This window comes from Lissotriton vulgaris, chromosome 3_1 (assembly GCF_964263255.1).
Source record: "Lissotriton vulgaris chromosome 3_1, aLisVul1.2, whole genome shotgun sequence".
Taxonomy (NCBI): Eukaryota; Metazoa; Chordata; class Amphibia; order Caudata; family Salamandridae; genus Lissotriton; species Lissotriton vulgaris.
This window is the reverse complement of record NC_141689.1, coordinates 1211837503-1211909591: the sequence shown is the minus strand read 5'-3', so window position 1 is coordinate 1211909591 and position 72089 is coordinate 1211837503. Positions and strand designations below refer to the sequence as shown.

At 46.5% G+C, this 72089-nt stretch overlaps 1 protein-coding gene across 1 annotated transcript; it reads left to right on the top strand.

Annotated features, from left to right (window-relative positions):
• The first annotated feature begins 24707 nt into the window (after nt 1–24707).
• LOC147727662 (uncharacterized) lies at nt 24708–50207 on the top strand. The gene is made up of 4 exons (XM_086963669.1): nt 24708–24753; nt 47042–47143; nt 47891–48016; nt 49806–50207. The coding sequence occupies exons 1-4, from the start codon at nt 24708–24710 to the stop codon at nt 50201–50203; spliced, it is 672 nt and encodes a 223-aa protein (XP_086819795.1). The 3' UTR covers nt 50204–50207.
• Nucleotides 50208–72089: the final 21882 nt, after the last annotated feature.

Below are 72089 nucleotides of genomic sequence, written 5' to 3'. Positions count from 1 at the left end.
CATGCACAATCTCCCCGCATTCCCCGCTGGGTAAGGGCCTATGCACGTTTAACCAGTGCATTACCTTGTTTTTTAGTTCTGCATAAGGCTCTTTCTGCTCAGGCTTGAGCTCTGGAACCCCAACCAGCACGACTACATAGGGACAGGCTTCGGGGGGTACGTTTATGTCTGGCAAGGGATGGGTGACCATCCTGTTTGTCTCACGGTGTGTTTTTTGTATCTCCTCCCCCCTGAGTGTTGAGGGATTCCTGTATTGTAAGTGCGATGTAGTTGTTTGGCCTTGCCCCTCATCTAGCCCAGTGTTCCCTGTTTTGAGCCTATTACCTAAGTCTGGCTGTGTTACAGGGTTTGGGGGAGCATGTACTTGTGCAATTGTGCCTGGCACATTACTGACACAGTTATTTTTAGCAGGGGCATGCTGCACTGGGGTAGGGTTTACTGGCGCGAGGTTGGCTAGTGAATTATTATTGTTAATGGGAACCTTTACCCTCCCCTGTTTGTTCAGTTCATTAGTGATTTTATCTAGCCTGCTAACTAATGGCTTGCTCTGGCTTACGATGAAGAGTTCCAAATGATTTTGGAGGTCTATTATTACTTAAGACATCCACCCTGGTGGAACCGGGTGATAAGTTGTGGGCTCTACAATTACCTTGCCCTTGGTGTTATTTGTTTTTGGCGTCAGGACGTTTGATTTCGGTTTGCCCTGGTGGCACTTTCTAGGCCCTACTTTTCTGGTTCTACTATTAGGGGTTTTGTTTCTGGCCACGACTGGTGCCATTACCGTGTCAGTTTCCGGCTGGGCAGAAGGAAGGTCGTCAGCCGATATGTCCAGGGTGACAGGTGAGGGAAGCGCCATTATTTCATTATCAGTTGCCTGCAGAGGGGTGGATAGGGCTGTTGCGGGCGTTAAGGATAGCCGTCTCTCCGTGCGTTCAATCTCTCCGGAGACCGCACCGATGACTTTCCTCAACATGAGGTCAATTGCTGTAGGTTGAACTTTCCGGGTCAGTGACTCATTATTGGTTTCTAACGCTATAGTTCTGGGTGTATTAGGGACAAGAGGTTTACCCCTAGTGGAACGCGTTTTAGCTTTACTCGCCATGATTCCAATACCCGAAAAAATTAATCTAACTGGAACACCTTGCAACCACCTTTATGTCCTTTAGTCTCTCCCAAAATATTTCTAAATTTGACCACACTCAAAGCTAAACCGACCTTCCCACTCGTAACAAACAGTTATTGTGACCAAGACCCACCGCCAAAGTCCGGAATGTTCAATACGCCGTGTACTTGTGCTACGTAGCTGTGACTGAGTGCTGATGAGTCAATTGATGGCAGAACCAAGAGAATTGGCCCAGCCCGGCCTCCTCGGCCCCGGACGGCCACAGACGGACCCGCCCTTGACCCAGGCTTCACCCGGCGCTCCCGCGACACGGGGAGTGATGTGGGTATTTGTGCGCCTCCTGGCGCGTTTTCCGATGTGTGGGTTCCGGCCGCAGGGCCTGCTGGGCAATGTAGTCCTGCCCCACAAGTTCACCCACACACAGCGGCCGCACAAACAGTGCGAAAATGCGGCGGCGGGGGGTGAGCGGTAGCACCAGCGCAAACTGCTGGTCTGGCGATAGCACAGGACCCAGACTTCGGACTCCCCAGCGAAACAGGTGACCAGGCTCACAGGCAGGTACAACTAAAGGATGTTCCCGCTCCACCGGGAGTGATGCGGGTATTTGTGCGCCTCCTGGCGCGTTTTCCCGATGTGCGGCTTCCGGTCGCAGGGCCTGCTGGGCAATGTAGTCCTGCCCCACAAGCTCACCCACACACAGCGGCCGCACAAACAGTGCGAAAATGCGGCGGCGGGGGGTGAGCGGGAGCACCAGCGCAAACTGCCGGTCTGGCGATGGCACATGTCCCAGACTTCGGACTCCCCAGCAAAACAGGTGAACAGGCTCACAGGCAGGTCCAACTAAAGGATGTTCTTAGGGTGCTCATGTAAAGCGCTCGGAAACCTGATATCATCCGGTCTAGTTCGCGCTATATAAAGCTATGTGAATCGGTCGGCAGCCACGTGTCGCCAGCTACAGCCCAGCATTGCTCAGGCAGCGGAATGTGTGATCCTCGGCAGTCGTGAACTCCGGATTCAGACCTGCTGCTGTCCGCAGCCCCTCCGGTCGGTCCCCGTCGGGCTGCCCATCCAGCCTCACAGAAGCTCCCCGGTAGCTCTCTCGCATGCTTCCAGGGGCCGTGGCGGTGCCGTGACTGCAGAGGGACCTCCCCCGGTCCTGCGAGCCTCGGACCCTCTCCCTCGGAGAGACACTTGGCCTCTTTGTGCCGGAGTACCCGTCGTCCCCCTCTCCTCGTGGTCACTGGTCACTCTAGCCTCTTCCAGGACCGGCTCAGTCCCTCCCCTGCACCATCCTCGTTCCAGCACTGCTTTCCAAGCAGACAGCAGGCTCACTCCCTCCCTCCCACACAGCGGTCATTAATCTTGAATTGTATGTTTGTGGGTGGGTATGTGTTTTGGGCTCAGAGATTAATTTTTGGGTGTGTTTTGGGCTCTGAGATTAATTTTAGGGTGTGTTTTGGGGTCATGGGGTCATCGCACCCCACCTGCGGGACATCATCAACACCTCCTTCAACACCGCCACCTTCCCGGAGAGCTGGAAGCATGCCGAACTCAGCGCCCTTCTTAAGAAACCTACGGCGGACCCCACCGAACTCAAGAATTACCGCCCCATCTCGCTCCTCCCGTTCCCAGCCAAAGTCATCGAGAAGACCGCCAACAAGCAGCTGGCCGCCTTCCTCGAGACGAATGAATCCCTGGACCGCTCACAGTCTGGCTTCCGAGCCAACCACAGCACCGGGACCGCCCTCATCGCTGCCACTGATGACATCCGAGCCCTGATGGACAACGGAGAAACAGCGGCCCTCATCCTCCTAGACCTCTCCGCGGCTTTCGATACTGTCTGCCACCGCACCCTAGCGCGGCGCCTCAGCGACGTCGGAATCCAGGAGAAAGCACTGGAATGGATCATCTCCTTCCTCGACGGAAGAACACAGAGAGTCCGCCTACCACCGTACAAGTCAGAGGCCACCGAAGTCATCTGCGGCGTCCCTCAAGGATCCTCGCTGAGCCCCACCCTCTTCAACGTCTACATGAGCCCCCTCGCAGCCATCGCACGCCAACACAACCTCAACATCTTCTCCTACGCTGACGACACCCAGCTGATCCTCTCCCTGACCAACGACCCCGCCGCCGCCAGAGCCAACCTTCACGAAGGGATGAAAGACGTAGCCGAGTGGATGACGACCAGCCGCCTGAAACTGAACTCAGACAAGACGGAAGTCCTCATCCTGGGTTCCTCGCCCTCCGCCTGGGACGACTCCTGGTGGCCCCCCGCCCTGGGCAGCGCACCCAAACCGACAGACCACGCTCGCAACCTGGGCTTCATCCTGGACTCCTCCCTCACCATGACCAGACAAGTCAACGCCGTCTCCTTGTCATGCTTCAACATCCTGCGCATGCTACGGAAGATCTTCCGGTGGATCCCCACCGAGACAAGGAAGACGGTCACCCAGGCCCTCGTCACCAGCCGACTGGACTACGGCAGCGCCCTCTACGCCGGAACCACCGCCAAGCTCCAGAAGAGACTCCAGCGAATCCAGAACGCCTCAGCCAGACTCATCCTCGACATCCCACGACACAGCCACATCTCCAGACATCTGAGAGACCTGCACTGGCTCCCCGTCAACAAAAGAATCACCTTCCGCCTCCTCACCCACGCACACAAAGCCCTACACGATCAAGGCCCCAGCTACCTCAACAACCGCATCAACTTCCACGTTCTCAAACGACGTCTCCGATCAGCCAGCCACGCCCTCGCCGCCGTCCCCCGCATCCGGAGAACGACAGCAGGAGGAAGGTCCTTCTCCTACCTGGCCGCCAAGACTTGGAACTCCCTTCCGACCGACCTGCGCCTGACCCACGACCACCTCTCCTTCAGGAAGAAGCTCAAGACCTGGCTGTTCGAGCAGTAGCAGCACTCCCCCCCCCCCCCCCCCCCCCCCCCCCCCCAGCGCCTTGAGACCCTCCGGGTAAGTAGTGCGCTATATAAATGTCTGTGATTGATTGATTGATTTTGGACTCAGAGAGGAATTTTAGGGCGTGTTTTGGGCTCAGAGATGACATTACAGCAAATACAGCCATCTGAGGTCAAACTTGCAGTCAGCATCCAGATTTTTACCCCATTAACACTAACGTGATAATTTTTTCATAATCGCGTAATGAAAATATTGCTAAAAACATGTGAAAACATGAAATATTAATGCAAAAGCCAATTTGCGGGCAGAAAATTATTGTAAAGTCAAAAAACGGGCCGCAACCAAACAGGAAGTGATGTCAGCATGCATCCTGTTGTCTGGAGGAGTACTGTGCACTTTCACTTTAACTTTTCAGCACAATCTTGTGATTGTGGAGAGTGTTGGAGGTTTTTGGTATTGTGAGCTGCTGAATTTAATTTTGAGAGTGTGGTTGCGTCCTGTGAACTTTCCCTAGTGTCCCTGTGAAGTCTTGTGTAGTTGTCCTTACTTGTTTTTTTGTGTCTAGTACTATTTTTTGTCAGGTGTTTGTCCAAGGGGTATTTTAAATTATTGATCGTTGTTGGGGTATATCTTGGGGTTTTATTTTTTTCAGGAGTGGGTTTAGGTGTGTGCTGGGAAATGGTGGGTTAGGGTAGGGAGGGCAGGATGTCACAGGGGGCATTGGGGGCTTCGTCTGGCTAGTGAAGCACTACCTGCCAGTGTTGATCGAAAGTGGGGGTCGGATCCTGCAGGGCTATGCGGTACGTGTGAGGAAGGTGAGGTAGGAGAATGTGAGGAGCCAGATGCTGCCGACAATTGAAGCATCGATGGCAGGATTGCGTACATGTTGGATCACCTTGGAGTCCTCATCAGCCAACAAGGTGGTAAGTACACCTCAAAATAGTTGAATTAACACTTTTGTTAATAATAAAAAATGCTGTCTGTGACACAATGAGGTATATGTACAAGTAGTTTGAGGTGTGAGGCATTCTACATCATGCCTTCAGGACTAATTTTTCTACTGCAGAAATGCAATGCTGCACCATGTTTACATGTTTAACAAAAAAGGGGTAACCCTGTATCCCTCAGAACCTGGGTAAGTATGATTAAAGACAAAAGTGGTTCTGTTGGGTGGCAGAATGAATTGCTTTAAGGGAAGGCTATGTCAGCTCAAAACACAATAGAAAGAATTAAATTCAATTAAACCTCTCTGAAAACAAATGTAGTTCAAAACTTTTATATAGTAAAAAGACACAATTATACTACACAGGAATTACTTCATTCCATTTTAGTTTCAATAAATGCTAAAACATGTGAGTAGTGACTGTTGGTGAACAAAGTGAATAGTGCATTATAATTCAGTGACACTTATATACAAATTTATACAGTATTGTACAAGGGGGAAAAGGGGGGGAAAGGTTTTTGGTTTGAAGGTCAGAGTTCTGAGTTAATGCTCCAAGGAAACAGATGGTTACTGTACCCGTTCCCAGAGGTTTCTTGACCAATATTGTGCGTCGACGTTTCGACCCTGATGCACCCCAATTGGTGGTCATGGCGGGTCTTTATCAAGACAAAGGAGGGAGGGGGGGGGGGGGACAAGGGGGTCTCTTCCAGGAGGATAATATCACGCCCTGGAGGGAAGCCGGAAGGTCAATCCCGAATTGAAGGAAATGCGTGCGTTCACTGCAAGAGCCGAGCGCCGTCTGACATGTCATGCAGGAGCTCCTGCATGACATGTCAGACGGCGCTCGGCTCTTGCAGTGAACGCACGCATTTCCTTCAATTCGGGATTGACCTTCCGGCTTCCCTCCAGGGCGTGATATTATCCTCCTGGAAGACCAGACACCCTTGTCCCCCCCCTCCTCCCTCCTTAGTCTTGATAAAGACCCGCCGCGACCACCAATTGGGGCGCATCAGGTCGAAACGTCGACGCACAATATTGGTCAAGAAACCTCCGGGAACGGGCACAGTAACCATCTGTTTCCTTGGAGCATTAACTCAGAACTCTGACCTTCAAACCAAAAACCTTCCCCCCCCTTTTCCCCCTTGTACAATACTGTATACATTTGTATATAAGTGTCACTGAATTATAATGCACTATTCACTTTGTTCACCAACAGTCACTACTCACATGTTTTAGCATTTATTGAAACTAAAACGGAATGAAGTAATTCCTGTGTAGTATAATTGTGTCTTTTTACTGTATAAAAGTTTTGAACTACATTTGTTTTCAGAGAGGTTTAATTGAATTTAATTCTTTCTATTGTGTTATGAGCTGACATAGCCTTCCCTTAAAGCAATTAATTCTGCCACCCAACAGAACCACTTTTGTCTTTAAGCACCATGTTTACAAGCATATGGTGCAGGGTTGTGTTTTCACCAGCGCTAGTGCTAAAAAGTTGCAGTGTAGTGGCAACTCAGGCACCCTTGCACCATAGTGCCGGGAAAAGATTATTCATGTACATGAAGATTTACCTTACATGACATAAACAATCCAATGCATTTTGATCATTCCATGGGTGCTGCACAAGGCAGCACACATGTAAAGATCAGAAAAATGAGGACTAATGCTTTTTTCAGAGTTTTGATGAGATCAGGTCAGCTATTCACTTACATTTTATAGTGGTGCAGACTACTATGTATGCTGCCCTTGTACGTCTGTCTAGAGTAACATTGTATGAGAAATGAAACTTAAAATATTTACCATATGAGTACTCAAGAGTGACATACACCATCAATAGTTTTGACGCACCCTTGTGCAATCTCCAGCAATACTGCTGTCAAATGAACATGGAGAACATGATTATGTTTGAGCAAACAGGGCCTTGGGAATGTGTCACACAAGTCGTCTGTGCAAAATGTGTGAATGTGCAAGCATGATTGCCTTGTTTGCCCTCAATCTGCATTATTATATCTTGTGGGAATAACAGGCAAACCCAACACAATCATGTATGCAACATGAACAGCAAAGGTACAGTTACAGAGCATTTACATTGAAGGTGATCAATTGGATGATGACTAGGACACGTGTGAATTCTTTTTTTGGTTACCAACACACATATTGTTTTATGTCTCACAGCTGGAAGACCACTCAACATAGGGGGACATAGATGCATTCAGAAACCCACATGCCACTGGTGAGCACACCCATTAAATGTTGTCATTCTGAGATGTGATGAATGTCAGGATCGAATCATGTCCATAGTACCAGGACGCATGTGTGTGTATCACATGTACCTTGACTCCAGTGTGATGGGGTTGGTGAAAGTGTGAAGGGTGTACAAATTGGTAAGTGAAGATGGAGGAATGCATATGTCTTCCTGATGTATGTTTGCACATCCCCATTCAGTGATACCCATGCAATGAATATCAATGTGTTCTGTCTATACAGCACATGCATGCTGATCCCAGAGCGTACCGACAGGAGAGGAGACATGTGAGTGGTGTTAGTTATGAGTATGACGAGACATGGAATGCGTGTACATTCTTGGCTGGGATGACTGTACAAGTGTGCCAGATTATGCACAAGTAGGTAGTGTTTTCCAGGCTGTGTGGTGGCAGATACAGGTCTGCGCAGTACCTTCGTATGTATACTGCATAATGTTTTCCATGAATTAGCTTAAAGCCAAGGCTTCCAATGCCACGTTCAACCACCAACTAGCAAAGATGGGCCTATCTATGTAATTGGCATGTTTTGACAATGCAATGGTGTTGTACAGCTGTCTCCTTGGACTCATTCCCCTCATTTGACTCAAGGTCAAATGTACAAGCCACTCTCGCAGAATATGTGATGTTACCCCACATGCATTTTCCAGGCATGCTTTTAATCCACATGTTTTAACACACAATACATTTTACAATGCTGGACTTTACAACACAATTCATTACAACACATTCCCCATTACATCTCAATTACTATTCTGATTACAGGGGGCATTACTTTTGGGAATGTCTTGTAATATTTAGAAGTGTACAGTCCTGTGTTTTGAAATTTTCAGCTGAGTCAAAGATGTGGATTAAACCACGTTGGACCCGATCACCACCAATATGTCCCAGATTATGAAGTAGTGGTGGTGAGAGGGCCTGCGCCTCATGTACAAGTCAGTGTTAATACCCCGAATGTTGTTTTGCCAGGTGTGATGCTAGATGCAGCACCAGCGAAAGGGACAGTAGGGCTTCTCCAGGATTGTTCCTGTGCATGAAGGGACACCTTCCTACCCATGAACGATCCTCACATGCTCACAGACACCCTTGCACTCTGGTGCAAGGGTGTCTTCTTTGGCGCAAATCAGATAAACCTAGCATCATTGCAGAATGAAACGCAAGGCTGCACCATATTCTTGTGAATATGGTGCAGCCTTGCGATTCAAAATTGGGGGAGAGTGTAGTTAAGCCAAGGAGGCTAACGACGCGCTCCTCCACTTCCTAGTACATATGCGCCTTTGTTCATATACAGGAAGGCACACCTTCATGTTCATATAGAAAACATGGCATTGTGATGTTTGCATGTGTGCTGCACATGCAGCACATATTGAAGAATCAACTACGATGAGAAATGCATTGGTTTTCCTCATTTTGACTATTTTGGACCAGGATTATTCAGGTCTTATTTCTGGTGCTGCCTCATATGGAGGCCACCCTTGTACATAGGGGGCAGCATCAAATCAATGGGTGTTGCACTGGAACGACCCACACAACACCCACTGGTCGCACCTTTCACACTAACCATAGTGATATGGTGTGCTCTATCTTGGAATGTGATATACAATGACCACTATCACAACAATCTTTGTCCACCCCGTAGAGTGTGAGTAGATCTACAAAGTGAGACTTGCTTTCAATGCTAAAGGGAGATACTACTTGTGGCATACAACAGACTTGAGCCTATTTCCACACATGCCTATTGCCATTATGTACGGAGGGCATTGTTGGGATATTGCTAGTAGGTCATATTTGATCAATGAGGGCACGGATAAATCTCACATGCCCAGTCATCTCACTACCTATCTGTGACACAGTTGAACATGAATATTTGTCATATGTCACTCGGTGTACATTTGGATGGATTCACTGCTCATACATTATTGGAGACTTCTATAACTGAATGGTCATCATAAACACTCATCTGTGTAAATTTTAGGTTTTAATAAGCATGTGCATTGGCTTTGTTGAAGACTACCAAAGTACTCAGTCAAACAACCCACACATTTTATAGATGCCCAGTGGGGGGCCTGACAGAGTCCTTTGGGTGGAACATGTCCAGAGGAAGAAGCAGAGTTCATTCAGCAGGCTGATTGCAGTGCCTTTGGGAACATCACAAATTATGGCAGTCCATATTGAGGTCCAAGGTGAGTGTCACAGTGTGTAGCAGAGGACATTGCAAGATGATGCTCCCAGGCATTTTGCTAAGCACAGATCCAAGGCAAAACTAACCATTTAGCATTGTTGAATTCTACAGCTTTCTTCTTAGCAATATTGCTGAATCATCAACATTTTTGTCTTCTGATGTGTCATGTGCCTCCTGTGTGCATGGTGGTAGATTGTCAGCGGCACTGTGAAGCACTGACACATCATGGGGCGGAGATGTAGATGTTGAAGCGGCAGCAGCATTCATCTGTGCCAAACCTTGATGCAGCACTGCTGTGACAAGCAGCTGTAGGGGATGAAAGATTCCAGCAAAGTGTCTCTGGTGTTCAACCATGGCTGCCATTAGTGAGGCTTGCATCCGCTCCATGTTCTCCATGGTCATTTGCATGTGACGCAACTCCTTGCTGACATCACTGGAGCCACTCAGACTGGACAGTTGTTCTTGTCTTCGAGTCAGCACGCCATCAATTGTCAGCCAAGGAATGCCGGAGAGCATGTAGTGGACTGTGGGTGTCTGTGATGGTCTGTAGGTGTCCCCGAATGGGACTGAGACACCCACATAACCCATCTAATGTGGCAGCCAGGCTGTCAAACCCCACTCTCACCCTACCAGCCATGTCCTGCTGGACCTCTACCGCACGTTGAAATGCCAGAAGTGGGTCCTCAAGGCCCGGGGAGACAGCTTTGGTGGTTGGTGCTTGCTGCTGGGTTGTTTGTGCAGGGGCTGTAGTTTCCACAACACTGCTGGATGGCCCTGCTTCCGGAGATGGGGTGCTAATTGAGTCGAGCAGATGTTGGAGTGTGTCCTGGTTGATAGTTGCTAGGTCTTCCTCTTCATCATTGAAGAGTGGGACAGGCTGCTGTACAGGAGGTGATGTTTCTCCCTCTGCAACGTAAAGGGGAGATGCATTTGTATGTGTGTCTAAAGTATGGTCATGCATTGGATTAGTGTACAAGCAAATAGCATGACAATACACATTCATAGGTGCATACGTACAAGCCCCTGTTGCCACAACAAAGTCACCTATATTGACGTTGTGGTGGCGATTGGGGCTGTCCTATATGTACAAGGTAGTGTTAAGCCACATAAAATTTCTTAACTTTGCCTTGTACATAAGGCCCCCTTTCACGTTATGCTTAGCGCGAAAGGGGTGGGCAGTGGGTGTGCCGTTGGCCATTCCACTGCAACATCAATTATTTTGATGCTGCCCCCTATGTACAAGGGTGGCGTACATAGGAGACCATGCAAAAATTAAGACCAGGCATAAACTGTTCTTAGGATGGCAAAACAAGGACAAGTGCATTTTGTTTGCTCGATTTGATTTTTCATGTGTGCTGCTCAATGCAATGCACATGTACATACAAATAGCTTTGGGGCATGTGATTTCTCTTGTGTGCATGGTGTCATGCATGTTTTTCCATGCATGCATTGCTTGCTGCCATCCTGTTGGCTTCACCGTTGTGAGACTGGTGCAGTGTGACTTTCATTTGTTGTTGCAGGCTGAACAGACAGTTACAACATCCATTACCCTCAACGTTGACACCACGTGTGTAAGTGGGCCTAGATTTCAGGGCTGTGTGTTCCAAAAGACTCATTTGTGCTGCTCAGGCCCTATCACCCCGCACTCACATCACATCATGTGCGATTGGCAGGGTGTTGCGGATTTGTGAATATTGTACGCAGATGCTAACATGGATTATACATGCTGTACTATTCAAGATTTTTTGCTGTCAGTTTTGTGTGCAGATGATAACAATCCTGCCTGTATATTTGTTCACTGACACTGTTGACTTGCCCAATATACTTGTTTGAACGCACATCAATGTGTGATGGGCAAGTCACACTAAAACTAATGCACAGTACAGTTTTAAGTATGGCCCTTGTGTGCACTTGAGAGTATAGGAGTGCTTTTTGAACTATGGGGTGATGGTGCCCTCTATCTATTAGAATATTTCTTTTTCAGAATTGCTATTCTTGCTTGGTGTCATACTTGACATGTCATACTTCTTTACATGGACTCTTTTACTTCTGTGAGTATGGTACACAGACAAGACATGTAGTGAACATTATGGTGACACATTCCTGATATGCGTAGTCTCAGCATGGGCGGAAAATCCGTTCCGCTCGCGGATTTTGGGTAAATTCGCAATCCGCGAGATTTGCAAATTTCCCGCAAAATCCACGAGCGGAACGGATTGGGTCAAAAGTTCAAGCTGACTTTTTGTAACTATTTTAGAATGGCGCCGGCAAGCTGCCAGAGCCTCTAAAATAGTCATGCCCTCTGTCCCACTTTGTGCCCTTCTGCCCTCAGCCATAAGTCAGCTTCAACAGGAAGCACTAATAGATAAAGTAAAGCAGGTGCTAGAGTTGAATCTCAAATTCAGTTACACAATCATTAATCACCCCAAACTTGGGGTGATTAATGACTGTGTAACTTAATTTGAACTTCAACTCAAACACCTGCTTTACTTTATCTATTAGTGCTTCCTGTTGAAGCTGACTTATGGCTGAGGGCAGAAGGGCACAAAGTGGGACAGAGGGCATGAGTTAGGCAGAGGGCAGAAGGGCACAGAAACCAGTGGGGCAGAGTGCAAAAGGGCACAAACAAGAGTGGGGCAGAGGGCAGAAAGGCACAAAAACAAGTGGTACAGAGGGCAGAAGGGCATAAAAACGAGAGGGTGGCAGTGATGAACCAGGCAAAAAAAAAACAGTGAACACGCAAAGCGCCCCGCGAATACGCAAAGTTTCCCGCGAACACCCGCGAACACGCAAAAATTAAAAAACCGCAAATTCGCACAAATTCGTGAATTTTGCGGATTGCGAATTCGCAAATCAGCAAATTCGCGGATCGCGAATTCGCAAAATTCACCCATGCTTAGCGTAGTCCATGCACTGTGCTGTTGAAGGCATGCCCCCCCCTGTATGACATAACATTTTGGCTCAACTATGCTGAATGTGTGCATTATGGGATATGCACCTTTTAGACAGTAGGCTGCATGATCACTATGTTGTTACACTGCATGTTTTGATGGTATGCAGACTCACTCCATGCTTTCTCAATTGGTGTACACAGGGCTGCATCTGGTGAATAAGGAAAGAGGCACATTGCCTGGAGATGTGGCAGGCTGGCAAAATGGCCCTATGCCTCAACACCAGGAGCATACAATTTGCCTGCACAAGGCTGCATCTCTCAGACTACAATATGAGGATGCACTGTGAATGAACAGATGATGCGCACAAGTAAGCATGCCTATCAAACAATAAATGAGTGTATCCAAAAGAAATAGTGGAAAGAGTCACTCTAATTGGATAAAAGAACTCTTGCTCACCAACCTAGTTGTTGACATGCTTCATCATTGGGTTCCACCAGAGATGCCGATTGCATCTCTGGTGTGCTACGACGCCTGATTACAGCGGAGCGGGATGTTTTTTGTGTACCTACCAAAAAGTGTGATAAGTGCAAATGGTGAGGTTAAAAAGTGCCAGAGTTGTATCCAAAACAATTTTTAATGGCGGAAAACCAGGCACTGGATACAAAAAGGTTGATTGGATGTCCCTCACGGGTTTAAATTGACCAGATGCATCCTAATCAATCTTGACCTTGATTGCTAAGGATGCATCTGGTCAATTTGAACCAGTGAGGGACATCCAATTCACCAGTTTTTATGTTTGATACTTATAGTCTAGGGGGACTAGAGTGGCTCCTTGCCCTCTCTCTCTTGTTGTTTTGTTACAAGTGAGCATGCCGCCACCGATGTCATGAAGGAATCGTAATTTTACAAGGCCGGGCTATACTTACCAATAGCCCATTTATATATATATATATATATCATAAAAGAATAATAAGGCAGTCGGCAATGGAGAAGGTTGAATCGTTTATTCATTCAAATGCAAACCCTGGCAGGGGAGCCTCGGACTACACCACCCATGGAGGTGCGCAGAGGAGACTGCCTAAATACAAGTGATACAAAGCATATATACGTTTTCACACATTCAGGTTAACACCCTACAAGGAAAAGTACAAGTTGTCAGTGAGCCAGCAGGAAGACCCATATTAGGCAGTATTGATTGCTAGTAGCTAAGCTGAAGCTATTCCGTGGGCATGTCAGTGAGGTGCCTACTTGTCTATCTGGAGCCCGGGGAGTACAGGAACGGGCTCTGCTAGAATGCACGCATCCCACAAGAGGGGCAGGTGTGACCTTGGGTTTCCCTAAGCTACACACTAAAGATCAGAGAAGGAGACTAAGCCTGGCAACATGGTTTCGTAGCAAGAACTAACTCATGTGACTTCTGAGAAGCAGTACATGAACACGGAGAAACGAAACAAGATGGCCACTGTTATATCAATAGGCCTGAGTGAATCAATCGTAAAGCATACATATATTACATGATACTATATGGTTATTCATATGCATATACAGTTATATGGTTCATAGTGGGCCAATCACGTGCGCATAAAATTTTATATCCCAACAGACGGCCCTTTTGGCCTACTATGGCCAATATAACTACATTACTCCACAAATACCCCCTCATCAATCTGCATGAGGTCTGTTACCTCTTTCTGGATCATTTGTTTCTCGATCTTTTCCTGTCGGGAGATGGTCAGAGCAGACGTTATCCTATTTGCACAAAAAGTGCAACATGCTGGACCACATTGGAGGCATAAACAACAGGTGAAAATAACCCCAAAGGCTCCTGCTAAGATCATGAATATCTTCCAACCCCAGGTAGCCAGGAGGCCCCAGAACCATCCACTGAGGGACCAAGTGCTGTTCTCTTTGTGAATCTCGCTGGCTAATCGATGTAATTTTTTAATAGCGAGATGTATGGTAGGGGCCGAATCTGGAATAAAAACGCAACAAGAGCTGCCGATCACGCGGCAGGCTCCACCCCTATCTGCCAGGATGACGTCTAACACCATCTGATTTTGAAGAGAAACAAGCCTCGTAGCCTGAAGCTCAACGATAAGGTTGGTCAATATCTCAGTCGTGGTTTGAACCACATTTTCCACTATTCTAGACAGGCGTCTTATGTTTCGACTATTAAAAATCTGGCCCCAGAATGGAACCAGGCCCTTTGAAATGTCTTCAAACTGCTGCAGCGAGGTATCTGTCTAATCAGTACTATCGGTATCATAGCTCCTAATAGTCCGATTAGATTCTACCTCTCTCTTTACTAACTGATGGGTCTTATGGTAATCAGAAGGGGTAATATACACAGGAGGATAAAGAAAGGAAAGGTAATACCGTCCTGCCCATCCTCGAGGGAGCCAAGTATAAGCATTTTCACTGCACACAAAATATACATTAGGGGGAGTGATCATCGGGGGAGTACTGTCAGTCTGCAATGTATAGGTATAATTACAAGTGCTACTCCCTACCCTAATATGACCTCAACCCATTATACAGAATATGGAGGTAGCATTTATTATGGGGATCGGCAGAGCTTTATCATTTGTAACATTGCGTTCCTTGAAATGCTGGAAATACATAGTAGAATTAAAAAGTTCAAAATCCTGCATTTCTTCCTGCAACCAGGTGTCATTTTTGGAATCAGTGTATACGTTCATACAGGCATTTGGATCTAAGGAACCTTGGCCTCCATCCCCTTGAGCATCAAATCCTTGGTATCATTCTATATACTTCAAAATGGATTCATAATCCCTTTCAGAATATATTTTAGGATTTGCAACATAGTGTGAATACATTAACGATAACAATTGCCACCATGCTTTGCAACTAGCTAAATGGGATAAAGGAAGGGAGATGAATAACTCATGCTGATGCATGACTGACGGTAACAATCCACAAACCCAACAATTTGTTTTGTTTGTGGTACTGTGGGTCTGATGCAGCATTTCAATAAAAACATTCTTTGAATAAGTTTTCCTATGCCTAGCCTTATGTGGAGGCAAAGAATAAAAGAGATGTTCTTCTGGAGCAGGGGTAGTTCTCAACAATTTCTGCACTGGATGCTGAAATTCCAAATATACAAACACACACATCATTATTACAGTAATTATGACAATAAAAGCAACGAATGCCACCTTCACTCTGGTGGGCCATCCAGAAAACAGTTGCATATTATTAACATGCCGCCGAGGGGCAAGTGGTCGTTCATCTTCCATCATAAATCGAGCAAAAGGAAACATGCTCTCTATAAGTCCAAATCTATCTCGGTCCCTTGCTAAAAGTCCAAAACTAATCTTTTGTATCCACAAAGCACGCGCACCACCAGAGGGTTTCTTCTTCCCACCAAGGGATCTTCTCCCTGTGTCCGTTTTATAGCCTCACAGGCAGACCCCTATCGTTCATCAAAGGAAAAGCAAACTTTCAGATTCCAAAGGTACGATCGCGGCCCTTAACTCAGTCTTTCTTTCTGAACAGAGCCCAATTAACACAATGTTCCAAGCTCTCTGCGAGTTCAGTCCAGTGTCTCGCTCAGTACCCCAATCACTCTACTCAAGGTTTTTTAACACAAAGTCTTGATCTAATTTCTTTCATCAGAGAGTGGGGTACCGCGCTGTTTTCGAGGCCGCAGATCGTATCGACAACGGACAGGTTGCTCCTGGTCAGAAAACAATTCGGTAGCATGGGTAACAGACTCGGTCACCCCTTGTGGCACCTCGGGACTGGTGGTTGCTTCTGACTGAGCTGTCACACCTTCCCCATCAGGCAACACTTCACTTGATTGCCCTATTTCCTGGGCATCCGAAAAGGGCACAAAGCTTTCAATCAGCTCTCCTTCCTGGCTCGGCACTCTGTCTTTGTTCTGCCGATCAGAAGGCAGGGGCAGTGGCAGGCGCTTCAAATGGCTGACATGGATCCAGTGTTTCCGGCCATGCACCTTCACTGCCGTCCTCGTAACCAAGATGATCTGGTAGGGCTCAGACCACCTGGGCTCCAAACTCGATTTCCACTGATAAGTCTTCACCAGAACCCACTGGCCGGGCTCCAAGCGATGTCCAGGACCCTCCGGTAATGGCTGCAATGTGTCCGATACCTGTTGATGAATAGAACGCAGATCTTTAGTCAAGGCATACAGGTAATCTGTCATCAATGGGTAATCAATATCCCTAAAGAATCAGGGTCTAGGGACTCCCCACACATTTGCGGAGCGTCCAAAAATTACCTCATAAGGAGACAAACCGGTTCTAGTATGAGGGGTCGTTCTAAGGGACAATAAGGCCAATGGGAGGGCATCATGCCACTTCTATCCAGTGTCTGCACAGATTTTGGCCATCTTTATCTTCAAGGTACCATTATATTTTTCAACCAGGCCCGCTGACTGCGGATGTCTAGCAGCATGGAATTTCTGTCTTATTTTTAATCCATCACAAACACTTTGTACAAGCAGGGCATTAAAATGTGGCCCGTTGTCCGACCAAATAATTTGGGGCAAACAATATCGGGGGAAATATTCCTTGATTAGAACCTTAGCAGTAGCAACTGCAGTGGCATCTTTGGTGGGGTAGGCTTCGACCCATTTACTAAAAGCACACACCACCACCAATACATACTTCAAATTATTCACATGTTCCATTTGTATGTAGTCCATCTGTATGACTTCAAAAGGCAAGGATGGCGGAGCAAAATTGCCACTCAAAACAGATTCTCTACCTCCAGGATTGTGCTGTAAACACACTGGGCAATATTTGACAATGTGTGCTGCAATTTTGGAAATGTTCGGATTATTCCATACTGGGTCTAATACTGCACTAATTCCTTTTGCTTTTATCTGGCCCGGGCCATGCGCCGTGGTTACTACTGCATATATTAATGCATTAGGGAGCAACCATCGCTGTTTCTCAGATCGGTCTATCCAACATTCATTCTTATCTAGTTTCCCGATCTCCCGTTCCCACCTCTGAATCTCTTCCATAGTCGCTTCTTTCTGTAACTCTTTCACACTTTCAATGGTATTATCAAAAAGGGATGTTTTGGTGGTCCATCGGGCAGATGTACTAGGGAACATAGGACTCCCTTTAGCCTGAGCCGTCTCTTTTGCTACTGAATCGACAAAGGCGTTTCCCTCTCCAGTAGAATCTACAACTTTCTTGTGGGCACTGCACTTAATAATGGCCACCTTCTCTGGTAATGTCAGGGCAAATAATAATCGATCAATCCGGACCATGCTGAATTTTCTGACCATGTGTAGTAAAGAAACCCCTCCTCCTCTACAGTCTCCCAAAACTATGGGCAACGCCCAAGGCGTATTGGCTGTCTGTAAAAATATTCACTCTCAGACCTTCACTCAATTCACATGCTCTTAACAAGACTATTAGTTCAGCTGCCTGGGCTGAGTGGTGTGAAATCCTTGCGGTTTCCACCACTGTCTTCAAAGTTGTAATAGCATATGCAGCTGTTGCAGTGCCATCTGGTAACTTAAAACAAGAGCCATCTACATACAATTCCCCATCAGGTTCGAGTAAAGGGGTGTCAGTTAGATCTACACGCCCCTTTGTTTCTTCTTCCATTCTAAATACACAATCATGGACATCAACTCTTTTATCTTTCTCGGGGAGAGGCAACAGAGTGGCGGGGTTCAAAGTAGCGCATCTTTTAATAGTAATGTGAGGGGCAAACAATGTCAGTTCATATCCTGTCAATCTGGCACTCGCCAGGTGGTGGGTCTTAGTTCTATTTAAAAGGATATCCACAGCATGCGGTACCATGACTGTGAGGTCTGTATTCAGGACTATTCCTTTTGATTGTCGGCTGGCCAGTGCCACTGCAGCAGTGGCCCTCAGACAACTTGGGAGGGCTCGAGCAACAATATCGAAAACCGAAGAGAAAAATGCACAGGGTCTCTGTTTTCCACCAAAAGTCTGTGTTAATACTGATAATGAACAACCGTCTACCTCGTGCACATAAAGTGAAAAAGGCTTCCGGTAATCTGGGGTTCCCAACACAGGCGCAGAACAAAGAGCGGACATTAAAGATTCAAAGGCTTCTTGACATTCATCCGTCCAGGGCAGGGGTTCATGCACATCTTTGGTTGTCAAATGCAACAAGGGTTTAGAGAGAAGTGAATAGTTAGGAATCCATTGGCGACAGTAAGAGGTTATACCAAGAAAAGCCCAAACATCACGCAGAGTACGAGGTACAGACATGTTAGTTATAACAGATATTCGTTCAGGAGTTAATCGCCTCCCCGCTTTCGACAGGAAATGGCCTAAGTAGGTCACTTCCTGTCAACAATATTGGAATTTAGAAAGGGAAACTTTATTTCCTTTCTCAGACAAATGGTGTAATAAGTTTACCGTAGCCTCTTTGCATCCCTCTTTTACATCAGAGGCCACCAATATATCATCTACATACTGAATAATTGTCTTCCCAGCTGGCAAAATTAATTCATCAAGAACTGCCTTCAAGGCTTGGCTATAAATGCTAGGACTTTCGGTATAGCCTTTGGGGGCGAGTGTACATCTAAAACTTCGGCCAGCCAATGAGAATCCGAAGATATGCCTGCTATCAGGATGAATCGGGATGCTGAAGAAGGCATTCTTTAAATCGATCACAGAAAAGTACTGAGCTGTAGGGGGAATCATTGTCAAAATAGCAGTTATATCGGGTACCACTGGATATTGTGGAACCACTATTTTATTTACTTCTCGAAGGTCAATCACAAAACGATATGTGTCCTTATAATCTGGGGCACCCTCAACTGGGGCTTTCTTCAAAATCGGTAAAATCGGGCTATTACAAGTATTCGCCACTGTCTCTTCCACTACCCCCTTCTGGATAAGGTCGCGAATAATATGTAACATAGCCCGTTCACCTTCTGGTGAAATTTTATACTGTGGAATGCGAGGCAGTTGCGCATTAGGTTTCAGGGTGATAGACACGGGGGCTATCTTTAACAGACCAACATCAGTGTCTCCTGTAGCCCACAGTGTCTGAGGAATTGTAGAAAATTCGGGGGGAAGGCGTTCACTTTTTGCAAAATATTGAGCATCCGTCAAAGAAGGTTTCTCCACCGTCAAATACACACCATCCGGTGAACAATAAATTCGAGCATGTAATTTCTTTAAAATATCCAAACCCAAAAGGTTCTCCCCACAATTTGATGTCAACAAAAAGGGTGACTGTATAGAAATAGGACCTACAGTGAAAGGCAAAGGCTCAGAAATGGGGCTTACCACAGGTATTCCAGAGAAACCTACCGATACGTTATTTTGGCCAGACAGAGCAGCCCCTGGGACCATTGTACAAGCAACTGAACTATTCATTGCTCCAGTATCCAATAGGAATTTTCCCGATGCGCCCAACAGTTCCCCTTGTACATAAGGTCCCTCTTGGTGAACTGGTACTGTAATGTGGCCCCCTCTCTGTCCTTGGCTGTCTCATGCATAGTCTTGTCCGTTGTATCCGTCATCCCTATAATTCTCGTTATAGTACTGCCTATTTTGTGGGTTATCAAAATAGTTTTTTCGAGAATCCTCCTCTTCTCGTCGCATACTATTTCGATCCATATTTCCCGGCCCCGTCCTCTCGTCCCCTACTGGGGCCATTTCTCGCCAACAACAAAGGACAGTCCGCTCTCCAGTGCCCTCCTGTTCACAATATGAGCATTGATTAATGCCGATATTCGGGGGACCTCCCCTTCCTCTGCCTGCCGCTACACCCCTTTGGGAGGAAGCACGCCCACCACGTCCCGCATTCTGTCCTCTACTAACCTGCTGTAACAGAACTCTAGTCTTTGAATTTTTTGTTTTCTTTTCGGTCTTTTCCTTGCTTTCATTTTCTCGATGTTCATAATATTGAGCCATACTGAGGATCACAGACGGGGTGGCCGTAGTCCACGTACTCTCAGCTGCTTGGAGACGAGACATAATCTCCAGTAGCAGATTTGTAACAAATCTGTTTACAAACAGTCGTATCCCCCCATCTGCGGATAGGTCCTGCCCGCTAAAATCTATGACCGTTTTCTCAAACCTGGTGAAGAAATCTGACACACTTTCATCTTTCTTTTGTTTACAAGCTGTTAATTTATCCCAATCTATTTTCCTAGGAGGGAAGAGGGTCTGCATAAATGTAATAATTTTATCCGGCACTGCTAAAACTTCATCTCGGGGTTTCCCTCCAGGTTTTCGTTCCTTATCCCAAGTCTTCAGTTGATCCCATATCCTCCCTAGCTCGGGAACATGATCTGCGTCATGTATCTGTCTCCAAATATCAACTGGGATCAAAAGGCCAAAAAATAACTCAATGTCAGCTATAGTCATAATGGCGGAATTGGCGGCCTCGGTCAATTCCTTATAGTAAGCTGTGGGATTCTTACGGGGGTCAGGGAGCTGGGCTTTTAAGGCAAGGACCTCGCTTCATTTCCAAGAGGTATAGACCCATTGTTCCTGAAGCCTTGCGTCCACCCTCGCTCTGGTAACATTGCCCCCGCCGTCCCTTATTTCAGGTACTTCCGGAAAGAAGAGAGGGTGTACCCCTCTCATAGGTGGCTGGGCTCCCCAATCGGCACATTTTCGATGCATTCGCTCTTGATAATGTAAGAGAGTTGCTACATTCTGATATACTTCATCAGACTGCAATTGGAACTTGTGGACTCGATCTCTTATATCCCTCAGTATTTGAGGAGGGAGCCCTTCCTCGAAACACTGTTCCCATAGCGAAATCAATCGAATCGCCATGTGCTCTAAAGCTAGTTGCTGCGCAACGGGTTCAAAATCTTTCATGGTACTCCAAATGACTTCCATCGTATAAATAGCATTCCGCATCTATTGGGAAGCCTGATTTACTATGGTCCTTCTTTCCTCCATACCCAATGAGGATCTAGTAAATGTCCGTTGATCACTCAAATCAGACTTAAGACGCTTAGGTGTGGTATCTAAGGTAGCCAAAGCTTGGGGATCTATAGCGCTTTGAGCCGGAGGGGAGAGAAATACTGGATGAAAATGGGAAGAAACAACCGTGTCCGGTTGTAACGAAATCAAGGGTGAGGTAGTCAATCGGAGAGAGGGAGGGGGAGTAGCGCACTCCGTACAGACCCGTCAGACGGGGCCGTGGCCACTGCTCCCATAGGATCCTTAATAGCTAACGCAGCCCTAGGTTGATCTATTCGTGCCAAAGGCACTGCTGGATATAGACCCTGTGGAGCATAAGGAGGAGGCGGACGGGCTTGTAATAAGTCCTCCAGCTCATCTCCAGTATCAGGTCGTGCCATATAACTTTTGTCAGTTTCCAAACGGAACTATGTGTCCATTTGGACAATATTTTCCTCTACCTTTCCTTTATCATATGCTATGGCTTTCTGGGTAACAGTCTGTCCGGATTTAATCTTTCCCAATTTCTCTTCTCTTATCCGTCGCCGTTTTGCCTCCTTCAACCATAGGTTCAAGGAGTCAAAAATTGACTGGCGGCTTTTCTTCATAAACAATTTATTTTGCAAATAATTAATCTTTCCTCATCGAATGACCCTGTTAGAGGCCATTTTAGGTAAGTATTATCGTTAGTATATTTATGCCATAGGGTATTAAACAGGATCGGTGTAAGACCATGTTTGACATACATATCAAAACTGGGGCTTCCTTCGGGAGGGGCAGGCTGTCTTTCTTCCAGCCGAGCACCCCTCCGACAGCAGCACCCAAAACATATTTTGCTGAAACAAGGCATAACAATAATAATGTCACAATTCCTATTCACAAATGTCAATCATTCCTTTCATGTGGGCGCGCCCTTCTTCACCATTCACTCTCTCACACTCCTCCTAATCTCCAACCATGTAAAGTGCTGCAAAACGTGTCAGGGTAAAAATGAGCTCAATACAAATTCAATGCAAATGACATGTCTTCTGAAATGAACAGAGCCCGTCGACTCGTGTTCGGGAAATCAATTTCAAAAGAATTCCAGACCAACCGAAATTCAACCACAAAAGGGACAGCCCGTAGACTGTTCTGAGATCACTTGGTAGGCGAACCACAACCCCACTCCCTGGTCATCCAATTGTCATGTTCTGGTTGGGCTGGGTTTCGGGGCACAAAGCTCCAGAACCCTAGCTTACCCAGTTGCTCCCAGGGCTTCCCCGGAGTGAGTTTGGCCAAGCGAGCACTCCGTACTCTGCGGGGGCACCAAGTATTATCTCCGATATTTACCAAACAAATCCGTGAGGTGTCTACCCGTGCAGCCCCTGCGCCGCAACGTCAGACCCCTCTGATTCCCTTGTGGACCGGCTTCCCCGACCACCAACAAAAAGCAGACTGCTTATTACCAAGCGAACACTTCTTCCAAGCGTTGTTTCCTAATATAATCAGAAAGCTCACTCACCTGGTGCACTCAGGCCGATCACGACTTCTCCACTGCCGATTTCTAGACAGACCGACACAGCGTGTTCTTCTCTCAGGTTAAGCCCGTAGGACTCCGGCGTAGGGTCTTCAGCAGGTGGGAGGGATACTGGGCTCGAGGGCGGAATCTCTAGTTGTCTTATCACAAACGGGTGTTTCGGATCAAAATTCTGTTTGTCCACCCACTCGGCCAGAACCCCTCCCTGTCCCTTCTGCTCCTGCTTACAGGAGGGAACGACCCTATCGAGGAGTCCCGGCGGAGTCGCCAACTGAAGGAATCGTAATTTTACAAGGCCGGGCTATACTTACCAATAGCCCATATATATATATATATATATCATAAAAGAATAATAAGGCAGTCGGCAATGGAGGAGGTCGAATTGTTTATTCATTCAAATGCAAACCCTGGCAGGGGAGCCTCGGTCTACACGACCCATGGAGATGCGCAGAGGAGACTGCCTAAATACAAGTGATACAAAGCATATATACGTTTTCACACATTCAGGTTAACACCCTACAAGGAAAAGTACAAGTTGTCAGTGAGCCAGCAGGAAGACCCATATTAGGCACTATTGATTGCTAGTAGCTAAGCCGAAGCTATTCCGGGGGCATGTCAGTGAGGTGCCTTCTTGTCTATCTGGAGCCCGGGGAGTACAGGAACGGGCTCTGCTAGAATGCACGCATCCCACAAGAGGGGCAGGTGTGACCTTGGGTTTCCCTAAGCTACACACTAAAGATCGGAGAAGGAGACTAAGCCTGGCAACATGGTTTCGTAGCAAGAGTTAACTCATGTGACTTCTGAGAAGCAGTACATGAACACGGAGAAACGAAACAAGATGGCCACTGTTATATCAATAGGCCTGCGTGAACCAATCGTAAAGCATACATATATTACATGATACTATATGGTTATTCATATGCATATACAGTTATATGGTTCATAGTGGGCCAATCACGTGTACATATAATTTTATATCCCAACAGACAGCACACATGCACCATTGTGCACGTCGGTCTAAGTTGTGTTCAAGAATGTGTATGTGCAGTAAGGTCCCCCTTCATGCACATAAACCTGTACATACGTCGCTAACGTGGCAATAGTTTGAGGCGTGACTCAGCAATAAAAAATTCTGCTAACTAATGTTAGCTATATTTTTGTTCAATTCTCGTACATATCCCCCAATGTTTTTTTTGTTAAAATCTGCAGATTACGCAGCAGATGATGGATAATGTGGGAAATGCAGCACATCCATAATTAAGTGAAAAAAGCTGCAGCCGCAGAATAGCATAATTCCAGTGGCCCTGCTTTTAATTAATACATTAGCAATTTGAAGGTCCTGAAGCAGTAGTCTCAAACTATAATAAATGTTATTTTAAGTCAAGACAAACTGATAATTATTGGTTAACTGATTACTATGTTAAGTTCTTTATATGGGCAATTTAAAGAGAACATATATTTAAAGGCTATAAAGTGCTTCGGAATGAAGGAATTGGAACCTAAGGATGGTGGCATGGCAATACATTTATGTAAAATGCATAGTGAGTTGCACCGTTTCTGCAAACTGCTGTTGTGTGATTCAAGCATCATTTTTTTTGCAGCCAGTGAACCTACATCCACAGCATTAATTAAATTACTTTTATACGAAGGACAAACATGTTCATGCGTGCCACGATTTTGAAATAGCACTTCTTGATTTCAGTGATAGGGCCTCATTATTGACAAGTAACAAAACTGTCTCAGGTTTGATAATGGTTGTAGATTTCATAAATGTGCATTTGAAGATCATGGATACCAGAGACACAGCTGAGATTTTCCCTGACCTGCGGAAAAAATTGTGTTATACCCCACCAACTTAGAAGTATCAGTTGGTTGAAGAGCAATCTGGCGCCACCTTGCTGGTGGTGCCATACGAAGGCATATCTATTACCTAGTCCTTGGGTCAGCTAAACACAGTAGGAGCCGCAATGTTGTCATCAACTGAGACAGATTACTTTAAGAGCCCCCAGACAAGTGAGCCTGTCAACAAAGGAAAAGAGTCTTTATAATGCGGATGTTCCAACACATTGCCATTTCATTGCAGTTGTAACAACGCAACTACAATTACATCGCAATGCCATTACAGCGCATGACCTTACAATGCATATGCTTTTACCACACATGCCTTTAGAACGAGTAGGGATATAGGAATATAGATTTTGGGGTGCCAATGTTAATATTAGGGTTCAGGGTGGATTTTAGTTTTGGGGTGCCAAGGGTAATTTTAAGATTTAGGGTGGGTATGAGTTTTTGGGGTAGAAAGGGTAATTTTAGGATTTAGGGTGTTTAGGTTTTGGGGTGCAAGGGTTAATTTTAGGGTTCAGGGTGTGTTTGGGGTTTGGGGTGCAAAGGTTAATTTTGGGGTTCAGGGTGGTATGGGTTTTAGGGTGTCAGAGGTAAATTTAGGGTTCAGGGTGGGTTTGGGTTTTGGGGTGCCAGGGGTAATTTTAGGGTTCAGGGTGTGATTGGGTTTTGGGATGCAAGGGTTAATTTTAGGGTTCAGGGTGTGTTTGGGTTTTAGGGTGCAAAGGTTAATTTTGAGATTCAGGGTGGGTATGGGGTTTGGGGTGGCGGGATTCATTTTAGGGTTCAGGTTGGGTTTGGGTTTTGAGGTGCCAGATTTAATTTTAGGGTTCAGGGTGTGTTTGGGTTTTGGGGTGCAAGGATTCATTTTGGGGTTCGGGGTGGGTATGGGTTTTGGGGTCTCAGAGGTAATTTTAGGGTCCAGGGTGTGTTTGTGCTTTGGGGTGCAAGGGTTAATTTTAGGGTTCAGGGTGTGTTTGAGTTTTTGGGGTTTAAAAAAGAGACAGGAATGTCCCCACGAAAAGACAGTCTAGGACTGTGTTTCACACTTAGTACGTGGACCCTAGGGTGAATATTCCATTTCCAAAGAAGTATATATATAGAGCATGCCAATAATACGGCGGGAAAGGTAAAGTTACAGGAATTTTAACTCGATTTCTATCAGTGTATGTTGAGATTAGAGAAGAGCTATGTATATTTGTTTTTCTATTTTCTTATATCCCTATAGATGCCAAGTCTTATAGGAGAAAGCCTGTTGCCTCACCGTATAGTCAGTTCATACATCCACATTAAGATCTACAGTATTGTATGATTAACACAATGTACACAAGAATTAATGTTTAAAAAGGATATACAAAAATCATTGTTTAAAAAAGAAAGTTTACCACACCATGAGTTACTCTGTTACACATTTATTATACATACAAATTTTAAAATTTCATCATTACACAGTATACAATTATTTAAGAGAACAATGTTAATACATTTGCATAAAAAACATTTAAAAACAAAGAATCACAGGTCGACGCGGCGTTTCGGTTTCTTGTATGTCTACCTTCTTCAGGACAGATTCTACATAAATTTAAAAAAGATTTAGAAACACAGAGTTACTCTAAGTTGCATTGGTGTAGACTGTTGATTATTCACAACTATGAATAGTCACAAATGTGGTAGCTAAAACCTCATTTTTTAGGCATCTCTAGTACAGAAGGCATCATTTTTTAGCACAAACTTTTCAGTTTCACATTGCTGGTAATATTTTCACACAATTAGATTTCAAAAACACATGCTTGTTTTGAAAACATTAATTTAGGAAACATATTAACCATTTCCTCTCTATCCATACACTTGGAACAAAACTAGTGGTGTTTACCTTTCCCTTGGACTATATAGTCCAATGCTTATGAGACCCAATTGAAGAACTCTTTACAATAGAATCGGGATAGTTATGAATTTTGTGCATACCTTTAAAACAGGTGGAGTGGACTTCCCCACCAGATAGTAATTTCCGTTCAGAACCTTGTTGCCATCTGATTTTTGGGCTTATTTTCGGATTCTGTTTGATATATTATCACTGGATAAAATAAATGTAAGGATAGGACATTAATAATTTTATCTCATCATTATATATATATGTCGCGATAGACACTCTTGCAAACTAGACTAGAGGTAGAAGTAAATCCATGCCTCCAGAGACAGTATGTAGATATTATTATATACCTTGTATTCACACTTTATACGCTTGGTCTTGGACTACCAGGAGGAGCCACCGTATTTTCCGTTTTGGGTGTCTTCAATGACCCTGAGAAATATTTAATTATTAAATTATATCGTTTTTACATATTCCCTCAAGTACAATTTATGGATTCGGGACTCTAATTATTTAGCAGTATCTAAATTATCACTCACCATTACTAATATGCTGCTTGTTGCAATTCCTTGGGTGTTCTGATTTCAAGGCACCTTGTTGTAGATACCAGAGTTCGTGCTGCATTGAGTAATAGAACAAATGTACTCTGTATTTAACTGAATTGTGGCAGATTTTTATCTTATTCCTAGTTATTGCAGTCTTTAACTATATCATTAACAGAGCTATCAGATTGCTTATATTAAATACAAAGTGCTTTTTAGGGTATTACCTCTAGAGTATTATTAAGCTACTCAGGATTTAGATGCGCCCTCTCTGTTGGTAATCTTTACCTTTCAATATGCAATCGGCCTATTTAATTTAATTAGGAGGCAGCAAAGAAGGACAGTGGAATGAGCGGTAAAAAGTGAAATGATAGATTACAGTAGGTATTGCAGACGGCGCATGAGAGCTGTAGCTCAACCTAAAAAACTACTGGATTACAAAGCATTAGGGCTTTAATACAGAGTTACATGGTCCTCAGGGCACAGCTAAATGACATATCATTTTACAGTTACCATGCTCTAATTCGTCCCAGTACTGTAATAAATCCAGTGGAATCAGGAATTACTATTGAGTACTGTTTTTATTCAGAATTTCCATGGTGTTTAACACATCTATGTTTTCCATCTGCTCTGAAGAGATGCTAAATGGATGCTAGGGCCAATGGTGGAAAAGTGGGGTGAGGGGAGGGGCTGTGAAAGTAAGGGAGGGAAGGGTAGGTGTTTTCATGCCCCCCCCCCCCCCATAAAAAAAAAACGGGAGCGATGCATGACTGTTGCCAAAGCCTCATGCAGTTTTATCATGCAGAATTACAGTAAAATCGGATATGGTTCTCCCATACTTGAAAAAGAAGATGCAGATAACTGACCCACTTGGGAACAGGCAGAGCGGATTTCGATTTGGTAAATCCAGTCCACCTGACTCCTAATTAGGGCCTATGTTATGCCGAGGTGATATTTAGATATTGAGCGTTCTATTTTAAGGAGGGCTACAAACATACTAGCTACAGAGATGCATATGGGGGGCCTGCTATCAGAGGAAAAGCCCTTAATGCCCTTGTAGTTCAAAGTCCAGCACCTCCCCTGCTTCAGTTACTTTACAGGGAAGCAGCAAATACGAGAGAGAATCTTTTCAGTACAGGATATACTGGACAGTATATGACGTGCTTAATCTCATAACGACTTGCGTTGAGGGGAACGGCTAAATCCTACCTTGCTACACCTCACAACTTGCATAGTGGCGATCAGCTGTATTGCCGCATTGCTGCACCGCCGTGAGGGGAACAGCCAGACAGCAGGCGGCGGGACTACCGCTCCCAGGAGGCCCAGCACGGCGAAGAAGAGTCACATCATCGGAGGGCGTCTGAAGCCCTCATAACCTGCGCACCCCATCCACACCGTGGGATGCGCTTAATCTCATAATGACCTGCCGTGAGGGCAACAGCTAAATCCTACCTTGCTACACATTGCTACGCAATGCAACTTGCATAGTGGGGGTCAGTTGTATTGCCACATTGCTGCACCACCGTGAGGGGACGGCCAGGCAGCGGGCGGTGGGACTATCGCTCCCAGGAGGCTGAGCATGGCGCAGGAGAGTAACGTCATCGGAGGGCGCCTGAAGCCCTCATAACCTGCCCACCCCATCCTCACCGCGGGACGTGCGCGGGCGAAGCCCGGGCCGAGGACGGGCCCGTTAGAGACTGGAAGAGGACCCCCCCTCTAACTCCAGCCATCTAGCAGGTCTGTTTGAAAATCCATCTTATGCAGTGTTTATGGGATACTAACAATTTGGGCTTTCTTGTGTTTACTGCACTCAGCTTGAGATGAATCCTCGTGAAGGAAAGAGTAGATTTGCACCTTCGGGGGAAGCGTCGCAGGGACTCTGGACTAATTTTTAAATAGGGCCAGTTTTTTTCTTGCACATGCAATCGCTCTGACCGAGTATCGTCTATCCTTAGATGTTTTACAAACTAAACGCTCATCATTGGGTGCTCTGACATCTGCGCGTATGCCTGAACGCTGTTTGGTCCCAGGCTCTTACTCTTGTGGCTTAGTCGAAGGTGTTAGTCAGTCTTCACATGCCTCGCTGGATTTATCGGCATAGTGGAGGCCCCAAATAGTGCCCCTGCTGATGATTTGGCCCGTGAAGGTACATCTGCTGGCACCCTAACACGTGCTGCTACAAGGACTGTGCCCAAATCCAAATCTCAAATTAAGGATCCTACGGTAACTATGCCGGAGCCATTCACAAAGAGGAAGAGGGGAGGGGGCCACAAAGGCAGAAAAGTGCAAAAGTGCAGAAGACCAACAAGAGCGGCGGGACAGTGATTATGACATCTCCTTTGACTGCAGAACTGCAGTCTACAACACCTATTAATGGCACTGTGAACCGTGACCCGTTGGGTGCTCCTCCTGAAGCTCTTGAGGTTCTATGGGTGAAAATGGGGACCATATTTAAGTCATCTCTTGTATTGAAGAAAGATTGACTAATTTTGAATTGCATGTTGTGCCTAATCTTCATAGTATTCAAGCCTCTCTGATAACAACTGGTCACAGGATTGAAATTTATCGAATGTACTGTGCAATCTTGTAATCCCAAAACCCCCTCCACCGACTACCTCAATATCCAATCCCAGGTTTCCATCTTTTAGTAGAATTGACAGAGAAGGTTTAGCTCCTGTTGCGGGGCTGGTTGCTCTGGGTTGTCAGGTGGATGAGGATGGGAACATTTCTAGTGAATTTACGCAGTTAATACCGAGTACTCCAAGGGAGGTAGGTAGTAGACCCCGAGGTAGTTCAGAAAGTAACATCACACACAATCGCTCTAATCGTGGCATAGGCACTCAATTAATGCTGCCCAATGGACAGTCTGGCCAAAATCCCCTTCCCATGCATAATGGTCCGGCCCATAGCTCTGTCGAGGATGGTTTTAGGGCACTACACCTCCCACTAGTCGCTGCCCCTCTGGTAGTGGTCTTGAGGAATGTACCGACCTTGCAAGCCGGGCAGCTGGAATCAACTGACCAGCTAATGGCCAAAACTATGCACTGGCTTACATCGCAACTGAAGCTAGCCAGGGCTTGGGGCTGGGACATCTGCAATCAATTCATAATGGCAAGACATGTTCCTTGGGTTGGACACTCTATGAAGGATGGGAGGTTGATTGTGTAATTGCAAACTTTAATAATGAGCACGTTGTAGATTTCTACTGGAACACCTAAGGAGTAGAAGGCAAGGGTGTCATCGTGGGGAAATCTCCCTCCTACCACTAGGGTTTTTCTACAGACCCGGCTATCCTTCTCTGCTAGTGGGGGAGGTCGGGTGTACCCCATAGACCCATTGGGAGATCTTCTGACCCTGAATTAGTTGATAGATTTGCCCCTTTGTCAGGTCTAGATGCCTGCAATTGACTGCTACCAGTAGCTGCTTCAGAGATATAGGAAGCTATCAGTCAACCCGCTGTTTTTCCTCTGCCTGAGATAAGTCCACAGTTAGTGGTGAGTACAGGGACAGTTAGTCCCATTGTACCTGAAGGTACTAACATTGGCACTTTGGACTGCGCTCCTGTCCCATGTCCTATTGATTTGGGCAGAGTTAAACGTGATGGGGATTATACCGACAAATGCAGACTTCTGAGCTGGAATATTGCGGGTTTAGGATCTAAAAGAGATGATCCCAACTTGCTATCTTACATAAAAACATTCAACATAATTGCCCTCCAGGAGACCTGGGACAGGGGGGATATTTTCTGGTTGGACGGTTTTAGCTCATACTTCTTACCTGCATGTCCAGCTTTAGCGGACAGAGCAAAAGTTGGTCTTTTGTTTCTTCTTTCTTTTGACTTAAGGGGCTCTGTAAAAAGGTTAGAGATAGACTCTCCCCATTGTCTGATAGTGGAGCTTAGTAAGCAAAACCATCCAAAGCTTTTATTAATGAGCATCTACAACTCGGGGGAGTGTGACTATGTAAATCAGCACCTAAGTACTTTGAATTATTTTCTTAATGAATATAAGTTAAAGCAATCCACTTATTATGTTTTGTTAATGGGTGATTTTAATACGCACTTGTGTGACTCACATTGTTTATTTGACGATCCGCATGGCTTTAATTACACCTAAGCATGGGCGAATTTTGCGAATCTGGCGTTTGCGAATTTGCGTATTTGCGAACTCGCAATCCGCAAAAACCGCGAATTCTCGCGAATTTTTTTGGGGTGTTCGCAAGGGTTTCTGCCAGTTCGCGAGGGTTTTGTACCAGTTCACAATTGCGAACTTACTTGCCGGCTCGCAACGGTCGCGACTTTGTTGTTTCTACGTCTGGTTCATCATCACAGGTTCCCAGCACCCTCAGTTTCACCACTGCCACCCTCTGTTTCACCCATGCCACCCTCTGGTACATCAATGCCACCCTCTGGTTCATCATCACTGTAGATTATGGGGGGGAAAAGCAAGCACACCTGCCCTGCTTCAACTGACATGAATGAATTTGGGGTTTATTAATGTGTCACTGTTTTAAAATTCCAGTCTGAAACCTGCTTCCTTATCTGTAATTTGCTTTCTGTTGCAGTGCATTTTTTTTTTCCAGGACCTTTGTGGCCTACTTGTTGCTATTCTATGAGCCTGCTGTGAGGGTCAGAGCAGGGTCATACAATTGTTGCAACTAGCAACTGAACTCTGGAGGGGCCCCAGTCAGGACGCACTACAGGGAATGGTTACTAATGATGAGTTTGAACTTTTGCACCTGCTGAGTGCTGAGTGCTTTCAGTTTTGCAAAACTCGTTTTTCTGCAATTCCGCGTGATTCGCGGTGCGCGAACATGCGCGAGATAGAATTCGGAAGCCGCGAATTCGTGCGAATATGCGATTTGTTTTTTAGCGGCGTGTTAGTTCGCAAAGTTTTGTGCGTTTTAGCGAGCCGCTTGTAGCGCAACGGCGCGAAGTTACCCTTGCGGTCGTTCACGGGCGCGGCCATCTTGTTTGCATGACGTATTTCCGTTTCCGGGCGCGATGTGTTCTCTCGCAAAGTGCGCGGTTCGCTAGTACAATTTCGCGTGTGTTCGCGAGGAAAATCTCACGCGAACTTACCCATGCGGTTGTGAACGGGCGCGGCCATCTTGTTTCTCATTCATTGCAACAACCAGGCCACCCACCGTTGGACGGATCTCCTGGACCAGGAACGCGATCTGCTCGACCTGTTCGGCCTTGAGATCCCCGGGCTTGGTGAGTAGTAGTAGCTATTTCTTTACTATGTTTTCTCCTGTTATTATCTTGCACATTTTTGTTTTTTACCAAGAGCAATAATGCTGCTGATTACATTGTAGGTAAATTATATTTCAAAATCTTCTGTGCGTTTCAGGTGCACTGCTCTGCTTCTCAGTAGCGCTGCTACTATGTTTATTTGTTTTCGATTTTGTGCTCATTTCATTGGCCTGTGAAATTATGCATGAGTGTAGTTTAAAGAACTGCCTAATGCTAGACACTAAGGGCCAGATTTTTAATTACCAGCGCATCCCTGCAAAGTAGCAGGGATGCGCCAGTAATTGTGCGCCACGCCACCACCACCCATGGTGCGCCGTATTTAAAATGCGGCGCACCATGGGCCCAAAACGTCACCAAAGCGTTACGCATCTGTGCCGTAAAGGCGGCGCATTGCTGGAGTTGCATCGCAAAGATGGCACAGCTCCAGCAATGCTCTGGGGTGCCCTATCTCCCCAATGCTGCGTCAAGCCGTACGTCTGCTTCAAGCAGGCGCAGGGTTTGAGTCACGCATCATTGTCCTCAAAGTGACTGATTGAAATCTTGTAGATTTCCCTCAGCCACTTTTAGGATGCGTTCCTGCGCAGGAACGCCCTCCCTTGCGCCGGAACGCCCCCTGATGGCGCAGGGCTTTACAACGTGATGCATCTCCCATATGCGTCACGTTGTTAATATACGCCGCACCATGGCGCCTCTTTTGTTCTGCCGCTGCGTCACAAAAGTCACGCAACAATGGAGCAAAAGAGCCGCAAGGGGCTTCTAAATCAGCCCCTACAGACTCAAGTCCAGTCCTTCCTTTGTACACATTGCGATAAGAAGAAATAGTGGTGGTGGATTGATAGTTTGAGTATTTTAATGACTGGTTAATGTAGTAGGAAACTTTAGTATTGTCGCTGATCTGCAATCATGATGGACTTTGTCTGTCACTTCGCGTGCTGCGGACTGCTGCCTGCCAGTCCTAGGCAAACCTTTTTAGTACTTTGTTTAGTGAGTTACATAAGAACTTTCCAAGTCGACGGTCCGCAAATCAAGCAATACTAATAACGTAGTAGACCACATGAGATCGGTCAATATATCCCGTGGAATAGTTGTCTATTTGCTATTTCGCCAAAATATTTTGTTATTGTTCTTTTGAAATGTTTGATTTGGTTGACAAATATCATCCATGTTTTCTGGTCTTTCTTTCTTTCATGTTGTACATCAGCTCCCCCCAGGGGAAAGAGGACACAGGAGGAGGAGGCTGCTGTTCGCCAGGATGCAGGCCAGGATCGGGCAGGCTAGGGCTCCTTTGCTGGCCCCGGTAAGTTTTAATTTTTATATAGAGTACCTAAATTTTCCTAGCGTTCCTCATTCGATTTTTTCTAAATCGTCTTTGATCTTCTTGTAGACTGGATCGAAATTCTTATCCTGCCTCAACTATGACTCCCTGTGGTATTACTAGATTATTCTTATTAGTCTGTCTGTGTAGCTAACTAAGATTGCACATTTGGCAATTCCATTGGACTCCCATTCTAGTCAGCAATAGCTCTATGCACTGAGTGCAGTTCACTGGGATTGTCCATGCTGTCTTTTCAAGTCTTCTAAATGTTTATGCTTTGACAATTGCCAATAATAAAAAGGTGAATGATCACCAAGAAAGAATTAGATACTACATTACTTTTGGTTTGAATAGGAGGACAATCCATTCTACTACTGTTGCAGGGACAAATCTGCACAAACAGAACTATGGACACTAAATAATGAATTGCTTAGCTTATCAATTATAATATGCGCTGTTAGACTTTCCACATACCTCAGTGATAACAGACTTTGTAGTTGAACCCCCAATCTCCTTACTGACTAGATAGTGTGGCAGAGTAATTTAGCTCCCAAAGTCACCGATGATTGATCCCCAATGATGATTAGATTATCCAACGCAGGACAAGAGTACGGAGTCAGAGTCAAGAAGTGTCAGAGGCACGGGCTCATGCTTGCAAAAATTCCAAAACCTTTAGCTCAGCCACTCTATTCTGGAGGACCAAAAACCACAGAGTCTATTTAAGTTTAAAAGCTTTATTAAAAGTAAACACATTTATTAAAATCAAGTTTGTCATAAAACTAAACCTTTAACTGAAAATGGAAAAGTGCTTAGTGCTGACGATTAATTCCACACATTTCTTGTGCTCGAGCCGAGCTCTTACCTGGTTTGAACTTGATCTTGCTCGTGTTCTTAGAAGTCAAGCTTCTGTCTGTTAGGAGAAAAAGTGGTGCGTGTTAAAAATAAAAAGCAAGCATTCATCAGTTGTGCCAAAAAGTGCAGCAAGACAACAGCCTTCCCTGGAAAAAGGGACATTTTTACTTTAGAGTAGACAGCCACAAATTATTACATTGTTTGCTGTTTTTTTACCATTTCTTTATTCCTAGACCAAATATTATATAGTAGTGAGTGGTGTATTCTAACATTCTTAAATGTACTTTGTAGGTGGAACATCTGGTGGCGGGGCCAGCGCGGAGGTGATGGTGGTGGATGAGGGGAACACTTCTGAGGAGGATGCGGTGCAAGTGCCGGACGACACCAGTGTGCCTGTGAGGGTTCACGCGGTGGTGGCGGGTAGAGGTAAGCTATATATTCCTTACTTATTGAGATTGAAGACTGCAGAGTGTGCTTTCTGCACGGGTGTATTATAAATCAACCAGGTAGTAGCCTCCTCTAAATGTACTTCGACTTAGCTGTGAAGTTTTTAGCGAGAAGAATCCCAATCAGATCTGAGATGAACTTGATGGATGGGATGAACGAAAAGCGAAAGAAGAGTGTAAGTAAGTGTGGAAGGACAAGAAATTTAATGATGACTGGCAAAGAAGAATGATATGTGTTTGCTTGGTCCCCGAGGTGGCTGGGAAGGAAAGAATATGGTATGGTGCATGGCTGGGTGAATGATGAAGCAAGGATGGGTGGAAGGAGAACAGCCTGGGTGGGTGAAACAGAAACTGTATGTGTGCATATACTTTGAATCGATGTATGCCTGGATCATGGTATTATCTGACTCTTAGATAGCATATGTGTATCTAGAGAGAGTAGACGGTCACTGGATGAACTAAGTGTTACTTTGAAGAGCATGTAACACCGCACCCGCACGTCCGTTCCAGAGTAGGAAAGGCAAGGAAAAGAAGTTGTAATTTTGTCCAAATACTACCATGAATGGTAGCAGGAGTTTGTATTGCAACTGCAAGGACAGCATATATCCGGTTATTACGGTGGACACTCCCTACCTCTCTTAATAACTTTATTTTAGTAGTAGTACGTCATTCATTTGTGGGTGTATCACTGTTCACTCAATAATAAGCAAAGTACCTAAAGTCATCCCATATGTAATCAAATACATCCCATGTGAAGTGATAGATAATCGGATTATTTAGCTTCTTCATTTTCCTTTTCTAATACTCATTTGCACTGTAGGGTGAAAGCTAAATTAATTAAGCAGTAGCCCTTTTAACAGAGTATTCTCAGTGCCACCCGTAATAGAAAAGTAAGAGCTTCACCACCTGCATGTACTGGACCGGTACAGTAACGCAAGTCTGTCTCACTCATCATGGTGTGCGTCTGTTTTTCTCGGGTGCAAGTTCACTGCGCTGGCATTATGCCGGCTTGCATAAGATAATGTACCAATTTTCCTAAACAAGAGAGAAGAAGAAGAATAAGACTGGTGTACTGTCATAATCGACAGGAATGGAAGTCCATAGTGCTCGTAGAATTTGTTCCTTAAACTCCCACTAATGTTAGAGCAAGGATGAAGAAGTGGGAGGTTAGATAGATACTGTCCTCAATAGTTATGTACTGTGCTTTCAATTTGCTACTTGTACTGTGACTCAACTTTCTGCTCAATCATTTTGTGTTAATCTTAAGGAGCATTGGTTACAGACTATGTCTTTCTTTCTTCATATAGTTGCTCCTTCCAAATCAAACAGACCATCAAGGAAGGAGCGGGGGGGGCGTGGCTTGGACGCCGATCGGGATGGCGGTGTGAGCTCGCAGCTCCGCGCGGAATCCCGCTAATTCTCCTGTCTTTGGCACCCTGGGTGACCCGAGGTCGATGCTCCTGCCCTCCGTAGGGTGAGGGGACAGCCGGGCACAGACGGAAAGTTGCTGGGGGACTGCTGGCCCCGAGGAGACCGAGTTGGGCGACGGCCGAGGTGTTGCCGAGAGTGAGAAGAAAATGGCGCCGATGAGGACGGGCAGCCCCGGACATCATCTTTGAGCCGAGTTGTCCCCGGCTGGCGGGTGGCCCTGCAGCCGATAGATCGAGACATTGGGGACTGAGGCGCCAGTTCCTGAGGTCGGGGAACAGTGAATCGCCCCGCCCGGGCCTTGTGGTCCCTCGCTGGCCGCCATCTCTGTCTCCTTCTTCCCCCCTCAGGCTTCCGAGGGGACCAGCGGAACAGTGCCCGCCACGCTAGCCATTGGTCCTGAGGGCATCGGTGGCGGCGCTTGACCCTGCTCAGTGTCAGGTAGTTCGCGCCGGACTACGAGTGCGGAAGCTGGTCGGCTTTCTGGCCCGTGACGCAGTATCCTGAAATGGCGGCGGCCGGAGGGCTGGTGGCCGAGGAGCGCGCTGAGGGGGACCTGGCGGCATCGTCCCGGATGGGCGAGACTCCCCCGCCGGAGTTGGATCAGGAGCAGCGGCTGCACTGACGTCTAGACGCCATACTTAATGCGATCACCTCGACCAAGGAGGCGCTGCACCAGGACATTGCACAAGTGGCCACGGGACTGGGGCTACTGCGAGCTGACCATGCGAAGCTGGCAGATAGGGTCAAGGACCATGATCAGTTGCTGGTGGACCTGAAGCCGTCGGTGGTGACCGCAGAACACAGGATCACGGACATATTAGCCCGGTTGGACTCGCTGGAACGACGGGCAGAGGATGCAGAAGGCCGCAACAGGCGAAACAACGTGCGGGTCGTAGGCCTGCCGGAACGAATTGAGGGGGAGGATGCGGTGGCCTATATGGAGAACTGGTTTCACACAGTGGTGGCACCGGAGGGGCTTACTCCTTTCTTTACTCTGGAGCGAGCCCACAGGGTGCCTGCTCGCCCACCAGGGCTTGGCCGCCCCCCCCCGACCGATGGTGGTGCGGCTCCTCCATTATAAGGACCGGGATCTCCTCATTCAGCGGGCCAGGATGTCGGGCCCGTATGAGGTGGAAAACAGCAGGGTCACGATCTTCCCGGACTACACTCAGGCGGTCCAGAAGAACAGGGCATCGTTCCTAGCGGTGAAGAAGGAGCTCCGGGAGGAAGGCATCCAATATTCCTTGCTCTACCCGGCCAAGCTGCGGATCATACTTGACGGAACTACGCACTTTTTCCAGACCCCAGACGAAGTTTGGCAGTGGCTGGAGTCGTATAGAGCGGGGACGGACAGGTCACATAAAAGCAGGCGAGATCAGCCTAAGCAGCCCCGGATCAGACAATCACAGCGCATCAGGTCCCGCAACAGGCGCCAGCGAGAGAAACGGGAGGCTCAAATGGCTGCGGAAAAGAGAGATGCGCTCGCAGCGACGGCGGCCATCACGGGGTCGCAACAGAACAGTGACCGGGTGGAAACGGACTCGGGCGGAGAAGGCAGCAGAACGGGAGAAGACCTCTCAGAGGCGGAAAGCTCGAAGGGGCCGGTGGTGACCCCCCAGACTTCTGATGGAATATTTTGCGGTTGAAACTGTGTTGGGACTTGCTCGAGACCTACTGGTAGGGCGGTATCCTGTTGGAGATGAGTGGGTTGCCGGGGGGGGGCTGAGCGCGCAGTAGGGGATGAGGGCGCGGGGTGTGGGCTCCGCTAGCTGGGGTCGGCGATAACTCACCCCCCTTGGGCCCTTAAGGCCTGCTGTGGTGGAGACCACAGGGTAGGAATATGGGTAGTTTGGTTCGAGGTTTGGATTGGGGCTGACATTGGGTTTGTAGGCTCCGTCCTGGGGAGTGGGGTTTGGGGTGTTTTTTTGTTCAGGGTGTGTTCTGGGGGGGGGCAACTGCTTTGGAAGGGATGTGAACTTTTGTTATTTGGATCGGACTGCTCGATGTTGGTATGGGGACATTACCTAACCTGAAATGCCTGACGTGGAATGTCCGGGGGCTGCGAACTATGGTTAAACGCCACAAAGTACACGCATACCTGGTGCGAAGAGGGGTACAGATTGCTATGCTGCAAGAAACCCATCTGACTAAAAAAGAGTGCGCTGCGCTGCAAAAAAGATGGCGGGGCCAGGTGTTCGGCACCACTTACTCAGCATATGCCAGTGGGGTGCTGATTTGGGTGAGAGCGGGGATACCGTTCCAGGTGCTGAATCAAGTGGTGGACCCTGATGGTAGGTTTGTAGCAGTGGAGGGGAGGTTGTATGGAAGGGATGTGGTTCTCTGCTGTGTGTATGCGCCAAACACTGATCAGGCTCGGTATTTAGATGGCCTCTCTGGGTCCTTGGCTTCTTTCCTGGCAGGCCCGATAGTGTTAGGGGGGGACTTCAACTCGATTACGGATGTGGCTCTGGATAGGTCCCATCCCCCCTGGTAGACTCCCCGGTGCGCAAGTCTACCAGGGGGGATGGGACCATTTCCTGTATGTTGTTGTAGTTGTCCTGTTGAATTTGGTAAGTAAGTTGCACGCATCAAACAATTCCTCTTATTAGTGGCACTCCTCCATTCCAGCTGACGCTTCGTCCATCAATGTTGGTGACCAGAAGACACCCTGTCCACTGCCTGCCTGGCGGATGCTGAATTGCGGCTCGCTAATGTGAAGCCTGACTCCATCCTTTTTTTCCCATTGCACAGACTGAAACCCGGCCTGTAATTATTGACGGAAAAACAGGAAGTGATATTAGAACACCACTGATAAATAAATATAAGGTATGTACGCTGTATAGTGCAAAAAGTCGCACTTTGACTTTCCTAATAGACAGTACAATATTTTTGAAAGTGCGTACTCTGTCTGAGTCTCCTTTTGAAGGATAAATAAGTATGGGCAAATTAATTTAGCGGATCTTTCCCCTCAAGCTAGGTGTACTGTAAACTGTGTTTTAGAACAAAATTAGACCTTCCCAGCAGTGCTCCCACCCAGACCCTTACTAAAGCCAGTCGCAAAAATGTAGAAGACCCCCAATCAGATCTCAAAAAACGAGGCCTAGTAGAACACTGATGACAAAACGTACTTTGAAAGTAAAAGTAGGTCCAAATACCCCCTTACCCACCGTGGATTGTATTCAAAGCACTTGCAAGCAAGCAAAAGTAATACCCAGCATCGCTCCAAGACTCGCAAACCCCCCCACCCAAATACATGCAATAGAAATACTGCTAACCCTAACGAGCCCTAAGTTAAGAATAGTGGCAAAGGCTTTCTTTAACTATGCCAAATCCCCCCTTTCCCATCATGGATTTTCTTCAAATCACTTGCAACCAAAATTACACATCCCCACAAGTGCTCTAAGACCCCAGAACTCAGTTTCAAAAATGTAGAACACCCCGAAACACATGCAATGCTGCTGCTAGGGCTAACCCTAACGAACCCTAAGTAACAAAAAGTGCCAAAAGGCTTTTCCTTATGGATTTTGTCCAAACCACTTCTATCCGGTATTAGACCTACCCAGCAATGCCCGGAAACCCTCCAACACAACCGCAAAAAAGCACAACACCCCCAAACAGCCAAAAAGGAAAATCTCATAGTTACAATATTTATCGGCCTTCGGTCCAAATGCGCTGTGCAGCTAGGTCATATCTCCCGTTTTCCACCACGGATTTCCTGAAAAGCAAATGCAATCAAAATTAGACTGTCCCAGCAGTGCTCCCAGACCCCAAAACTCACCCACAAACACCCGGAACCCCCCCAAAGAGCACCTCAAAGGCAAGCAAGTCAGCAAAAACGCAAAAAATGTTTCGCCTACGATTTGGTCCAAACCACTTTTATCCGGTATTAGAGCTTCCCAGCAATGGCCCCAGAGCCGTCAACTCACCCGCAAAGAAGTAGAACACCCCCACAAGTGCAGAGTCTTTCTTCATTGGGCATAATCCAGCCCTCTGCTTTGAGGGAAATAGGAGTCTGGATGAGGAGGATAGAGGAGCATGTTCTTGTGAACTTGTGAACCTGAGGAATGCAGACTGTGGCACCTTCAAATCAATAAGCAAACAAGTGAAGACAGTTCTGCTGATGGGCTTGTTTTTGTGATTAGGTGATTAAAGTTTGAATTATATTAACTGTGCAAAACAAAGAAAGACAGACACACAGGAAGAAAAGTTAATAAGGACGAAAAAGAAAGTTATTGATTCATTGTCTCATTTTCAGGGCTCGGTGTCAGGGAATAAGAATAAGGCTTCGTCATCATACTCTGCGAATTCCGGCAGGATGAGGTCAGGGTCACCTAACAGAGAAGAAATTCCCTCATCTACGTTGCTGTCCTCCTCATCTTCAGCCAGCGTGCTTTCTCATACTTTGTAATCTGGTGGTATGAGGTGGTGATTCATCTTGATCATTGTTAACCTCTCCACATTTTTGGGCGAGAGGCGGCTCCGTTTGGAAGTTACAATGCCAACAGCAGCACTGAAAACACGTTCAGAAGACACGCTTGCGAGTGGGCAAGACAAGTAGTTTATAGCCAGGTTGGAGAGCTGTGCCCACAATTCTTTTTTCCCATGCCAATACGCCAATGGGTCAGCATTAACATAGACCTCTGTTGAGTCATTCAGATAGTCCTGCACCATCGACTCAAGGTCCTCTAAGGTTCCTCCACTTTGCTTACTTTTTGCTGTGACCGTTTGAGAACCAAACCCAAGCTGAGTTAGTCAATCCTCTTTTGCATCCAATGTTACTGTTGTGTCTGGTACAGATGATCCGGTTGCCGGTGTCTTTAACGGCTGAGAGGTCACTTGTGCCACAGCCACAGGTGCGGAAGTGGATTCTTTTGACTGGGGATGGCCTGCTGATGCTGATGTACTGCCTTTTCCTTCAATTTGCTGCCGTTCTCTTTCAAACCTCTTGGCTGTCAAGGCTATCCAACGTTTGTACATTGTAACATTTTCATCATCAAAAGGAAAGAATGCTCGGCCTGCCAGCGCCTTTTTGTAGCATGGATCCAGAATAGTAGCACAAATGTAATGCTGTTCTGAGTGGATCATTTTAAGATGTTCATCACCACGTAGGCGCTCTAATAATTTCTCTGCCAAAACAAAAGCGTCTTGCTTTTTTTCATCTTTTTGAAACATAGAAGACACCGCTTCCAGTTGGTGCTCCAGCATGCGCAACAATGGGATAGCTTTTCCCAAATTACAGTCCTCCTTGCTGACTGCACTCGTGAAGACCTCAAAAGGACGAAGCATATCTGTCAGGCTTTTAACTAGGTTCCATTGCGCCGCATCTAGCCTCAGGTCCTTCTGAGCTGTACCCAGTGTTAAGAAATAGTGATCGAGTACCGTATACTGATCATACAGATGCTCAAGCATGTAGAAGGTTGAGTTCCAACGTGTTGCCACCTCCTGGATGAGTGCTTTCACTGGCATTCGACATTCATGTAGCAGGCTCCTCAGATGCTTCCGGGCCTTAAAAGAATGGCTGAAATGGTTGCACATTCTTTGGCAGGTGGCCACTAACTCGCACGCTAGACTGTCTTCATCACTCAAGAATTTTTTAACAACCAGGTTTATACAGTGCGCCAAACACGGCACTCTGAAATATTGACCCAGCTCCATGGCCTTAACTACATTGGCGCCATTATCCGTGGAAACATAACCAATCTGGCATTTTTTGGGGGACAGCCAGTGAAAGACCTTTGTGTTAAACTCATTCAAAATGTTTTCTGCTGTGTGACGTTTCTCCAAGCCAAACATGGCTAGTGTTGCATGTTTCCGAGCAGCTTTAAAAACTTGGTCCGGGTCAACACCTGTGTTTAGCTTTGCTTTAACCCCTGAAAAAGAGACCCAGTGGGCAGTGATGCACATGTAATCAACGCCTGCGCCACTGGTCCACATGTCTGTTGTCAGATGTGTAGTGTGAACAGCACTCTTCTGCAAAGCTGCCCCAATCACCTCCAGCACATCTTCTTGTAGTGCTGGAACCGCAACTCTGGCAAAATAGAACCGGCTAGGAACCTTCCATTTAGGGCAGAGCGCTGCCACTAATTCTAGAAAACCAATCCCTTCTACAAAAGAAAAAGGGAGAAGGTCCAGTGCTAGCATTTTAGCCAGCTTAGTGTTATACAGACGCGTCAGTGGGTGGTCGCGTTCATATGGCGCTTCTGTAAACAACATGGTTCTAATGTTGCCCTGGACCAAGCATTTACGGGATGATGATGATGACTTCCTCGAGCCAGTTACGCTCGCTGATGAACTTTTTCGCATTGGTGTCTCACTCTCTCCCACACTCTTAGTGTGGCTCACATGGGGTGTGCTGCTGACAGGGGTACTGGGTGTAAGTGAAGGGTTTGACACATCTTCTTTGTCCTCGTCATCATCAGATGAAACATCAACGTTTTCTTGACTTGCAATTCGGGCTTCCTTGATCTCCTTTAGGTGCGCAAACCATTGGACAGCGTGCTGTCTCTTAAGATGACCTCTCTGGCCTCCAGTACCATAGTTGGTACCAAACTTACCACGACTAACTGCATGCTTACAAATGCTACAAATGGCTAAGTTTTCCTTTTTTGGGCAAACACTAAGGAAGTCCCAAACTGCGGACTTGAAATGTCTTTGGGGGCCGGAGGAGGCGGCGATACTAGTGGTGGTGGTCCTGCTGCTAATGCCAGATAAAGTGGAGGATGTGGATTGCCGAACTTTAGTACGTTTTGCACTTTCACCACCACTAATTGAGGTCGAGGTGGATGGAGGTCCCTTCTGGCGAGGAAGAAATATGGAAGCGGTAGGTGTTGGTGTACTAGTTAACTCCAATGATTGTGGTGTTTCCATTGCCTCCTCGTCGACAACATCATCACGCTCAGCAGCTTCTTGGCTAGGGTCAAAATGTCTGTTTGCTGCATGCCCGCTGGGGCTGCAGTGACCTTTATGATGACTGGGTCATCGTCGTGAGAGTCTTTATCAGCAGAAGTATCCGCCACTTCTTGTTGAGCCTCTTCACACTCCATAACTATGAGACTTTTGACGAGCTTCCTTTTACGCTTAACTGCCTTTGTCAGATCATGGTGTGCCTCACTCTCAGACGGCAGTGGTGCTGGTTCCCAATTTTGATCCGTATCATCAGAAGGAGGTGTGCTTGAAGTAAGCATGGGCGAATTTTGCGGATCTCGCGTTCGCGAATTTTGCGGATTTGCGGATTCGCAATCCGCAAAATCCGCGAATTCCCGCGAATTTGCGGATTTTTTTTTTTTTTTGTGTTCGCCCGTGTTTCTGCCAGTTCGCGAGGGTTTTTACAATTTCGCAATTTGCGAACTTACCTGTCGGGTCGCAAGTTTTGCGAACTTGTTGTTTCTACATGTCCAGCCTGTTTGGGACACTCTTCTTCATCACTGCCACTCTCTGTCACCACTGCCACTCTCTGACTACTCATGCCACCCTCTGGCCCACCCATGCCACCCTCTGTTTCATCACCACACCCTCTGGTTGTCCAGTGTACATTATTTTCGGCAAAGCAAAGCACACCTTCCCTGCCTCAAGTGACCTGAATTAATTTGGGGCTGATTAATGTGTCACAGAATATTTTTTTAGCTGGCACCTGCTTCCTTAGTGCGCCCTGATTAGTGATCTTTTGCACTTGCTAAGTGCTTTCATTGTTGCAAAATTAGTTACAACACCTGCCCTGCCCCAACTGACAATAATGAATTAGGGGCTAATTAATGTGTCACTGAAAGAATTTAAAGTTCCAGCCTGGCACCTGCTTGTCTGCTCCTTTAGCTGTAAATCAGGACCTTTGTGGCATACAGTTAAGGTCAGAGCAGGGTCACACAATAGTTGCAAGCAGGCAACCGAATTCTGGAGGGCCCCCTCAGGAAGCAATACAAAGAATCGTTACAAATCATGAGGTTGACCTTTTGCACCTGCTCATTGCTTTTGCTTTTGCTGAAATCGTTTTGCGGTTTTTTTCGCGCTATTCGCGGGGCGCGGCGTCGTGCGAAACCGACCGCGGAAGCCGCCAATTCGTGCGAATGAGCATTTTATTTTTTTGCGGCTTGTTGTTTCGCGAGTTTTTTTGCAGTATTCGCGAGCCGCTTGCAGCGCAACACGCGAATTTACCCCAAGGTCGAGTACGGGCGCGGCCATTTTGTTTGCGTGACGTATTTCCGTTTCCGCCCGCTATGTATAATCTCGCGCAGTAAGCGCATTGCGAGTAGAGGTTCGCACGAGATCGCGCGGGAAATCTAGAGGTTCGCACGAGATCGCGAGGAAAATCTCGCGCGAACTGACTTTCGCGCTCGGAAACGGGCGCCGGCCATCTTGTTTTTCATTCATTTCCTGTGTCTGGGCATGGTGTTTAATCCTCTTGATATCTTTGCCATCCTTTGCTTGTTTTCAGTTTTTTTTTTACGATTTTGCTTCTTATCTATCCCTCTCTTTTCCTAGCTGTATATTTTTGTCTTTTCTGCTATTTTTCTTTACTTTTAAACTACTTTTGTAAACTCTTTTCTTTTCTTCTTCCCTATCCTATTCTTTCTTAATTTTCTACTTCTTCCTACCTTACCTGCCCAGACCATGGTCAAGCCAGGCGCCGTGAAGCTGCCCAGGCACTTGAGGGCCGCAGCGGCGGCGGGGAGTAGTGCTGGACCCAGTGGCAGGACAGCAGGCGTGAGATCGAGGGGGGAGCAGGTGACGCGCCGGGAGATATTCAGCCCGGAGGAAGTGGGCGCGCTGGTCTACTTCGTCCAGCGCCGCCTGCCCAGGACCATCGCGGGAGGCGGCAGGATCGCGGCCGGCGGCTATAACATGCGGGAGCGCCGGAAGCGGTGGGAGAAGGTGTGCTGGGCCATATCCCACCTCTACGGGGTCCAGCGCACCTACAGCCAGGTCACCCATCGCTGGACGGACCTCCTGGACCGCGAGCGCGACCTGCTGGACCAGCTCGGCTTGGAGATCCCCGGCCTTGGTGAGTAGTAGTAGCCATTGGCATTTAATCACTCACTACTATGATGTTTTCTCCTGCTCTGTGTTGTTGTATTGCAAATATTTGTTTTTTACATGGAGCAAGCCAATAATGCCGCTGATGACGATTACATTGTAGTTAAATTATATTTCAAAATCTTCTGTGCATTTCAGGTGCACTGCTCTCCTTCTCAGTGGGGTTGCTACTATGCTTATTTGTTTTCTATTTCGTGGTCTCATTGGCCTGAGTAACTATTATGTATGAGTGTACTTAACAGAACTGCGTAATGCTAGACACTAGGGGGCAGATTACATTTACAAGCCCCTTGCGCCACGTTTACGTTGCCTTGCGTGACGCAACAGCGGCGTAAACGTGCCGCATCCCTGCAAGTCATTTACAGCATGACGCATCTAGGGAGATGCGTCACGTTATAAAGCCATGGGCCTGCACCACAATGGGTGCGTTCCTAGTACGCAGGGTGGGCGGTCCAGCGGCTGTGCGCCTCGCAAAATTGCCTGCGTGAAATCTACAAGATTTAACGCAGGCACTTCTGCGACGCTGCTACGTCAATTCAATTCCTTATGTCTGCTCGAAGCAGGCGAAAGGACTGACACAGCATGTAAAGTATTGGGTGGCCCTGAGCATTACTGGAGTTGCATTGCGTTGGCGACGTGACTCCAGCGATGCGCCGCTCTTACGTGACGAGATGCGTCACGCAAGTGCCTACCCTTGCGCCAGGGCGCGCCGCATTGTAAATGAGGCACATCTGCCGTGTCGCAAGGGTAGTTTTGCGTGACGCATTTGATCTGGCGCATCTCTGGAGATGCGCCAGAACGCGTAAGTAAGTATGCCCCTAAGGGGCAGAATTGCAATTACCGTCGCATCCCTGCAAAGTAGCAGGGATGCGCCATTAATTGTGCGGCCCGCTACCACCACCAAACATGGTGCGCCGTATTTGCAATGCGGCTCCCCATGGGCCCAAAACGTCACCGAAGCTTTACTGCTGGAGTTGCGTCGCAACGATGGCGCAGCTCCATCAATGCTCTGGGGTACCCTATCTCCCCAATGCTGGGTCAAGCCGTACGTCTGCTTCAAGCAGGTGCAGGGTTTGTGTGACGCATCATTGTCCTAAAGGTGACTGATTGATATTTTGTAGATTTCCCTCAGCCACTATTAGGATGTGTTCCAGCGCAGGAATGCCCTCCCTTGCGCCGGAACGCCCCCTGATGGCGCAGGGCTTTATAACGGGATGCATCTCCCAAATGCGTCACGTTGTTATAATATTATACGCCGCACCATGGCGCCCTTTTTTGTTTAGCTGCTGCGTCACAAAAGTCACGCAAGAACGGCGCAAAAGAGCCGCAAGGGCTTAAATCTGCCCCTTCCTTTGTAACCCTGACAATAAGAAAAATAGTGGCGGTGGATTGATAGTTTGACTATTTAAATGACTGGTAATGTAGCAGGCAACTGTTAGTGTTGTCACTGATCTGACTGAAATCACAATGGAGTTTGTCTGTCACTTTGCGTCTTGCCTGCGGACTGCTGCCTGCCAGTCCTAGGTGAACGTTTCAGTACTTTGTTTAGTGAGTTACGTGACTTTCGAAGTCACAGGTCCGCAAATAAATAAAAAGTAACCATAATCAATATAATTTCGCGGAAATATTTTGTTATTGTTCTTTTGAAATGTTTGATTTGGTTGACATTGACAAGCAACAATCATCCATGTTTTCTGTTCTTTCTTTCATGTTGTACGTCAGCTCCCCCCAGGGGCGAGAGGAGGACACAGGAGCAGCAGGCGGCGGATGCTGTTCATCAACAGGGCCAGGATCGGGCAGGCGAGGGCTCCTCTGCTGGCCCCAGTAAGTTTTCATTTTAGACTAGTACCTATTTTTCCTAGCGTTCCTCATTTGAATTTTTTCAAAATTGTCTTTGCTCTTCTTGTAGACTGTATCTAAATTCTTATCCTGCCTCTACTATGACTCCCTGTGGTATTACTAGATTATTCTTATTAGTCTGTCTGTGTAGCTAACTAAGATTGCACGGTTGGCGAAACTCCCATGATTCTAGTCAGCAATAGCTCTATCAACTTAGTGCAGTCCTCTGGGATTGTCCATAATGTCTTTTGAAGTGTTCTATCTGGACTCATGCTTGCAAAAATTGCAAAACCTTTCGTTCAGTCACTCTAGTCTGGAGGACCAAAAAACACAGATTGTATTTAAATTTAAAAGCTTTATTAAATGTAAACACATTTATTAAAATGAAGTCATAATAAAACTAAACGTTTAACTGATAATGGAAAAGTGGTTAGTGCTGACGATTAATTGAAGACATTTCTTGTGGTCGAGCCGAGCTCTCACCTGGTTTCAACTTGATCTTGTTGTTAGAAGTCCATCTTCTGTCTGTGTGGAGAAAAATGGTGCGTGTTAAAAAATCAGCCTTCATCAGTTGTGCCAAAAAGTGCAGCAAGACAACCTTCCCTGGAAAAAGGGACATTTTTTTTAACTTTAACGTAGACAGTCACAAATTACATTGTTTTCACATGTCTTCATTCCTAGACCAAATACTAGTGAGTGCTTTATTCTAAGATTCTTAAATGTACTTTGTAGGTGGAACATCTGGTGGCGGGGCCAGTGTGGTGGTGGTGCTCGACACGGAGGCGGAGGGCAATTCATCATCAGGGGAGGAGGCGGCGGCGGCGGCTGTGAGAGTTGAGACGGTGGTGGCGGCCAGAGGTAAGCTCTTATATATTCCTTACTTATTGAGATTGAAGACTAGCTGGGAAGGCAAGAATATGAGATGCATGGCTGGGTGAATGATGAAGCAATGATGGGTGGAAGGACAACAGCCTGGGTGGGTGACACAGAAACTGTATGTGTCCATATACCTGGATCATGCTACTATCTGACTCTTAGATAGCATATGTGTATCTAGAGCAGGGGTACTCATAGTACGGCCCGCGGGCCGGTGGTGGCCCGGCAAGCCTTCCTTGGCGGTGCGCAGACCTTGCAGACAATCACTGCTCCCCCGGCCCCCACAGAGCAGAGGCTTTTTTGTATTTCACCTGTTAGCGCCCCTGCATCTCCACTCTGACAATCACTGCTCCCCCGGCCCCCACAGAGCAGAGTGGAGATGCAAGGCCACAAAGAGGTGAAATAGAACAAAGCCTCTGCTCTGTGGGGCCGGGCAAGCAGTGATTGTCAGGGTGGAGAAGCAGGGGCGCTAAAACAAACAAAGCCTCAATAATATGTTAATGGTCTTTTAAAGACCTGTTAAGTACTTTGGTGTTGTTGTCTGTGTGTGCGCGTTGAGGAAGCGGTCTCAACCCGGGCTGAAGGCTGACACAGATAGACACACACACAGTGAGATGACAGAGGGAGAGGGAGGGCAGGAGGGAGAGAGAGATGGAGGGAGGGCAGGAGGGACAGCAGGAGGGAGAGAGATGTATGTAAATGCTGGGTCTGGTGGCTCAGTGGATGAGGGCATCTGCTGCAGGGACCTGTGTGCAACCTCATGGTCACAAGTTATCGTTTTGCTTTAGCCCCGCCCCCTCTGACTCCGCCCCCACCAGTGCGGCCCTCGGCCACAAACTACACTGTAAATGTAGCCCCTGAGAGAAAGTTTGTGAGTACCCATGATCTAGAGAGAGTAGATGGTCAGTGGATGAACTAAGTGTAACTTTGAAGAGCATGTAACACTGCACCCGCACGTCCGTTCCAGTGTAGGAAAGGCAAGGAAAAGAACTTTTAATTTTGTCCAAATACTACCATAAGTAGTAGCAGTAGTTTGTATTGCAAGCACTGCATAGATCCGGTTATTATGGTGGCCACTCCCTACCTCTCTTAATAAGTTTAGTAGTACTCAGTCATTCATGTGTGGATGTATCACTGCCTGTCACTCAATAAAAAGCAAAGCACCTAAAGTCATCCCATATGTAAGCAAAAACATCCCATGTGAAGTGATAGATAATCAGATTATTTATCTTCTTCAATTTTCCATTTCTAGTACTCATTTCCACTGTAGGGTGAAAGTTAAATTAATTAAGCAGTAGCCCTTGAGTTGTAACAGAGTATTCTCAGTGCCACCCGTAATAGAAAAGTAAGAGATTCACCACCTGCATGTACTGGACGGGTACAGTAACGCAACGGCAACGCAAGTCTAGGTCACTCCTCATGGCGTGCGTCTCTTTTTCTCGGGTGCAAGTTTACCGCGCTGGCATTATGCCGGCTTGCAGAAAATAACGTACCAATTTTCCAAAACAAGAGACAAGAAGAAGAATAAGACTGGTGTACTTTCATAGTCGACTCCAATGGAAGTCCACAGTGCTCATAGAATTTGTTCCTTAAACTCCCACTAATGTTAGAGCAAGGATGAAGAAGTGTGAGGTTAGATAGATACTGGCCTCAATAGTTATGTAATGCGCTTGCAAGTTGCTAGTTGTACTGCAGCACACATTTCTGCTGAATGATTGAGTTAATCTTAAAGAGCATTGGTTACAGACTATGTCTTTCTTTCTTCATATAGGTTCTCCTTCCAAACGAACAAGGAGGAAGGAGCTGGCTAGAGCGGCCCGGCAACGGAGAATCGAGGCCACTGTTGCGGAATATCGGCGGCTGGTGGCCCTGGAGGACGAGGAAAGTGTGCGGTCGACAACAACGACAACGTCGTCCTCCGTGGCCTCACCGGCTGCCACCGTGACCCAGCACAGTGGTCCACCGAGACTGAGCCGGGCTGCCAAAGGCAAACGCCACCGCCGAGCAGCAAGGCCAACAGCTGCTTCTCACAGGCCTTGCACCTGCAAGGCAGTGAAGGCACGCCTGCGCCGCACTACCCTGATGGTGTCCCGCCTTCAGCAGGAGCTCGCCTTGCTCCGCGAGGAGCATGATGCCCTGGCCCAAAAAGTTAACAGCATCCACCCATAGTGTCCCTTGCTCCTTTTTTAGAGACTTTTGGGGGGTGGGAATTGGGAGTTGGGTTTTTGGGGACTTTTGAAGGACAATCGTTGGGGTTAGGGAGGGTCTTGCGGGAGATTATTTTGTTAGGGATATAAATATACTTTTTCAAACTTTATCTGAGCATACCTGTTTTTTACTGCTTGCCTGGTGGGTGGGGGTTTAACGTTGACTGTTTTCCTGAAAGTTTAGTTCCATTTTCTTCCTTTAAGTGTAAATGCCCAAATGTTTTCAACACTAAGTGCCTCTCACAGACTAAGTGAAGTGAATCCAAGAGTCCTAGGACTTTAGTAGTACTACCTTCAGGCTCTCGTCTCTCGTACTAATACTCCATTATACCCCCAAACCACCAAACGCTTATCTTACCTGTAATTTGTGTTTGAAAGTAGGGCTAGGCCCAGGGCTGGCTCCACGGGAAACACCGAATAACGTTGGCAATCTTGGTCGGATAAAATTTCCTCATAGCGGTGGTAGTAGTGGTGTGACACAGTGGCAGTTGCATGCCTATGAAAAAAAAGAAAATGAAATCTGGTTTGTCCTCCTGAGCAATTCAACGGTACAACTGAGAATATAGCAGGTGACAGAAGTACAGTAGAGCAGTGCCACATTGTAGCCTAACAAATGGTAAAGTATAACTACTAATTCGGTTGAAGTTCTTTCACATTAGCAATGGTTCTTTGTCAAGCAGAGTAAGAATATATCATCGACAACTGTGGAAAGAAAGAATGCGACAGTACAGGGCCTGTGTGGAATTATTGATAACTATATTCAACATAAGGTCTCTGTAGCCAGATACCCGAGAGCCTTGCTGGTCACTATAAATCCATTCACAACAACACTCAATGGGGTTGGTCTGGAAGGTGTCACGTTTACTCCCCGTGATCCAGTCGATGCAAATATGGTTCCACCTCCAAATGTCACCAACACCCAGAAGTGTAAACACAGGGTGTTCGAGGCATTAGGCGAGGGAGAAAAATAACAAACTAAAATAAAAAATGTGGGATGGGTAAAGGTAGGGTCAGCAGGGAAAGGATACCTGTAAGAGAAGACAAGACAGGCATCAGTGAAGTGATGTCCTAACATACAAGGGTACTCTCATATAGTCTCACTAAATAGTCTGCAAGTCTCCCGCCTACTCATGGGAAATGTAGTTTCATAGTACGGTAGGCGCTTAGGGGCTGCGTAACCTGACAGAAGGTATAGTAGATAGAAAAGGAGAAATTGCTTTTTTTCTAGGTGTCCCCTCACTCACCAGGGTTGCCCCTTGGTGACATGCTTCATCATTGGGGCCATCCCAGTCCTCTACGGCCTGGGGCGTGCTGCGACTTGCGAATTACGTAGGAGCACTTACAAATGACTATGTGTGGTGCAGATAGTGGAGTGGACTAAGTGATGTGTTAAGGGATCAATGTAGAAGCCGAGAGAGAGCAAAGAAATGCAGTCACAGTCAGAGAAAAAGGCAAGGGATACTGTATCTATGTGGTTGTAGTGGTCCTGTTGGAAGTGGTAAGTAAGTTGCCCGCAGAAAAAAAATCCTCCTATTAGCGGCACTCCTCCATTGCAGCCGACGCTTCGTCCACCGATGTTGGTCACCAGAAGACACCCTGTCCACTGCCTGCCTGATGCTGAATTGTGGCTCGCTACTGTGAAGCCTGACTCCATCCTTTTTTCCCCATTGCAGAGACTGAAACCCGGCCTGTAATTATTCAACGAAAAACAGGAAGTGATATAATATTACAACACCACTGATAAATAAATATAAGGTATGTAGGCTGTGGAGTGCAAAAAGTCACAATTTGTTTTTCCTAGTAGACAGACAGTACAATGTTTTTGAAAGTGCGTACTCTGAGTCACCTTTTGAAGGATAAGTAAGTATGGGCAAATTAATGTAGCGGATCTTGCCCCTCAAGCTAGGTGTACTGTAAACTGTGTTTTAGAACAAAAATAGATCTTCCTAGCAGTGCTCCCACCCAAAAAACGAGGCCTAGCAGAAAACTGGAGACAAAACTTACTTTGAAAGTAAAAGTAGGCCGAAGTACCCTAATTACCCATTACCCCCCGTGGATTGTATTCAAACCACTTGCAAGCAACCAAGCAAAAGTAGCCATAGCCAGCATCGCTCCAAGACTCGAAATCCCCCCCACTCAAACACATGCAATAGAAATACTGCTAACCCTAACGAACCCTAAGTTAAGAATAGTGGCAAAGGCTTTCTTTAACTATGCCAAATCCCCCCTTTCCCACCATGGATTTTGTTCAAATGACTTGCAACCAAAATTACACATTCTCACGAGTGCTCTAAGACCCCAGAACTCAGTTTGAAAAATCTAGAACACCCCGATACACATGCAATCCTGCTGCTAGGGCTAACCCTAACGAACCCTAAGTTACAAAAAGTGCCAAAACTAAAGGCTTTTCCGCGCGGATTTTGTCCCAACCACTTCTACCCGGTATTAGACCTTCCCAGGAATGCCCCAAGACCCGGCAACCCACCCGCCAAGAAGCATAACACCCCCAAACAGGCCAAAAGCAAAATCTCATACTTGCAATATTTCTGGGCCTTCGGTCCAAACGCGCTGCGTAGCTAGGCCATAAGTCGGGGTTGGCACGACGGATTTCCTGAAAAGCAAATGCAATCAAGATTAGAGTGTCCCAGCAGTGCTCCCAGACCACGAAACTCACCCGCAAACAGACGGAACCCCCCCTAAGAGCACCTCAAAGGCAAGCAAGTCATCAAAAACACAAAAAAAATTCCGCCTGGGATTTGGTCCAAAACACTTTTATCCGGTATTAGAGCTTCCCAGCAATGGCCCCAGAGCCGTCAACCCAGGAGAAAACGAGTAGAAGACCCCCAAACAGCCAAAGAGCAAAAGTACAAAAATGGGGACTTAGTCACTTTTTCACAAATTTCCCAAATCACTCCGCGCGCGCTCTGCAGCTAGGCCCTAAGTCCCCTCAGCCACCATGGATTTGCTTCAAACCTCTTGCAAAGTAAAGTATATATAGCCAGCAGTGCTCCCACACCACGAAACTCACCCGCAAACACCAGGAAGCCCCCCAAACAGGCCCCCGAAAACGCTACATAGAGCAAAATGTCAGAAATAGCCCAAAAAAAAATCGGCCTGGATTTTGTCCCAACCACTTCTACCCGGTATTAGACCTTCCCAGGAATGCCCCAAGACCCGGCAACCCACCCGCCAAGAAGCATAACACCCCCAAACAGGCCAAAAGCAAAATCTCATACTTGCAATATTTCTGGGCCTTCGGTCCAAACGCGCTGCGTAGCTAGGCCATAAGTCGGGGTTGGCACGACGGATTTCCTGAAAAGCAAATGCAATCAAGATTAGAGTGTCCCAGCAGTGCTCCCAGACCACGAAACTCACCCACAAACACCAGGAAGCCCCCCAAACAGGCCCCCGAAAACGCTACATAGAGCAAAATGTCAGAAATAGCCCAAAAAAAAAATCGGCCTGGATTTTGTCCCAACCACTTCTACCCGGTATTAGACCTTCCCAGGAATGCCCCAAGACCCGGCAACCCACCCGCCAAGAAGCATAACACCCCCAAACAGGCCAAAAGCAAAATCTCATACTTGCAATATTTCTGGGCCTTCGGTCCAAACGCGCTGCGTAGCTAGGCCATAAGTCGGGGTTGGCACGACGGATTTCCTGAAAAGCAAATGCAATCAAGATTAGAGTGTCCCAGCAGTGCTCCCAGACCACGAAACTCACCCACAAACACCAGGAAGCCCCCCAAACAGGCCCCCGAAAACGCTACGTAGAGCAAAATGTCAGAAATAGCCCAAAAAAAAAATCGGCCTGGATTTTGTCCCAACCACTTCTACCCGGTATTAGACCTTCCCAGGAATGCCCCAAGACCCGGCAACCCACCCGCCAAGAAGCATAACACCCCCAAACAGGCCAAAAGCAAAATCTCATACTTGCAATATTTCTGGGCCTTCGGTCCAAACGCGCTGCGTAGCTAGGCCATAAGTCGGGGTTGGCACGACGGATTTCCTGAAAAGCAAATGCAATCAAGATTAGAGTGTCCCAGCAGTGCTCCCAGACCATGAAACTCACCCACAAACAGACGGAACCCCCCCTAAGAGCACCTCAAAGGCAAGCAAGTCATCAAAAACACAAAAAAATTTCCGCCTCGGATTTGGCACAAACCACTTTTAGTGCTTCCCAGCAATGGCCCCAGACCCGTCAACTCACCTGCAAAGAGGTAGAACAACACCCCCACAAGTGCTGAGTCTTTCTTCATTGGGCGTAAACCAGCCCTCTGCTTTGATGGAAATAGGAGTCTGGAGGAGGAGGATAGAGGAGCATGTTCTTCTGAACTTGTGAACCTGAGGAATGCAGACTGCGGCACCTTCAAATAAATTAGCAAACAAGTGAAGACAGTTCTGCTGATGGGCTTGTCTTTGTGATAATCTGATTAAAGTTTGAATTATATTAACTGTGCACAACAAAGAAAGACAGACACACAGGAATAAAAGTGAATAAGGATGAAAAAGAAAGTTATTGATTCGTTGTCTCATTTTCAGGGCTCGAAGTCGGAATCACGGTCCAGGAATAAGAATAAGGCTTCGTCATCATACTCTGCGAATTCAGCCCGGGTGAGGTCAGTGCCACCTGACAGAGTAGAAATTCCCTCATCTATGGTGCTGGCCACCTCCTCTTCATCCGGCACGCTCTCTCGTACTCTTATATCTGGTGGTATGAGGTGCTGATTCATCTTGATCATTGTTAACCTCTCCACATTTTTGGGCGAGAGGCGGCTCCGTTTGGGAGTTACAATCCCACCAGCCGCACTGAAAACCCGTTCAGAAGACACACTTGCGAGTGGGCAAGACAAGTAGTTTAAAGCCAGGTTGGTGAGCTGTGGCCACAATTCTTTTTTCCCATGCCAATACGCCAATGGGTCAGAATTAACATAGACCTCTGTGGAGTCATTCAGATAGTCCTTCACCATCGACTCAAGGTCCTCCTCCAAGGTTCCTCCACTTTGCGTAGCTCTTGCTGTGCCTCTGGCCTTTTGAGAACCAAACCCACGCAGAGCTAGCCAATCCTCTTCAGCCTCCAATGTTTCTGCTGTCTTTCGTGCAGATGATGCGGTTGCCGGTGTCTTTAACGGCTGAGAGGTCACTTGTGCCACAGCCACAGGTGCAGAAGTGGATTGTTTTGACTGGGGATGGCCTGCTGATGTACTGCCATTTCCTTCAATTTCCAGCCGTTCTGTTTCAAACTTCTTGGCTGACAAGGCTAGCCAACGTTTGTACTTTGTAACATCTTCATCAGCAAAAGGAAAGAATGCTCTGCCTGCCAGCGCCTTTTTGTAGCGTGGATCCAGAATAGTAGCACAAATGTAATGCTGTTCTGAGTGGATCTTTTGAAGACGTTCATCACCTTGTAGGAGCTCTAATAATTGCTCAGCCAGAAGCAAAGAAGAGCCTTTCTTTTTGTCATCTTTTCGAAACACAGAACACACCTCCTTCAGTTGGTCCTCCAGCATGTACAACAATGGGATAGCTTTTCCCAAATTAGAGTCCTCCTTGCTGACTGCACGCGTGAAGACCTCAAAAGGACGAAGCATGCGTGTTAGGCTTTCAACTATGTTCCATTGCGGCCCACCCATCCTCAGCTCCTCTATACCCTCTTTCAAGAAATATTGATCGAGTTGCGTATACTGCTCATACAGACGCTCAAGCATGTAGAAGGTTGAGTTCCAACGTGTTACCACCTCCTGGATGAGTGCTTTCACTGGCATTTGACATTGATATAGCATGCTCCTCAGCTGCTTGCGGGCCTTAAAAGAATGCCTGAAATGCTTGCAAATTTTTCGGCAGTTCTCCAATACACTGTACGCTGCACTGAGTTTATTACCCAAGAATTTTTGGACAACCAGGTTTATACAGTGCGCCAAACACGGCACTCTGAAATAGTAACCGTCCCTCATGGCCTTAACTATATTGGAGCCATTGTCCGTGGAAACATAACCAACCTTGCGTTTTAGTGGGGACAGACAGTTAAGGACCTTTGTGTTAAAGACATCCAAAATGTTTTCTGCTGTGTGACGTTTCTCCAAACCAAACATGGCTAGTGTTGCATGTTTCCGAGCACCTTTAAAAACAATGTTAGTGTCAACACCTGAGTTTAGCTTTGCTTTAGCCCCTGAAAAAGAGACCCAGTGTGCAGTGATGCACATGTAATCAGCGCCTGCGCCACTGGTCCACATGTCTGTTGTCAGATGTATAGTGTGAACAGCACTCTTCTGCAAAGCTGCCCCAATCGCCTTCAGAACATCTTCATGTAGTGCTGGAACCGCAACTCGGGCAAAATAGAACCGGCTAGGAACCTTCCATTTAGGGCAGAGCACTGTCACTAATTCTAGAAAACCAACCCCTTCGACAAAAGAAAAAGGGAGAAGGTCCAGAGCTAGCATTTTAGCCAGCTTAGTGTTATACAGACGGGTCATTGGGTGGTTGCGTTCATATTGCGCTTCTGTAAACAACATCTTTTTAATGTTGCCCTGGACCAATGATTTACGGGATGATGATCTCTTCGACCCAGTTACGCTCGCTGATGAACTTTTCCGCATTGATGTCTCACTCTCTCCCACACTCTTAGTGTGGCTCCCATGGGGTGTGCTGCTGACATGGGAACTGGGTGTAAGTGAAGTGTTTGGATCGTCTTCTTCTACCTCCTCGTCATCAGCAGATGACAAATCAACGTTTTCATTACGTGCAATTCCGGCTTTCTTGACCGCCTCTAGGTGCGGAAACCATTCGACAGGGTGCCTTCTCTCAAGATGACCTCTCTGGCCTCCGGTACCATAGTTAGAACCAAGCTTACCACGACTATATCGAAGCTTACAAAGGCTACAAATGGCTATGTTTTCCTTTTTTGGGCAAACACTAAAGAAGTCCCAAACTGGAGACTTGAAATGTCTTCGGGGGCCGCCGCCGGAGGAGGCGTCGATACTGGTGGTGGTGGTCCTGCTGCTAATGACAGATGAAGTGGAGGATGTGGATTGCCGAACTTCAGTACGTTTTGCACTTTCACCACCACGAATTGAGGTCGAGGACGAGGTGGGTACCTTCTTGCGAGGAAGAAATATGGAAGCGGTAGGTTTTGGTGTACTACTTAACTCCAAATCTAATGATTCCATTTCCATTGCCTCCTCGCCGACATCATCATCACGCTCAGCAGCTTCTCGGGATAGGGTCAAAATGTCTCTTTGCTGCATGCCCGGTGGGGCTGCAGTGACCTTTGTGATGACTGCCTCGTCGTCATCGTGAGAGGCTTCATCACCAGCAGTATCTGTCACTTCTTGTTGAGCCTCATCACACTCCATAGGTTTGAGTTTTTGGACGACCTTCCTTTTACGCTTAGGTACCGGTGGCAGATCATGGTGTGCCTCTGCCTCACTGTCAGACCGCAGTTGTCGTGGTTCCCAAGACAGATCACTTGCATCAGAACGAGGTGGGCTTGAAGAAGATGTAGACACCCCCCTTGATCTTTTCCTTGCTAGGGATGTGGAAGACAATGAATGATCATCAGGAGGAGTGGCTTCCAATGATACCTCAGCTTCATTGTCGATTTCCAAATGTGCCCCTACTTCGGGAGGAACAACTATTGTGGGCACTTGTGAACGTCCATGCACCTTTGCTTGCGCATCTCCTTTTGCTGCCTCTCCTTCCACATGTACTTGGGCGTGTACTTGCACATGGTGTTGTTGTTGCGGCTGTGGTTGTTCAACACTTGTCAGATGAGTTACAACAACCTGTGTTGATTCAGGGACATTGCTGCTACTTTCTTGCGATGAGCCAACATCACTGGTCGATGGTGATTGGAGAAGTACACTGACTGCCTCTGAAGCACTCAAGGGCTTTGACTTAAGTTGGCGTGGTGGTGGAGGCACTGAACCCAATGGAGCAGGGGTGCTGCTCTCAGGTTGGTCCCCAGCAGATCCTGCTGCTGCAGGCGTACTTTTTTTTTTGCTCCCAAAAAAAGTGGTGGGTGGCACACCAGCCTCCTTGGTAACTTGCTTCTTCTGCTCCTTACTAGCAACTTTCTTGCTAGAGGAGCTACGGAGACCTTTCTTTGGGGCCATCTTCTTCAGAGCAGGTCAGACAGCAGGCCGCAGTTGCACGAATTGTAGAGTTGTCTGAGGCCAGACGTGACGTCGCGTGACGTTATGCTGCACACACACACCGCTGCAGGACTTCTTCCTGGCACTGGTGGTTCTCTTGAGTCTTGTGCACCTAAAAAAAATGGAAGACAGAGGAACATCAGTTCAGTTATAGAGCACAAAAAAATCGAAAAACACTGCAAAATCAGCACAATCCCAATACATCCATGCCCTCCATAATGTTTAAATTCAAGACAACCCACAGAAAGACTAGGCCCATGCAAGACTCACTACCCCTGGGCATAAATAAAGGTTGAAAAGTAGGCAAAATGGTTGGAGGCCTAACAACAAAGCCTGCATTCAAAATGGCCACTTGCCTGCCAAGCACATGGCCAGTGCCTGTAGCTGCACTCAAAATGGCCACCAGCCACATGGCATGTCCCTCCCCATGAACACCCCCAAAAATCGAAAAACACTGCAAAATCAGCACAATCCCATTCCATCCATGATGTTTAAATTCAAGACAGCCCACAGAAAGACTAGGCCCCATGTACCACTCACTACCCCTGGTCAAGGCCCCAACAACAGGTCAAAAATCGAAAAACACAAAATTTTACAAAAAAAAAAATCGAAAAACACAGAAAAATCAGCACAATCCCAATTCATCTATGGCCTCCATGATGTTTAAATTCAAGACAACCCACAGAAATACTAGGCCCATGCAAGACTCACTACCCCTGGCATAAATAAAGGTTGAAAAGTAGGCAAAATGGTTGGAGGCCTAACAACAAAGCCTGCATTCAAAATGGCCACTTGCCTGCCAGCACATGGCAAGTGCCTGTAGCTGCACTCAAAATGGCCACCAGCCACATGGCATGTCCCTCCCCATGAACACCCCCAAAAATCGAAAAACACTGCAAAATCAGCACAATCCCATTCCATCCATGATGTTTAAATTCAAGACAGCCCACAGAAAGACTAGGCCCCATGTACCACTCACTACCCCTGGTCAAGGCCCCAACAACAGGTCAAAAATCGAAAAACACAAAATTTTACAAAAAAAAAAATCGAAAAACACAGAAAAATCAGCACAATCCCAATTCATCTATGGCCTCCATGATGTTTAAATTCAAGACAACCCACAGAAATACTAGGCCCATGCAAGACTCACTACCCCTGGCATAAATAAAGGTTGAAAAGTAGGCAAAATGGTTGGAGGCCTAACAACAAAGCCTGCATTCAAAATGGCCACTTGCCTGCCAGCACATGGCAAGTGCCTGTAGCTGCACTCAAAATGGCCACCAGCCACATGGCATGTCCCTCCCCATGAACACCCCCAAAAATCGAAAAACACTGCAAAATCAGCACAATCCCATTCCATCCATGATGTTTAAATTCAAGACAGCCCACAGAAAGACTAGGCCCCATGTACCACTCACTACCCCTGGTCAAGGCCCCAACAACAGGTCAAAAATCGAAAAACACAAAATTTTACAAAAAAAAAAATCGAAAAACACAGAAAAATCAGCACAATCCCAATTCATCTATGGCCTCCATGATGTTTAAATTCAAGACAACCCACAGAAATACTAGGCCCATGCAAGACTCACTACCCCTGGCATAAATAAAGGTTGAAAAGTAGGCAAAATGGTTGGAGGCCTAACAACAAAGCCTGCATTCAAAATGGCCACTTGCCTGCCAGCACATGGCAAGTGCCTGTAGCTGCACTCAAAATGGCCACCAGCCACATGGCATGTCCCTCCCCATGAACACCCCCAAAAATCGAAAAACACTGCAAAATCAGCACAATCCCATTCCATCCATGATGTTTAAATTCAAGACAGCCCACAGAAAGACTAGGCCCCATGTACCACTCACTACCCCTGGTCAAGGCCCCAACAACAGGTCAAAAATCGAAAAACACAAAATTTTACAAAAAAAAAAATCGAAAAACACAGAAAAATCAGCACAATCCCAATTCATCTATGGCCTCCATGATGTTTAAATTCAAGACAACCCACAGAAATACTAGGCCCATGCAAGACTCACTACCCCTGGCATAAATAAAGGTTGAAAAGTAGGCAAAATGGTTGGAGGCCTAACAACAAAGCCTGCATTCAAAATGGCCACTTGCCTGCCAGCACATGGCAAGTGCCTGTAGCTGCACTCAAAATGGCCACCAGCCACATGGCATGTCCCTCCCCATGAACACCCCCAAAAATCGAAAAACACTGCAAAATCAGCACAATCCCATTCCATCCATGATGTTTAAATTCAAGACAGCCCACAGAAAGACTAGGCCCCATGTACCACTCACTACCCCTGGTCAAGGCCCCAACAACAGGTCAAAAATCGAAAAACACAAAATTTTACAAAAAAAAAAATCGAAAAACACAGAAAAATCAGCACAATCCCAATTCATCTATGGCCTCCATGATGTTTAAATTCAAGACAACCCACAGAAATACTAGGCCCATGCAAGACTCACTACCCCTGGCATAAATAAAGGTTGAAAAGTAGGCAAAATGGTTGGAGGCCTAACAACAAAGCCTGCATTCAAAATGGCCACTTGCCTGCCAGCACATGGCAAGTGCCTGTAGCTGCACTCAAAATGGCCACCAGCCACATGGCATGTCCCTCCCCATGAACACCCCCAAAAATCGAAAAACACTGCAAAATCAGCACAATCCCATTCCATCCATGATGTTTAAATTCAAGACAGCCCACAGAAAGACTAGGCCCCATGCACCACTCACTACCCCTGGTCAAGGCCCCAACAACAGGTCAAAAATCGAAAAACACAAAATTTTACAAAAAAAAAAATTCGAAAAACACAGAAAAATCAGCACAATCCCAATTCATCTATGGCCTCCATGATGTTTAAATTCAAGACAACCCACAGAAAGAATCAGTCCACCCACCACTGAGTACCCCTGGGAAAAGGCCCCAAAACAGCCCAAAAATCGAAAATCCCAAAATTTTAGTTGCAGCAACTGTAATGCCCCAAACAAACTTACTTGTAAAATTTCTAATCCAACAGTGATCCAAAGAAAGTCAAAAAGGCCTCAAATCCAAAGATCCAGCAGCATCCACAAAAGGTAATCCTTCCAGGTCCACATCCGAATGAAAAGTGACCAGGAGATGGACAAAGCACTGGGAGGAGCCTGCTGAACAGGAACAGGAAGTTGAAGACTATGGGGCACTTCCTTCCTCCCACCCCCCTGCCCCCCTCCCCAAAATGGACTCCTCGCTAAAAAAGTGCAGGCAAATGTCAAACTAAGGAGTTATTCACATAAAAATCATCATTTCTAGAAGGTTTATGCTGCTTGCTGGTGGATTTCTTGTGCAGAATTGCAAATTTATATTTTCGCGCGCCGCATCTCAAATCTCGCAATTTGCGAAGTACCGCGAGACGTGATCTCGCCGTACTCGCGTTGACAAACTCTCGCTGGCAAGCCGCGATGACGTAATCGCGCTCGCCAATTCCCGCGGGATCACACAGCAAGATCCAAAATGGCGCAGCACTCGCAAACTATCGAAAAAAACAACTCGGCAAACGATGATAAACGCCGCGCGCCGCAAAAATTGTATCACCAACGCCGCGCGCCGCCAAAAAAATCCGCTGCGTGCGAATTTGCGGATTTTGCGGGAAATCCGCAAATCTCGCGGATTGCGGATTTCCCGAAAATCCGCAAAATCCGCGAGCGGAACGGATTTTCCGCCCACGCTTAGCTTGAAGAAGATGTAGACACCACCCTTGATCTTTTCCTTGCTAGGGATGAGAAGACAATGAATGATCAGGAGGAGTGGCTTCCTCAAATGATACCTCGGCTTGATTGTCGATTTCCTGATGTGCCCCTACTTCTGGAGGAACAACTATTGTGGGCACTTGTGACCCTCCATGCACCTCTGCTTGCGCATCTCCTTGCGCTGCCTCTCCTTCCACAAGTACTTGGGCTTGTACTTGCACATGTGGTTGTTGTTGCGGCTGCGGTTGTTCAACACTCGTCAGATGAGTTACAACAACCTGTGTTGATTTAGGGACATTGCTGCTATTTTCTTGCGATGAGCCAACATCACTGGTCGATGGTGATTGAACAACTAGACTAAGTGCCTCTGCAGCACTCAAGGGCTTGGACTTCAGTTGGCGTGGTCGTGGCACTGAGCCCAATGGAGCAGGGGTGCTGCTCCCAGCTTGGTCCCCAGCAGATCCCGCTGCTGCTGCAGGCGTACTTTTTTTTTTACTCCCAAAAAATGTGGCGGGCGGCACACCAGTCTCCTTGGTAACTTGCTTCTTCTGCTCCTTACTGGCAACTTTCTTGCTAGAGGAGCTACGGGGAACTTTTTTGGGGGCCATCTTCTTCAGAGGTCAGAACAGCAGGCCGCAGTTGCACGAGTTGCAGAGTTGTCTGTGGCCAGACGTGACGTCACGTGACGTTATGCTGCACACACACACCGCTGCAGGACTTCTTCCTGGCACTGGTGGTTCTCTTGAGTCTTGTGCACCTAAAAGCAATGGAAGGCAGAGGAACATCAGTTCAGTTATACACCCCAAAAAATCGAAAAACACAGAAAAATCAGCACAATCCCATGCCATCCATGATCTTTAAATTCAAGACACCCCACAGAAAGACTAGGCTCATGCACCACTCACTACCCCTGGTGAAAAGGCCACAACAACAGCCCAAAAAAACAAAAATCATAGAAAAATCAGCACAATCCCAAGCCATCCAGGCACTCCATGATGTTTAAATTCAAGACACCCCACAGAAAGACTAGGCCCATGCACCACTCACTACCCCTGGTGAAAAGGCCACAACAACAGCCCAAAAAAACAAAAATCATAGAAAAATCAGCACAATCCCAAGCCATCCAGGCACTCCATGATGTTTAAATTCAAGACACCCCACAGAAAGACTAGGCCCATGCACCACTCACTACCCCTGGGCATAAAGGTTGAAAGCTAGGCAAAATGGCTGCAGACCTAAGAGCACTGCCTGCATTCAAAATGCCCCCCTGCCTCCCAGCACATGGCCAGGGCCTGCCTGTAGCAGCACTCAAAATGGCCCCCACCCACATGGCCTGTCCCCATGAACACCCCAAAAAATCAAAAAACACAAAAAAATCAGCACAATCCCATGCCATCCAGGCCCTCCATGATGTTTAAATTCAAGACACCCCTCAGAAAGACTAGGCCCATGCACCACTCACTACCCCTGGGCATAAAGGTTGAAAGCTATGCAAAATGGTTGCAGACCTAAGAACACTGCCTGCATTCAAAATGGCCCCCTGCTTCCCAGCACATGGCCAGGGCCTGCCTGTAGCAGCACTCAAAATGGCCCCCACCCACATGGCCTGTCCCCATGAACACCCCAAAAAATGGAAAAACACAGAAAAATCAGCACAATCCCATGCCATCCAGGCCCTCCATGATGTTTAAATTCAAGACACCCCACAGAAAGACTAGGCCCATGCACCACTCACTACCCCTGGTGAAAAGGCCACAACAACAGCCCAAAAAAACGAAAATCACGGAAAAATCTGCACAATCCCATGCCATCCATGCCCTCCATGATGTTTAAATTCAAGACACCCCACAGAAAGACTAGGCCCATGCACCACTCACTACCCCTGGTGAAAAGGCCACAACAACAGCCCAAAAAAACGAAAATCACAGAAAAATCAGCACAATCCCAAGCCATCCATGCCCTCCATGATGTTTTTATTAAAGAGACCCCACAGAAAGACTCAGTCCACCCACCACTGAGTACCCCTGGGCAAAAGGCCCCAACAACAGCCCAAAAATCGAAAATTCCAAAATTGTAGTTGCAGCAACTGTAATGCCCAAACAAACTTACTTGTGAAATTTCTAATCCAAAAGTGATCCAAAGAAAGTCAAAAAGGCCTCAAATCCAAATATCCAGCAGCATCCACAAAAAGTAATCCTTCCAGGGGAAGAATCCGAATGAAAGTGACCAGCACATGAAGAAAGCACTGGGAGGAGCCTGCTGGACAGGAACAGGAAGTTGGAGACTGTGGGGCACTTCCTTCCTCCCACCCCCCGACCCCCAAAAATGGACTCCTTGCAAAAAAAAGTGCAGGCAAATGTCAACCTGAGGAGTTATTCTGATAAAAATCATCATTTCCAGAAGGTTTATGCTGCTTGCTGGTGGATTTATTGTGCAGAATTGCAAATTTTGTAATTTCGCGAGTTATGTTATGTTATGTTATGTTATGTTAACTATTTTTTATATAGCGCGCGGATGCCGCAGCCAAGAGGCGTCCCGGCGCTTTGGAGATCTGGAAAACACAACACGATTAAAAATAGCTGGACAAGAAACAGACTAAACTGTGGAGAAAAGGAAAGTCTTCAAGGTCTTCCTAAAAAGAAGCAGATCTGAAATTGAGCGGAGAGGAGCTGGAAGAGAATTCCAAAGAGCAGCCGCCAGCACTGAAAACGAGCGACCACCCACTCTAGCCCTTTTAAAACGAGGCACTATGGCAAGGTTAAGGCTAGCAGAGCGAAGAGCTCTGGTAGGAGCATAGTGCAGAATGGTCTGTGCAAGGATCGGGGGAGAGGCTAGGTTAAGGATTTTAAAAGTTAAGCAGAGGGCTTTAAACTTAACTCTTTGCTCAATCGGGAGCCAATGAAGATTGTGGATGGTTTGGCGGGCTGAGACAAATTTCGGGAGGCCGACAAGCATCCTGGCCGCCGCGTTCTGAACCCTCTGGAGACGGGACAGTTCGGCCTGGTTTAAGCCCAAAAACAGAGAGTTGGCATAGTCCAGTCTGGTAAGAACCAGAGCCTGGACCATGATCTGTCTTGTCTCAGCATCGAAAAATTTAAAAATGGGTCTCAGACCATGCAAAGTACCAAAACATACGCCAGCCACGCGTTTGGTATGGGAAATAAACGAAAGCTTGTCGTCAAACCAAACCCCAAGGTTTCTGACTTCACTCACAGGGGTAGGCACAGGGCCAAGATCCGTAGGCCACCATTGATCTCCCCATAGACCACTTTCCTTACCGAAGATAATGACCTCGGTCTTAGAGGCATTTAGTTGTAATCGGTTGTCCGCCATCCAGCCAGCAACCGCTTTTAACGCTGACTGGAAGGTGGGGGCGTCCATGCTGGAGTCTCCATTCAGTGCCACCGCCAGCTGCGTGTCATCGGCGTATGACACTAAGGAAAGACCAAAACTATGGGCAACCTCCGCCAAAGGCTGAACATACAAATTAAATAAAGTGGGACTAAGAGCCGAACCTTGGGGAACACCCTGAAGAATAGAACGTGACGCAGAAACAAAAGGGGGGGTGGACACTTTAAAACCTCGATCCTTAAGAAAAGAGCGAAACCACTCAAGTGCCGTCTCTCCGACTCCAGCCTCCATCAGACGATGTAATAAAATCTGATGGGACACCGTGTCGAAAGCGGCACTGAGGTCTAAAAGAATCAGCGCCGCCGTCTGACCCTGATCCAACATCTTCCTTATGTGTTCCACCACAGCCAAGAGAGCTGTTTCGGTGCTATGACCTGCACGGAATCCATTCTGGGAATTATCCAGTAGATTCGTCTCGTGCAGGTGAGCAGATAAAATGCGGTTAGCATGAGCTTCCGCTAACTTGGCTGGCCAAGGAAGAAGGGAAATGGGCCGGTAGTGTTCTGGTTTGGTCGGATCGAGGGTAGGTTTCTTAAGGATCGGAATGACCATGGCCTGTTTCCAGGCCTTGGGAACGCTGCCGGAGCTGAAAGATATGTTGATAAGATCATGAAGGGCAGGATAGCAACATTCAGCAAGTTCCCGAAATTGAGCGGGTCGCAAAGGATCATCCGGAGAGCCGGATTTAACTTTTGTTGTCAGAGCTAAAAACTCATCCCTGGTCGGACTAGGGATGGTTAGCAATGATTTAGGGGCCGTAGAAATGGGCATTTCCTCCCTGATGGGAAGCTGAGAAAATGACCTATAGATGGCCTCCACCTTTTCAACAAAAAAAAAAGTGCGAGTGCGAGATTGTTGCTGCCCGCCGCATCTACATGTTCGCAATTGCGAACTCCCGTGATATGTGATCACGGCGTACTCGCGTTGACAAACTCTCGCTGTGCAAGGTGGCAAGCCGCGATGACGTAATTGCGGTCGCCAAACTCCCGCGGGATCCCGCAGCAAGATCCAAAATGGAGCAGCACTCGCAAAATATCGAGAAAAACAACTCGGCAAACGCTGAATGACGGTAAGTGAACGCCGCACGCCGTAAAATTGTATCACCAAGAAAAAAAAATCTGCTGCGTGCGAATTTGCGGATTTTGCGGGAAATTTGCGAATCTCGCGGATTGCGAATTTACTGAAAATCTGCAAAATCCGCGAGCGGAACGGATTTTCCGCCCATGCTTAATTACACCACGGCCCCACATTTTGAGCACACTACATAGGGCGAGGGCCTTAAGTCCCTTTTAACTGATTCCGATCATTTCGAAGCTAGTTTTGCTAACCCTCAAGATCGGTGCCCCACGTTTAAAGCCAAGGCTAGAAACACCATTATAGATTATATTTTTATGTCCCCTGTGTTATTGAACAAGGTTATTTTTTATAATGCTCAGGAATCTCCTTTGAGCGATCATAATCCGGTTGAATCTTGGATATTACCTGTGGCATCCTGGGCAAAGGAGGTAGGTATTGGGTCCCGAATAAGGTGCTACCTTGTGATCAGGGGAGGAAGCTTAGTTAGACCAATGTAACCCCGGATACATTCCTCAAGGGCCTGTGGGAGAAATTTTCACTGACCCCCTAAGCACTAAGGATGAGGTACTTAGAGCTTTGAGGACATTTGTTCTCAGATAGGCTGTGACCTAACTATAAAATCCAAACCGAGAGCCACATGTGGCCCGAAGTGGTTTGATGAGAAATGCTCAAATGCTCACCGCTCCTTAATCTTCGCCCTGAAAAAACAACCCCGGGATAGGGATCTGATAGCCGGGTGGAGGAAGGAGTATAGGCAAGTACTTCACAGTAAAAAAAAAGAGATCAAGGATGAGGCATGGAATTCATTATTGTCCGTGGAGGTGTTAAGGAATAGCTCCAGGTTTTGAGCCATTATAAGCACCCCCTTCTTTTCTGGGGAGGATAATGAAGCTCAGGATTGTAACATCACAGAAGCCCAGTGGCTCTCTCATTTTGAGGCGATTTATGAGTCCAGGGGGACTGTGGACTGCACCCCCTGGCCCTTGCTCCAGCAAGCTAGCACCTCGATTGAGTTTAATGATGGGGAAATAGAGAAAGCCATAAGAGATACTGCCAGCAATAAAGCGCCGGGCCCAGACGGCGTTCCTGCAGTTCTCTATAAAAGCAACCCTCAATTCTGGGCTAAAATCCTTGCAAATGTTTTTAGTGCTGTGGGTTCATCAGGGTCCCGGCCTCTTGGTTAAAATAAACTATTATTTATATTTATAAAAAGGGGCAGCGAGCTAATCCTCGGTGTTACAGTCTGATATCCATCATTAATCCCTCTGAGAAAATTTTAGGAAAGGTAATCTTAACTAACATTATAGACTGGGTAATTGAGAGGGGGATGTTGTCTAATATGCAATATGGATTTAGATGTGGGAGGAGCACTATCGACCAGTTTTTAAATCTGCATCTACTAATAGGCAAATACACTATGGCTAAGGAGGGTTGCCTGACAGTAGCATTTATGGATTTATCCAGTGAGTTTGAACTGGTTAACAGGTCAAAGCTTTGGAACATTTTATTGGAAAAGGGACTTGACCCTTGTCTAGTTTATTTTTTAGATAATCTTCATCAAGACCTTATAGCTCTGGTTAGGATATCCCAGGCTGGTGACTGCACCAGATCTTTTAATTTGGGCAGCGGCGTCCTGCAGGGATGCATTTTAGCGTCCCTGCTTTTTATTATGTATATTAATGATCTGGACAAATCACTGGTGGAGGCAGCTCTGGATATTCTGCGTGTGGGAGACTGAGTAAAGTGAAGTATTCTTTATTGTTTGATTATTTAAAATCTTATAATATTACAAGTCATAAAATTTGCTAGAATAATTAAAACCAATTAATAAGAACCATTACACCATAAAATGTATTTGATTTCATTAAAAAATTACATTTTAATGGGAGACTGCCCAATCCCTGTTCTCCTATACGCGGATGACACAGTACTTTTAGCACGTACTGCGGTGGGCCTCCAGCGTTTCTTAGATGCCTTTGGGATGTACATGCACTCACTGGACTTGATTGTGTATAATGGAAAGCCACACACTATGACAGTAGGTCACAGAGCTAGAAAAACATTTTACTGAAATGGCATGGACGTTTCCTCTGTGTCCTCCTTCACTTACCTGGTAGTCCTATTTGATGATAAGTCATCCTGGGTCCTGCAACAAAAAGTTAAAAAGAACGCAGTCATACAAGCTTCCTCATCTCTTTTAGGGTTTGCACAGCATCTGGGGGCTAGATCGATAGAGGCTATCCTAAAGGTTTTTAAAGCCAAGTGCCTGGCTATTGCGGACTATGGATCCTCTATATGGGGCTATAAAGATCAGGCTGGGATACAGATAGCTGAAAATAAATTTCTACGGAGTCTTTTGTCTGTATCACAATCCACCCCATCGTATGCTATACATCAGGAGTGAGGGCTAGGCTATGTCACTGGCATTTTGAGTACAGCACCGTTGCTTTGCTGGCTCAAAACTTGGTTGAATCCTGATTTAACCCTGAACCACATGATTTTACGGGACTGTGTTAAGTTAGATAAGTCCTCTAAAATTAAATGGCTGTTGCATGTTAAAAGCATGTTATCCAAAATAGGACGGCCGCAGCTTCATGAGGACCCTGATAAGATTCGGAAAGAGGATGTGTTGTGGGTAAAATTGAATTTTAAGAATTTTTTTACGCTGGGGCGAGAAGAACAGGAGCATGTAAACCTTTAGTTAGGGCCCATTACTTGTTAACACCTTCAATGCTAAAGGTATTTTCCCAAGGTGCTGCATGGCCCTTTTTCCCATTGTTCATGACGAGCTCAGCTCGTCATGAGCACAGGAGCAATGTACTGCATGATGAGCTGAGCTCGTCATGAGCATGGAAGGGGTTACAAACATCTATTAACATGGATCCTTACTTGTTCAATTGTTAACAAGCCTTACCATTGTTGGCTCCTAACTAAGCTCCGTTTTAATTTGATTCATCTAACATTGGGGGATTATCAGGGATGATGCTGAACCCTGCCAATGTGATCATTTCTCATCCCAGGATACTTTACATTTTATGATGTTCTGTGACTTTTATTCCAATATTCGCATGAGATTTCTGGTACCTATCCTGACAGGAAGGGGTTTCTCCCAGGTTAGACCAGCGTTAGTTTATCTACAGTCTTTGTGTAACCCTGGTGATATTTTTAATATTGCATCTTTTCTGGTAGCGGCATTGAGGATTAAGAATAAGAGAAATTTGATGATGAATTCATCCTAAATAATAGTTTAAAGTTTACTCTTATTTTTTAAGACAAGGGGTTTGACTAGGTGATAGTGTATTTATCTAAATGAATTGAAATATCGTCTATGTATTTCAAACGTTATGTTGAATGATTTATAATATTGTCTATGTCTGTGCTTTGTTTTTTGTACTTTTATGATTTTAACTAATCAAATAAAGTGGATTGACTGACCGACAAGCATGCCTAATTTAAACAGAGACAAAAGGTGAAAGCAGTGATGAAAAAGAGAAAAGAAGCATAGGATTGTGGAAGAAAGAGGCGTGAGGCAGAATCAAGACTTGGCAGCCTTGATATACAGCATTTGCTCGCACTGGCAGCTGTGTCATAAGAAAAAAACTTTGGCCCCTGTACGTAGCTTTTTTTTTATTATTACACCTAACCATTAGAGCTCCGTGGGCAGGTACTTCCCTAATTCGGGAACTGGCCTGGAGCTGGGTCAGATAAGGGGATGCCTCTTTTTGTTAAAACATGGATGAAGGAGTGAGACAGGATATGAGGCACTGATTAGTTGTACCGTGTTGAAGCATCTGTGAGCTCTTATGACCCCTATGTGGGGCATATCCGTGTAAGGTGTTTGACTAGAGTGCAGTCTTGGTTTTTTGATCCTGTGTTTTAAGTGCTTTCATGTTGTGTGTGATGACCATCGAGGTGCTGTTATCATGTTGTGGGATGCAGCACTCAGATTAGTGGATGTAGAGATGTGAGAGGTAGCTGTGCAGTTTATTGTTTTTTCAGTAATCTGACTACTTTGAGCAGCTCTACAGGTCCATTTGGGATATATATTATGATAATAGTCCACTTAGATGGTTCTTGCGCTTGGTTGTCCAACCTGAAATCATTCGGTTAAAAGTTTATGGTCCTGAGTTACCAGCTTTAGAACTGTTATTTGAGGGACCTTGAACGTTGATTTTCACTACTTGGTATTCGATCTGGAAATGGCAGGTTATGTAGTGCTGGAGCCTAGGAGCGTCGGGCCCTTCTAGCTACCCTTACAGGGGAAGAATTAGTACTGGCATATTCTCTTTTGGTATAACTGAAGCCATAACCCACATGCCCCACCACCACCTCTCACATACACAACTTCCACCCTCAATGTATGCAAAGAACATAAACAACAAACCCCTTTTTCACAACTTTGCCTCTCCTTGTCGATTACATAACAATATTACCCCACAAGAACTACTGCACAAGTCTCACTATAAAGCCCTATCCCCACCACCTGCCCACACAGACCCAACAAAATGCCATCTAAGCCTGTTGGGCGAGGATAACAATATTCACAAATATATAAGCTATATCAATACAGTTAACAACATCACCAGTAGCACACTTACTTCAAGCACAAAGGATACCACTCGCTCTTCCAAAAAACGAATTCATACAACCACCAAAATACAATCTCTAAACTGCCTGCTAATAAATACACATTCCTTTTAATAAAACAAACACCACATCTACAACCTACTCACAGACGCCCAACTTGACCTTGCTCTTCATAACTGAATGAGGGTTATAGAATGACATAGCTCCAGTACTGCACTAATCTGTTGCTCCAGGCTATCAAACTTTCACACAAAATCGCATTGGCAAAAGGGGAGGCCTACTAGCTGTTATATTCAACGAGACAATAAATCTCAACAAAGCTGGGGATGTTTTTTAATAAGGTTGTGAGTAGGGGAGGGCGGAATTTGCGTAGTCGCGCTATGCAAAGCTCAGCAAAATGGTAAAAAATCTCCGCGAGCACGCAAAAGTTCGGCAAACACGCGGAATTGCTTGTTCCTCCCGTTTGCGATGCTTTTTTCCTGTTCGCGAATGCTGTTTGCGTGCTCAGAGAGAAATATCTTGAGAACACGCACTTTGGAAGCGCGAACTAACAAAAAATTCTGTGAAGCCACGGATCGGGGAATTTTTGGTAATTCCGTGTTCTCCGGGAACGCAAAATTACCCAAATTCTGCAAATTCTGTGAGTGGAACGGAATTTACCGCCAGGCCAAGTTGTGAAGCCCTCATCGCCAGATGCAACCCTACACCAACTTTCTCCTGTAATATCATCCTTTACAGACCACCATCTAGCAATGGAACATTCATGAAACCAATTCTAGACACAGTTCAAACCGTCTTATACTGCACTCCAACCTTTGCACCCTTGGTGACCTAAACATATTGTTTATTATACCTAAAATGCCCTATCGCTGAACTACAACCAGCCTAGATACACT

Excerpts from the sequence above, each read along its gene's own strand:
- LOC147727662 (XM_086963669.1), top strand. The coding sequence starts at position 24,708 with ATGTTGTCATCAACTGAGACAGATTACTTTAAGAGCCCCCAGACAA. Across the intron at positions 47,144-47,890 it reads GGGCTCCTCTGCTGGCCCCA|GTGGAACATCTGGTGGCGGG; the intron begins GTAAGTTTTCAT and ends TGTACTTTGTAG. Across the intron at positions 48,017-49,805 it reads GACGGTGGTGGCGGCCAGAG|GTTCTCCTTCCAAACGAACA; the intron begins GTAAGCTCTTAT and ends TTCTTCATATAG.